The sequence below is a fragment of the Gymnoscopelus microlampas genome (assembly GCF_963454915.1).
Source record: "Gymnoscopelus microlampas genome assembly, chromosome: 19".
Lineage (NCBI taxonomy): Eukaryota > Metazoa > Chordata > Actinopteri > Myctophiformes > Myctophidae > Gymnoscopelus > Gymnoscopelus microlampas.
Window position 1 is genome coordinate 36,079,260 of NC_139956.1, and position 72,089 is coordinate 36,151,348.

The 72,089-nt window shown below is 42.3% G+C and overlaps 2 protein-coding genes across 2 annotated transcripts; both read left to right on the forward strand.

The window, feature by feature from the left end:
* The first annotated feature begins 1,067 nt into the window (after positions 1-1,067).
* On the forward strand, positions 1,068-38,001 carry LOC311034981 (acetylcholinesterase-like). Its single transcript, XM_084043024.1, has 10 exons — positions 1,068-1,101; positions 29,405-29,703; positions 30,092-30,320; positions 33,309-33,441; positions 33,646-33,797; positions 34,464-34,650; positions 35,006-35,316; positions 35,676-35,885; positions 37,044-37,201; positions 37,911-38,001. The coding sequence occupies exons 2-10, from the start codon at positions 29,421-29,423 to the stop codon at positions 37,937-37,939; spliced, it is 1,692 nt and encodes a 563-aa protein (XP_083899150.1). The 5' UTR covers positions 1,068-1,101; positions 29,405-29,420; the 3' UTR covers positions 37,940-38,001.
* Positions 38,002-39,356: 1,355 nt separating this feature from the next.
* LOC311034496 (acetylcholinesterase-like) lies at positions 39,357-59,671 on the forward strand (the record flags this gene model as incomplete). The annotated part of the gene is made up of 11 exons (XM_084042375.1): positions 39,357-39,416; positions 43,203-43,210; positions 48,135-48,469; positions 48,953-49,181; positions 54,889-55,021; positions 55,226-55,377; positions 56,113-56,323; positions 56,671-56,984; positions 57,355-57,564; positions 59,285-59,442; positions 59,591-59,671. The coding sequence occupies 11 exons, from the start codon at positions 39,357-39,359 to the stop codon at positions 59,617-59,619; spliced, it is 1,839 nt and encodes a 612-aa protein (XP_083898501.1). The 3' UTR covers positions 59,620-59,671.
* Positions 59,672-72,089: the final 12,418 nt, after the last annotated feature.

The window sequence follows — 72,089 nt, forward strand, 5'->3', positions numbered from 1 at the left end:
TGAATGAACCAAAAGGAGGCCTGGAAATGCCAGCAAAACGAAATAGAAGGGGGGACCAGGTCACCCCCTATAGGGACGCCGAAGCTGCTCCCCCCTCCATACCTAACAAAATAGCAATACTAAACTAAGAACTAAACGAAAACAGGGAACTGCCGGCCATCTCCAGGCCAAACTAAAGTTAACAAACTAACTTCAAGAAAAGGCTTTGTAGCCAGAACAAAACAAGGGTGTGGGAACTGATGTGTTGCTGTGTCTGCAGAGGGACTGAAGCTGGCTGGCTTTATAGTGCCTTGATTGGGGCGGCAGCAATTACGGTTCAGCTGCAGGTGTGCCAGCCTGAGTGAGAGGAGAGACAGTGGTGTTTAGTGAATGGTTGAGTCAGTGATTGAATGAATGATACAGTACATGTCATGGCCACACGCAACACACCATGAGAGCACTTTCGTTTTCTCGTCAAAATAAAACCACATCACGTGTCAAGTCTCTCATCAAATGCAACTCGAACGCTTCCGCTCTTTTTTCAAAATAAATTTGTTTTAATGTTTACTTTATGCTCTGTTCTATGACGGTGTCGCCAAAAATAGCAGATCTACAAGCTCAGAATGCGTCTCATTGTGAGCTTGTAGATCTTAACAGCTATATTGTAGAAACTAGTGCCATATTGTGTCATCTTGTTCTTATTTTATTAACTGAGTACATTTTTTATTTATTAATGACTTCCACTTGTATTTATTCATTTTGTCCACATGAGGGCAACATAGACCGTTGAATACAAACAGATGAACGGAGTCAGATGTTAAAGTGAACACACTGTTAACATTTATCACTGTGTTAGTTCAATGATTTACATCAATGTTGTGTTTTTACCCCATGATGTTATTTGGTTAGTTAGTTAATTAGTTAGCTACTAACTATTAGTTATTAACTAACTAGCTAACTGACTGACTGACTGACTGACTGACTGACTGACTGACTGACTGACACGCACGCACGCACACAAGCATGGAAGCACACGTGCACAATGTGCTATGAAAGCCGGGCCGGCCCGGCTTTCAGTTGTTCGGCCACTGTTCATATTCCTCACACAACTTGACAGAGAAGGTATGTAAGGGGTAAGTGGGTTTCTTTACTTCCTTAAATATGTTTGTTACAGTAGGCTGATTCAGTGGTGGTAACTAAGTACTGTACATTTATTCAAGTAGGCTTCTGTAGCCTATACTTAAGTACAATTTTGGGGTATATTTTAACTTTACTGGAGTAGGCTATACATTTTCAGTACTTTTACTTCTACTCAACATCTCAGAGTAGTAGGGGGTGCTAAGTGAAAAATCGTTACGCGGCGGATAAAAGCATGAAATTTGATACAGATGTCCCTTGGGTCATCCTAAAACATCCTAGAAGGGGTGCCCAAAAAAATCTTAAACAGGAAGTGAGTTATGGACAAAATCCAAAATGGCCACCTAAACTGTTGACCGTTGACTCAAAAGACACCAAAAGAATCTCCGAAAAGCATAAAATTTGGCACACATGTCCCTTAGGTCATCCTAAGACATCCTAGAAGGGGTGCCCAAAAAAATCTGAAACAGGAAGTGAGTTATTGACGAAATTGAAAATGGCCGCCTAGTGTTGTCGATTGACTCAAAAGACAACTAAAGAATCTCCAAAAAGCATAACATTTGGCATACATGTCCCTTGGGTCATCCTAAGACATCCTAGAAGGGGTGCCCAAAAAAGTCTTCAACAGGAAGTGAGTTATTGACAAAATTGAAAATGGCCGCCTACAGTGTTGGCGATTGGCTCAAAAAGCCTATAGAATCTCCAAAAAGCATACAATTTGGCACATATGTCCCTTGGGTCATCCTAACACATCCTATAAGGGGTGCTCAAAAATGATCTGAAACAGGAAGTGAGTTATTGACTGAATTGAAAATGGCCGTCTACAGTGTGAAAGATGATGCAAGATACCTAAAGAATCTCATAAAAGCATGAAATGTGGTACAAATGTCCCTTGGGTGATCTGAACGCATCCTACAAGGGGTGCCCAAAGAGGTTTTAAACAGGAAGTGACCGCCTAAAGCAGTTGACACAAAAGAAAACATAAAGGGACATCATAAAAGTGTACCATTTGGTACGTACATTGAGTGCTTCTTAATATATCCTAGAAGGGGTTATCTATTTGTTTGTTTGCTTGTTTGTTAAACTTTTTAGGAAGGGACCATGTTGAAGAAATTCTGAATGGCTCTTTAAACAGTTGACCACGGCAGTCTGCATACTATGCAGACTCAATACGACAGGTTATGCAGTGCATAACCTGCCGTATTTTGTAGTCTACCTTCTGTTTTCATTTCAACATCATCTTATTTATTTTACTTTCTGCATTATTTTTTTATTTTAGTCTTTGAATCTTCTTTATTTATCTAACTCTCTACATACTTATTTATTTTACTCTGCATCTTATCTTACTCTGCATATTCTTATTTTACTCTCTGCATCTTATTTATTTTGCACTCTACATCTTCTTGCTGGTTTTACACTCTATCTTATGTATTTTCTTCTTGATCATTACTGTTTAGTAACTACATGTATTCATGTGTGCCATTTTGCAATTACCAGCACATTGGCATAATGCTCTGCAAGGTAACCCAGCATCCCGGCATCTACACTTTCTCGAACAGAAGGGCTCAGCTTTGCAGCCACACTTGAGTTCTCTACAAACTTTGGCAGCCTCTGGCAAGAGTGTCCACAAAGGTGTCCACAAATCAGCGACTTTAATCAATCCATATTTGTCAGGAGATGGTAGAGATTGCATAGCTTTCTGGACCAAATGCCAGATTGGCAAACTGCTCGATTTGAATGTTGTAGCAGTGCAGCCCGTGGGGGAGGAGTGTTTTCCATTGAGAGACTATTAAAACTTTTTTTGGCACCCCTTAAGATGCATTCAGATAACCCAAGGGACATTTGTACCAAATGTCATGCTTTTATGAGATAATTTTTTATGAGTGTCTTTTGCATCATCTGTCAACACTGTACACGGCCATTTTCAATTTAGTCAATAACTCACTTCCTGTTTCAGATCATTTCAGGCACCCCTTCTAGGATGTCTTAGGATGACCCAAGGGACATGTATGCCAAATTGTATGCTTTTATGAGATTCTTTAGTTGTCTGTTGAGTCAATTGACAACACTGTAGGCGGTTATTTTCAATTTTGTCAATAACTCACTTCCTGTTTAAGATTTTTTTGGGCACCCCTTCTGGGATGTCTTGGGATGACCCAAGGGACATGTATGCCAAATTGTATGCTTTTATGAGATTCTTTAGTTGTCTTTTGAGTCAATCGATAACATTGTAGGCGGTCATTTTAAAATTTGTCAATAACTCACTTCCTGTTTAAGATTTTTTTGGGCACCCCTTCTAGGATGTCTTAGGATGACCAAAGGGACATGTGTGCCAAATTGTATGCTTTTATGAGATTATTTAGTTGTCTTTTGAGTCAATCGACAACACTAGGCGGCCATTTTCAATTTCGTCAATAACTCACTTCCTGTTTCAGATTCCTTTGGGCACCCCTTCTAGGATGTCTTAGGATGACCCAAGGGACATAGGTGCCAAATTGTATGCTTTTTGGAGATTATTTTGGTGTCTTTTGAGTCAACGGTCAACAGTTTAGGTGGCCATTTTGAATTTTGTCCATAACTCACTTCCTGTTTAAGATTTTTTTGGGCACCCCTTCTAGGATGTTTTAGGATGACCCAAGGGACATCTGTATCAAATTTCATGCTTTTATCCGCCGCGTAACGATTTGGCCATTTTTCGTGGTTAGCACCCCCTACTAGAGGCAAATATTGTACTTTTTACTCCCACAACAATGCGAAAACATTAGTTACTAATTACCTTGTCGATTTTGATTATTCAATTTTCAATTCAATTCAATTCAATTCAAAGGGCTTTATTGGCATGAGAAAACATACGTTTACATTGCCAAAGCAGAAAGCACAATACAACAATACAGCAATACAATCAAAAGAAAAAATATGTACATTTGAAAGTCAGAATCTTCAATAGATCAATTTCTATGTACCAAGATCACTGGGTGCAGGTCTAGTGCAGGAATATACACAATGATTAGTCTTTAGGGTGCTTGTGTTCCGTTTGATATCCTTCTCCTATCACAGCAACTCACGAATCTTGCTGCTGTGTTTGCACATTGTTGTACTTCGCCCAGCAGATATGGGAGTTTTTTGTCATTGGTCATGTTTTCAAAATCTCCGTGTGTGGTTGTAATCTGTGGGAAGTATGTGTCTCTGATGGCTTGGTACAATGGACAGACGGTTAGGAAGTGTACAGATGTGCCATTTCAAAACTTCAAATGTCCTGCCATCGGCAAGACAGTACATTTTCAGCGGATTCCCAGGGCAATAAGAGGGACAAAGAAGGGCATTTAAAATGCTGAATTATTTTGATGATCACTGCTTTTATGATGCTAATTAATTTGAGCAACTGGTCAAGGACCTCTTCAAATCACCTTTCGCCTCATAATGAGTCTGACACCTTCTTCAACACACATTCTTTTGTTCTCATGTATATGGATGTCTGTTCGAAGGGAAAAACGGGGGTGTGTAGTGACAACTTCTTTTCAGGGGCAAAACAGTGCACTTTTAAGGGCAGAACAGGGAGGAAAACAAGTATGACCAAAGTCATAATAAAGCCGCATGTGGCAGGCTTTTTTGGCCCCAATCTTTTCATAGACCTGATTACTTGTTTTTTGGATTGCTTGTTTCTCTCGCCAAACCTGGCAACATTTAGCGTCGCAAATTAACGCTCTAATGTTTTTTATATAAGTGGTGGCAACATTTTGTGACACCACACGGGTCTTCCCAACAATAGCTAAGATTGAAGTCAGTGTGAACATGGGCAAATAATAACTTAATAGCCAAACTAGGTCTAATGAAGCACGCTAGCATTTAGGCTAACCATCCTGGCTGAAGCTGTCTCCCTTTCTCTCTCTCTCTCAGGTGTGTAACTCCGTGCGTTGCCTTGTTGTGATTTCTGTTCGTCCATGCTGGCCCCTAATATGGTGTGCTTCCGGGTGGTTCAACCTAACTTAACAATGAGGATTGTTCTGATTGGATCCCTTCCCAACTAGTCCCTCAAAAAGAGTAATTCTGATTGGATCTCTTCTCCATTCGTCCGGCCCTAGCATTTTCGTCTCGTCTAATTCGTTGACTAACGTGTCTAAGTGTGATGGACAGCCAGGACAGCCAATGAGACTTAGGTGTCGACACTTTTGACTCAGGTGTCGAGACTTTTCACTCGGGTGTCGGACTAAGACTGGTGCTGTATATAGAGCCGACGCTAGCGCATGCGGCTAAAAATGCATTTTCAGGGCACTTTCAGGGAAAGAACAGTAACGTGTGAAGTTTTGAAGTGGCACATCTGTAGCTCGGTTTCCACTTCATTTTGTGTGCAGTGGGTGCATAGTCTGTGATGGAGCTGTTTTTTCCTTATCACCCACACAAAGTACCAGACATGTTTCATAAAGGCGACAAAGAAAATTCAGACTCGAACACAGGCAGCCATTGGATGTAGTGAAATATCTTGTATTAACAGACAGAGAGACTGGGAAGGTTACAGTATCACAGGCATTGCAAGGCATCATCGGTCGTGTCTCTCTTCAACATAGCATGCCAAAACTGGACTTTTACATGGCCCGTTATCATTTAGGTAACATAAACAATGACATCATAGGATGTGACATAGATGAGTTTCCGGGCGAAGGTGGACTTCTTGGATTGGATGAGAGTGATGATTACGTCGTCGTCAGATGACGATGATGATGGTGCGACAGTTTATCTTTGGACAAACAGCGTCCAGATGTTTCAAACAACACGTTGACCTCGGCTCTGACCAGTCACCAGGGGTGTAGTGGAGGGGGGACGCGGGGGAGCGGCGCTCCCTCACTTCTTTTTTTCTTCTGTTTTAATTTTAATTTTTCTTACATTTTTTAATCATGGGGGGGTGCGCTCCCTCACTTCCAAAATTAGCACTACAACACTGCCAGTCACTGGTCAGTGGTGACTTTGTGACACTGAAAGAAGGGTTATGCATTGGAGAAGAACACCAAGATAGTGTTCTCAAAACATTTCCATATTGACATAACTTGAGGAGCCAACAGATAGCCACAGAAAGTCTGTAGCCAGCTGCTTTAACCTTGAATGAGAGACAGGAGAAATAGGAGGATAGACTAATGTACATGACTGATTTAGGCCAATATGACACATTATATTAAATTAACATTTTAAGCAGGTTTATGACCCTAGACACATTATGATAATTATTATAACGAGATTTAACTCTATCACTAGGTTTTGTAGTTTATCTTTTATTTGTTTTTGCTCTTTGTTCTTCTCGATTGGGCCAAAGAGGCTAGAAGAAATGGTTCACCCATATATCTCCATTTTGGATGGGTAGTTTGTCCTGTTTTAGCTTATTAAGTCTGTTCCAGTTTTCCCAGAAGCTGTTTGTCTGTATGGAATCCTTGATATCTTGCAGTTGGTTTCTAACATGTTGATCTCTTTTTTCTCTTACTGTATTCTTGTATTGTTTCAGTGTTTCCCCATATTGGAGACGTGTGTTGTGGTTGTCTGGGTCTCTTTGTTTTTGGTTTGATAGTTTCCTTAATTTTTTCCTGAGATTATTGCAGTCATTATCGTACCATTTGTCATTCTCAACATTTTTTCTGGCTTTCCTGTTTGACACTTTTAGGTTTGCTAGTGAGGCTGTTAGTTCAAATATATGATTGCGGCACATAGTCGGAGAAAAGGTCTGTCGGATTAACGCATGCCTCCCCTTCTACTGCCCTGTTTACACTTTCACTGTTATCTTCAAAGGTTTTTTATAGGAACTGATCCAGTTGTGATTCGACTTGTTTTTGCCTAATAGCATTTTGGAAAGCTTCTGCGCTATGTTCATTCCATTTGTAACGTTTTCTTTAAAGTATGTAGTTTGTTTGGCGTTTGTTCTTTGTGTCTGTGTGTTGATCTGTTTAGATAGGCTGTGGTTCTGTTGTGGTCTGACAGGGGTGTTTGCGGGCTGACTGTGAAAGCTCTGAGCGATGCCAGGTTTATGTCAGTGATAAAGTAATCTACCGTGTTTCCCAGGGATGAGCTGTATGGGGTGCAGTACGTTAGTCCGACAGCGCATTCCTCCGACAGCGCAGCGCTCCGACGTTTCAATACTAAACCCGAACCAAACCCGCACCCTAACCCTAACCGCACGCGGATGCCACATAGTCGGAGAAAAGGTCTGTCGGATTATCGCATGCCTCCCAGCTGTATGTATATCTACCGAAGGAGTCCCCTCGGAGTCTACCGTTAACGATGTACAGACCTAGTGAGCGACAGAGCTGTAGCAGTTGTGACCCATGTTTGTTTGTTGTTTTGTCGTGATTGTATCTCGGGGGACATGTTGGGGAGCTGATGTTTCCCCCTCCTGGTAAGTGTTTGTTTCCCTGTGTGTTGAGGGTGTCAGACCCTTGTCCTGTTCTGGCATTTAGGTCTCCACAAATTACAATGTGACCGTGTGCCTGGAAACGGCTGATATCCTCTTCTAGTGTGGGGAAAAAGTCCTCTGTAAAGTAAGGGGATTCAATTGGGGGGATGTAGGTGGCACACAGGTAGATATTTTTTTCGGTTGTGGTAAGTTCCTTGTTTATTTCTAGCCAGATGGAAGAAGTTCCAGTTTTGACTAGCTTAATGGCGTGGATTAGTTCTGATTTGTATCATATTAGCATACCTCCAGAGTCCCTTCCCTGGGTGACTCCTGCCAGCTTTGTAGATGGTACCACTAGTTCTCTGTAGCCAATAGGACAGCCAGTGGGGCCGTCCCCTCTGTGCCATGTCTCTTGTAGAACAATGATGTCTATGTTTGCAATCTCTTTGGCAAAGTCTGGGGTTCTGCTCTTGATGCCAAGGGCAGTCGACCTCAAACCTTGTATATTCCAGGATGATATAGTGAGTGATTTGTACTCCATTGTTCACATTGTTGTTACATTCCAGGGGTTCTGCCCTGGGCGCATGCTGTGTAGATTATTACAAAACGTACAGCAACCACTTCAGCCCTATACATTTCGGTCATTTGAAAATATCTACAAGCTCACAATGTGTTGTGGTGCGATGCATTGTGAGCTTGTAGATCAGCTATTTTCAAAAGATTTTTATACATTTTATACTATCAAACAGGCCATTCTGAATAATGAGTACTTTGATACCGCTACTTTTACTCAAGTACATTTTAATTCCGGACTTTTACATGTAACAGAATATTTCTACATTTACCTACTGTAAGTACGAAATGTGAGTACTTTTTCCATCACTGGCTGTATATTAAAGGCTATTACAGTCTAAAGTGCTGAAGAGAAACCTAGCTTTGCTTTGAAATATGCTGTCATTTTAAATGTCTAATCAAATGATATCTAAATGATGTGGAACTAAAACTGTCTGCTGAGTCGATAGAGAGTCACTGAACTTTATCTGACATGTGATTGACCCACAGTGCCTTCTTCCTTTATGTCAACAGAAGGGTCAGCTAGGGGTCAGGGTTCAGCTAAAGGGGGTGGTTGTCATAATGACATGGCAAAAAGCGATGGACTATAGTATTATCGGGCGATCATTTTGCGATTGGCTTTTTTGCCAGCTCTCTTGCATAACCTACTCTTTGCGAAGACCTAACTTGTGTTTTGACTGCAGTAGCTTCTGAACTTAGGTTCTGTCTGTCTGTACCGGTTTGACTCCATCTTTCTTTGAGACTAAAGTCTATCTTTGCTTGTAACCTCATTTCTTAATAAATACTTAATTTTTGTTATAACTTTTGAGCGTCGTCAGCACCTGCAGAGGAGAGGAGAGGAGAGGGAATAGAGGAGAGGAGGGGATGAGAGGAGGGGGCGGAAAGGAGAGGAGAGGAGGGGGCGGAGAGGAGAGGAGAGGAGAGGAGGGGAGGGGAGGGGAGGGGAGAGGAGGGGAGGGGAGGGGAGGGGAGGGGAGGCTAGCAGAGACACCCTGCTGCATGCCACCCTGTTAAATGTTGCTCTCCCTCACACTGCTCAAACAACGTGACAGAGAAGGTAAGGGGTCATCATTGCTGGGTCATTGCTGGGTTTCTTTTCATTGTTGCTTCATAGGCTATTAAGATGATTGGGGACACATTGTAAGCTTGTAGATCGGCTATTTTCAAATGGCCGAAATGTATAGAGCTGAAGTGTTTAATGTGTGTTTTTGTAGCAGCCTATTAGCCGAATCAAAATCTACAAAGTAGCCTAACTATTAACATAGAGGTACAACATTTGCCTCTGAGATGTAGTGGAGTAGAAGTAAAAGTAGCCTACAGAAAATTGGAATAAAGAAATACATCACATGGATGCAACTGGGACGCATCATCAGTGTTGTAGCCTGGGGTCATAGGGTGTTTCGGGTCTCGCAACATACAACATACACCCTCGCCCAGGTGACCCAGCCAGGGTTGATCAAGCCCCGACTTACGTCCCAGTAGCACCCACGGTCAGTCCTATAGGGAAAGACAGGGCCACTCAGTCCGCTTCTCCGGAAGTACTCTGCCGGGACTCGGGGAGGCTCTGGCACGTGGAGGGACTAGGCACTGTGGGTTGTCTCCTGGCCGGGCTCCTCCTTCGTCTCACCAGGTCCAGGACCTGAGCGCTGCGCCAGATCAGATGCACCGCCCCGATCCAAACATTTCCTTCTGGCGTGATGGTTCCTTGGGCCGATACCACTAGATTGGGCCGTCTAATGGTATTAGCTCCGCTTGCGGTACGCTGGAATGGAATGGCCCTCCTAAAGGCCTCACCGCGGGTTTTTTGGGCTTCTTCCTCACGGAAGACACAGCATGGGGCGCTAACCCATACTGCTCCCGGGATGCCGTCTACATTCCGGCTGTCAACAGTCTCTCCTGTGGTCACCAAACTATTCCTGGTTGTCACGTAGTCTATAAATTCCTATGAGCCACTATAAATAGAATAACTAATAAAGAAATACATCACATGGATGCAACTGGGACGCATCATCAGTGTTGTAGCCTGGGGTCATAGGGTGTTTCGGGTCTCGCAACATACAACATACACCCTCGCCCAGGTGACCCAGCCAGGGTTGATCAAGCCCCGACTTACGTCCCAGTAGCACCCACGGTCAGTCCTATAGGGAAAGACAGGGCCACTCAGTCCGCTTCTCCGGAAGTACTCTGCCGGGACTCGGGGAGGCTCTGGCACGTGGAGGGACTAGGCACTGTGGGTTGTCTCCTGGCCGGGCTCCTCCTTCGTCTCACCAGGTCCAGGACCTGAGCGCTGCGCCAGATCAGATGCACCGCCCCGATCCAAACATTTCCTTCTGGCGTGATGGTTCCTTGGGCCGATACCACTAGATTGGGCCGTCTAATGGTATTAGCTCCGCTTGCGGTACGCTGGAATGGAATGGCCCCTCCTTTTACTTACTAGAAATAATCTAGTAAGTAAAAGTACCTCACAATTGTACTTAAGAACAATACTTGAGTAAATGTACTTAGTTACTTTACACTACTGGATGATTGTTAGTTACAGTATGGCTGTATATTCAAGGTTGTTCCATCATGCTTTCGTGCAGCTCTGTGCGCGCCGCGCTCTGCTGCGGCCACAAAACTCTCCAAGTGCGTCTTAATCCTGTAATACAGTGGTTCTCAACCTGGGGGTCGCGACCCCCAGGGGGGTCGCCAAATAATTTGGGGGGGGGTCACCAGTTTTTTTGGTGAATTTAAAAAATAAAAAAAAACTTTTTTTTTTTTTTTTTTTTACAAAATATTTTTTAATGTTATCATTAATTCACGTTTTATCAGTTAATTTACTCAATTTACCCCACTTTTTGCAAAAATGTTTTGATAATAAACAATTATCAAACAACCTATTATAATTAAATAACCTTCGCGCGCGCGAACGGGACCGCGCGCGTGCACGCGGGGGGTCGCGAGAAATAATATCATTATTTTGGGGGTCGCGGCCTGAAAAGGTTGAGAACCCCTGTAGTAACTAGAGTGCATATAAACCATGAAAATGTAAATGCAACGCAAACCATGAGCAGGGCACCACAGGGATTTGAACCCTGTCTTAGTAAAACCAGGAGAACCAGACCAGTGCCTTTTGTTTTGGTTTGTTGCCTCCACCAGGCCGAAGGCATGACGAGAGTATGTTGTACCTCCTCTCTGTCCACCCGTTCGTGTGTCATTTTGTGTATGCAAAACATACTCTCTCTCCATGCCTTTCGCCCTGGCGGACACAATAATTGCATTCATTTGATTTTATTATTATTTTCTTTTGTATTATTATTTATTCATGTAGAATTTATTTTTACTATTTATTGTGTAGCAATCAAAGACAATATGTCTCAAAAACACTGGCTTACAGTTGAATTATTGGCAACAAAATAAATAGGAATTCAAGAAAATAAGCCAAATACTGAATTGGCTTGCAGTTATTGCATATAGCCAAAATGCAATAATAATATTAGGCTTGTCATTGAGGATGGAAACTAAAGTTGTCCTTTTGAGGAGAAGTGGAACTTAGAAGTCAATTCAGTTGGATAGACCATTTGGTATCATTTTACGCTCTCAAGAGTTACAGATCTATAAGGGTCCATTTGGTTACCAACTCTCCATCATTTAGCTGGGGACCACCTGGAACCCCCTCAAGAACCACTGGTGGTCCCCGGACCACTGGTTGAGAACCACTGGCCTACACACATACACACAAGACACAGACAAAACACAAGCGGTTACTGCTGCCATTAATTAGTTGCTGTTGATTGCCTATGCGGTCAAATCAGGGTCAAATGCACAGGCTCAACGAGCCATCGGTAACCTGCTTGTGTTGCATAGCTGCAGTGGTGTAAAGTACATTTACTTAAGTACAATGTTGAGGTATTTTTTACTTGTGGAGTATTTCCAATTTTCAATACTTTTACTTCTACTCCCTACATCTCAGAGGCAAATATTGTACTTTTACTCCACTGCACGCATTTGAAAACTTTAGTTACTTTGTAAATTTGGATTATTATTACAAAACATACATTATCCACTTCAGCCCTATGTACATTTTGGCTATTTGAAAATAGCAGATCTACAAACTCACAACGCGTCGCGATTCGACACATTGTGAGTTTTCTGGTGGTGGAAGGAGGTGGTTTGAATTATATATATAATTCAAACTTTGATATATATATATATAATGTATATAGGGCTGAAGTGGTAGGCTATATAGGGCTGAAGTGGTTAATGTATGTTTCGTAATGCTCAAAATCTACAAAGTAACACGTATCTAAAGTTTTCAAATAATTGCAATGAAGTAGAAATATAATATTTACATTTGAGATGTAGCGGAGTAGAAGTAAAGGTAGCGAAAATTGTGCTCCAGTAAAAAATATCTACATTTTACTTAAGTACAGTACTTGAGTAAAAGTACTTAGTTACCTTACAACTGTGGTTAAATGGCCTGTCTTGGTTTAAAGCCCACTCACCACGACAAGGTGCAGGCCGAGAGTGGGGACACCCCCTCCCCCCCACAAAGGTGGGGGGGAGGGGATCAACAATTTGGACAAGACAACATGAAACATTTATTACAAACAAAAGCAAACAGATATTACATAATTGTACGAGACTTGGGCGTCTTCTTCTTTCGTGTATCATCATCAGATGTCCAGCTCAATGACGTGCAGCAACGCCCTCGTCTCAGGTCCCACATCAAAGAGACCGGCCTCCGATGGTGATCTGTAGAGGACACAGAGAGGTGATTATGTGATCAGCTGTCTGCTCAAGCATACTGTGCTGTCTGCCAGGCCCCACTCTTCATGCATGTTTTGAAGTGTTGAACCCTAGCACGCAGTCGGTTCAGCTAGGTCAATTGCCGGCGTGGCAGATCTTCCTCCTTTGATGCTGTCTCCTGGGTCCCAGATGTAGTGGTGACAACGTGTGGGCCCATGCAGAAGACTCCCCACTCCTGCTTCCAGGATGCCTCCATCCATGCCTTTGAAGACAGGTCCTCAGGGATAGAACTGAGCATCTCTTGTTGAATGGGCGGCGGGACTTGAGTCAGTTTGGAGGCAACGCTGTCATAGAGGTGTCATGCAGGATATGCCAATCATGTTTCTGGGCTTTCCTTAGGGCGAGGATGTGAGGGTAAGCAGCCTCTCGTTGGAGGCCGGTTGAGGCGATTCCTGCTAAGATTGGGAAGTAGAACATTCAGGTGGGATTCAGGCAACCAGTTATGATCGGGGGGGACATTGCTAAATGGCAGCATCAACCTTTTTGGCATGTGGGCTCCTACACCAGGCTGAGGCACAGTGTTTGGCTGCAGCGAAGACCAGGGCTTGCTAGGGGATTCGTAGTACCTTGGAAGAGGAATCTCAGGACGTACCAGCGAGACATCAGATTGGCGAGACCCTTGATGACACTTTGGCCTCTGGGTGTTGCTTAAAAGACAGTGTCCTATCCAGATACCTTGGGGCTTGCTGGAACTCCAGGTGGTTGTCCATGAACACATCCGGTTCCCTTTCTGCTTCGCTGTTGTTGAGGTGATAAGCTGCCAACACCGTCTTGCCAATGCTGAGCTGCAGGCGCCACCTACGAAGGTAGGCTGCTAAGATGTCCATGTGGACATGATGGAGGTCATTGGGGTAGAGTTGGATTTGACAGACCAGGAGTGTTGGTATAGGTAGAGGCATGGCTTTAGAGCTTTGCCCATCACTCACTTCTTGCTGATGCCGAAGTCAAAACACAGTATATACCTTATTGTGATAGCTGTATGTCTGCAGTACACCTGACTGGTGGCAATTGCCTGGTTGTGATGCGTAGATGTGATCAATCAGGGTAAGCTCTTTGGTCGTTGCAGTGGAGATAAGCTAATTTGTTGTTGCATTTTTTTGCGTGGCATTTGACATTTTTGTGGCATTCGACATTTTTTGTGGCATTTGACATTTTTGTGGCATTCATTTGACAGTTTTTGTGTCATTTGACATTTTTTGTGACATGTTTTTAATGTGTGTATTTGTTATTTGGCATTTGTGTGACATTTTGTGTCATATTTGGTATTTGCGATTTTTTGGTGATATTTTTTATTTTAGGTGACTTTTCTTTTGTGGCATTTTGTGGAGGTTTCGTGAATTATTTTGTGGTCATTGTCATGTTTTGGGGGAATTATTTGTGGCTTCTTTGTGTGACTTTTTAATGGCGTTCTTTGAAATGTATTGTGACAGTTGAGTTATTTGTTGCGGCATTTGTGGTCTTTTTAAACAATTTTGAGGCATTTTGTGGTGATTTATTTGTGAACGACCAAAGAGCACACCCTGATTGATCACATCTACGCATCACGACCAGGCTATTGCCACCAGTCAGGTGTACTGCAGACTTATACAGCTATCACAATGAGGTAAATACTGTGTTTTTACTTCGGCATCAGCAAGAAATGAGTGATGGGCAAAGCTCTTCAGCCATGCCTCTACCTATACCAACACTCCTGGTCTGTCAAATCCAACTCAGCCGCTCTACCCCAATGACCTCCATCATGTCCACATGGACATCTTAGCAGCCTACCTTCGTAGGTGGCGCCTGCAGCTCAGCATTGGGAAGACGGTGTTGGCAGCATATCCCCTCAACAACAGCGAAGCAAAACGGGAACTAGACGTGTTCATGGACCACAATCACCTGGAGTTCCAGCAAGCCCCAAGGTCCGTGGATAGGACACGGTCTTCTAAGCAACACCCAGAGGCCAAAGTGTCATCAAGGGTCTCGCCAATCTGATGTCTCGCTGGTACGTCCTAGGATTCCTCTGCCAAAGTACTACGAATCCCCAGGCAAGCCCTGGTCTTCGCTGCAGCCAAACACTGTGCCTCAGCCTGGTGTAGAAGCCCACATGCCAAAAACGTTGATGCTGCCATTAACAATGTTCTCCGGATTATAACTGGTTGCCTGAATCCCAACCCTATGTTCTACTTACCAATCCTAGCAGGAATTGCCTCAACCGGCCTCCAACGAGAGGCTGCTACCCTCGCATCCTGGCCCCAAGGAAAGCCCAGAAACATGATTGGCATATCCTCCATGACAACACTATGACAGCATTGCCTCCAAATTGACTCGAGTCACGCCGCACATTCAACAAGAGATGCTCAGTTCCATCCCTGAGGACCTGCCTACAAAGGCATGGCTGGAGGCATCCTGGAAGCAGGAGTGGGGAGTCTTCTGCATGGGCCCAGACGTTGTCACCGCTACATCTGGGACCCAGGAGACGGCATCAAAGGAGGGAGATCTGCGATGCCGGAAATTGACCTAGCTGAACAGACTGCGTACTGGGGTTAGACACTTCAAAACATACATGAAGAAGTGGGTCCTGCTAGACAGCACAGTATGCTTGAGCAGACTGCTGATCACTTGTATAGCTATTGGATTGTATAGTTACCTTGCGATGATGTAACTCCAAAGGTGGGTGAGAAATCAAAAATACTTGCTCCATTGCTTAGAGATTTATCATTAAAAATGTACATCTTGTTGACTCAGTTCAGGTATGCTGGGACACATCGACATGATGTTCTTGATCTTGATCTTGATCTTGTTCTTCTTCGGGCAAGAAATTAAAATTGAATTAAACTTTTAAATGGAAAAACGCAGATCATCTTCATTAGAATGTAGCAGCTTCATGTGATTCTTGTTCTTCTTTCTTGTTCTTCTTTGGGCAAGAAATTAAACTTTTAAATGAAAAACTTAGATTATGTGAACTACATAGTTCCCCCCACCCCGACTTTACACCCAAAAAAGGTCACCTTTGGGACCTACCAAAAAGTGACCTTTCAAATGACCAGGTCTTTTGGACCTTTTCAAATGACCAGGTAGGGGCCCGGATTTACAGAGGCCTTTATCTAAAAACCTGAAAAAAAAGCAGCAGGTTAGGGTTCGTAATTAGGACCGTCACAATTATAACATAATCGCAAGTATTTGAGATAATCGCAATACTATTTTGGGGATAATAGTTATAATCGTCAAAATAGCCAAACTACACGCTCAAAACGCATCACGACGTGATGCGTTTTGAGCTTGTAGTTCGGCTTTTGTTCACAAATTCAGACAAAAGTTTTATTCAAAATGTTACTACGACGCAATTATTTGAGCGACAATTAATCAAGCATTGAAGTTAAACATCATAATCGTGACAGCCCTAAAGAGGTTCCTACCCTGAGGCGTCTTCAGAGGAAACCCCCGGCGGGCCAAGGTCTTTGTACAAATAATTCCACCAGTGGAGACCACCACTCTGTAGACAGCGGATCTTCGAAAGACTTTGTATTCCTCTTAGAAAGACTTTGTAGACAGCGGATCTTCGAAAGACTTTGTATTCCTCTTAGAAAGACTTTGTAGACAGCGGATCTTCGAAAGACTTTGTAGACAGCGGCTCCTCTTAGAAAGACTTTGTAGACAGCGGATCTTCGAAAGACTTTGTAGACAGCTGCTCCTCTTAGAAAGACTTTGTAGACAGCGGATCTTCAAAAGACTTTGTAGACAGCGGCTCTTCGAAAGACTTTGTAGACAGTGGTTCTTCGAACGACTTTGTAGACAGCGGCTCTTCGAAAGACTTTGTAGACAGCGGCTCTTCGAAAGACTTTGTAGACAGCGGCCCTTCGAAAGACTTTGTAGACAGCGGCCCTTCGAAAGAGCTGCTGTCTACAAAGTCTTTCGAAGAGCCGCTGTCTACAAAGTCAGCGGCTCCTCTTAGAAAGACTTTGTAGACAGCGGATCTTCGAAAGACTTTGTAGACAGCGGCTCCTCTTAGAAAGACTTTGTAGACAGTGGTTCTTCGAAAGACTTTGTAGACAGCGGCTCTTCGAAAGACTTTGTAGACAGCGGATCTTCGAAAGACTTTGTAGACAGCGGCTCCTCTTAGAAAGACTTTGTAGACAGCGGATCTTCAAAAGACTTTGTAGACAGCGGCTCTTCGAAAGACTTTGTAGACAGTGGTTCTTCGAAAGACTTTGTAGACAGCGGCTCTTCGAAAGACTTTGTAGACAGCGGCTCTTCGAAAGACTTTGTAGACAGCGGCCCTTCGAAAGACTTTGTAGACAGCGGCCCTTCGAAAGAGCTGCTGTCTACAAAGTCTTTCGAAGAGCCGCTGTCTACAAAGTCTTTCGAAGAGGAGCCGCTGTCTACAAAACAGCGGCTCCTCTTCGAAAGACTTTGTAGACAGCGGCTCTTCGAAAGACTTTGTAGACAGCAGCTCCTCTTCGAAAGACTTTGTAGACAGCGGCTCTTCGAAAGACTTTGTAGACAGAAACTCCTCTTCGAAAGACTTTGTAGACAGCGGCTCTTCGAAAGACTTGTGTAGACAGTGGCGGAGGCAGGCTTAGACGAGTCACAGGAGGGTGCAGGCTGGGTAGTTTCACAGGAGGGTGAAGAACCTCTGCCAGGATGTATTCTGGAGTATCTGAAAGAAACAAAGAAACAAAGATTTACTCAAGTGACCGAGAGCCACATATAGGATAGCAGTGACAGATAACGGTGACACAGCCCTATAGCCTGCCCTACGCAGCATGCTCAGTGACAATAGCAGGCAGCACATTAATCCATTAAAGGGATAGTTCACCCCAAAAAAATACTTTTTTTCTATCAATTAGTCACCCCATGGAGACTTCAATTCATGGATATCTTTCAGCTTTTGTCTCATTCCTAAGACAATAATTTGATGACCAGCGGACTGGTAGGCAGCGGTTCCGGTAGGAGAAACAAAGGAGACTCTTTGTGTCTCCTACCGGAACCGCTGCCATCAAATTCAGGTCATCAAAGGAGTTATTGTGGGGGTGAACCATTACCCTTTAAGACCGGGAACACATCTGTGTCATTGTAAGATTTATTTGGCTATTCAAAAATAGCAGATATACAAGCGCTATGAGCTTGTAGATCTGCTATTTTTGAAAAATCTTGAAAATGTGTTCAAATCTTTGAATATATACATGTTTTTTAACATCTGTAACTCAAATCTTTGCTTCTGGGGGTGTCTGGAACAAAACATTCTGAGATGGGGGTCCATGGCCAAATACATATCTAAAAATGTTTTCTAAATCCTAACTTTTCCATGTGAAGGACCCCCAAAATGATGATGTATTTTGTAAATTGCACATGACAAATAACCGTAAAGGGATATTTCACTTACAAACTTGTTTGAGTTCATTTTAACGTCCACTCTGCTTTTGTGATTCACCCCAGACACTTTAAATTGCTTGATTCAGTATTTAGATATTTGATGATATACATTGTATCAGACACGCCCCCTTCCTATACAAACCCATCGTTAACTTCAAACTCCATTGTAACCATGTTACATTCATTGAAAACACCCGTCCTTGGTTCTGGTGACTGATGTGAACCTTCTAATGTGTGGGACCGTGTTTTTTCAATTACTTTTTTTATTTATTTACAAAATCTTTTGGAGTAAATGAATAAAACGGTTAAAAAAAAGAAATAAATGAAAAAACTTATTGCAAAAACCCAATCTACTCACACACTAGAAGGTCAATATCAGTCACCAGAACCAAGGACGGGTGTTTCTGATGAATCTAACATGGTTAAAATGGAGTTTGAAGTCACAATGGGTTTGTATAGGAAGGGGGCGTGTCTGATTAAATGAATATCAAATATCTAAATACTGAATCAAGCAACTTAAAAACTGTCTCAGAACCACCGAAGACCCAGGCCATCGGCGCGGAGGAATCCTCCCCATGCAGACAAATCCATGGATAGAGAGAGATTCTCCATCTCTACGGGCATCCTCTGGTTGAGCCTTCCAGCGGCGTCTTGCACGCCGTGCAGGAACCTATTTGACCAGGAACACACACATAGATTTAAAACTACTTTAAATTCACACCTCAACAAAGTTTACAAATTATTTTTCTACTGTACCATTCATCCTAAGATATCATAACATCATAAGAAAACCTTAGTCCAAAATTCTCCTTTAACTCTTTTACCTCCCCGGCACACGTGTAGCCAACCCCCAAATCAGTGACACCTCCCTCAATCAAAGCAACAGGACACACATGTGTAATAGTACCCCAGCGTTACAATAGAAACTTTGGGTTTTATCAACTGTCATTTTCTGATTATTCCTTAAGATTAATTAACATTCTTTGAAAAGTAAAAAAAAAAATCTCATTCCAAGTGGCTATGACTGACTGACTTCCAAAGTTTGTGGGCCCTGGGGTAGACAACCTGGCCTGGCAGAGATTGGCGGAAACCTGTGCTCCTGAGCAGGAGCGTTCTAGTGAAGGCAGTCCATTCATTCTACATGGCTCAGCCCTTTAGTAACTTTTGCCTTGATTTCTCATTCCCGGCTGCACATTTGGTACGCTCTTCTTTCACTCTACACAAATCGATTCGCCAAAAAAAGCTCACTACACGTTGCGTGCATTGTGAGCTTGTAGATCAGCTATTCATGCCAACGTTCCCCCCAGGATGCTGGGGGTTCAAGTGGATTAACTAAAGTGGCATTAAGTCTTAGGCTTCTGATCATCATGGAGAGCTGACAAATATTCAACTTGGCCACTAGGGGGCGTCAACAAAGTACTCAACATTATTTGTATTTTCAATTGCTTCTAAAAGATGATGATATATTGACAAAAAAGAAAATACTTTAGCTTTAATTTAATTATTACAAAACATACATACAACTTCAGCCCTATATACATTTCGGCCATTTGAAAATAGACGATCTACAAGCTCACAATGAGTCGCATCGCTATGCATTGTGAGCTTGTAGATCTTTCAAGAGATTGTTATACATTTGAGAACTTGAAATGGGACATTCTGCACAATGAGTACTTTACTTTTGGTACTTTAAGTACATTTTAATGCCAATACTTTTGTACATTTTTAATTCCGGACTTTTAAAATATTTCTATATTGCAGTATTGATACTTGTACTTAAGTTAAAAAAAATGTAACTCATCATCACTGCCAGCACTGCTGTCTTCCTCACTACCTCTAAACATGACAAACCACAGCACTAACAAAGTAGTTAAAAATACTCATAACATATGGATACTTTTCAATAGACATTTCATCTACTGTTCACTCAACCTCCATCTACAACTAAACAGACACACTCCAACTTCCAGTGATGGAAAAGGTACTTGCATGTTTTAAGCAAAAGTATCAATACCACAATGTAGAAATACAAGTAAAAGCACTGTATTAAAACACACTTGAGTGTACAAAAGTATTGGCATCAAAAATATACTCAAAGTACCAAAGTAAAAGGTACTCATAATGCAGAAATGTCTCTTTTAAAGTTTTCAAATTGTAAACAAATAGAAATAGTGTGAAAATAGCTCAGACCGTGCTCACCTCGTGAGCTTGTAGATCTGCTATTTTTGAAGTTCCTGAAAATTGTCCTCAAGTACAGTACTTGAGTACATGTACTTAGTTACTTTACACCACTGACTAGGCCTACATGGACTGTGTCAGCAGCATCACAACCGTCATGGATTAACATCAACCTGGTGTTTGCACTTTGTCTATTTACAACCCGTACATCTACATAAACGTTCATATTTCTAATATAAAGTGCTGACCTCATGGCCACGGATGTTATAATAATGTACGGGTTTTCAGAAGTACCCGTATCTTCCGTATTGTTCAATACAAAGCATTTCAATCCGATCGGTGGCCATTTTCCTCATATAATTAGTTATAATGTAGCAGACTGCAATACACCTCCCAACCGATAGGGTGGCATAGTTTGAAGCACATGGCAAAAAGACGGAAAAAATGGCCACCGATTGGATTTAAACACTTTTAATTGAACAATACGGAATATACTGTACTTCTTGGGGACCCTGACATAATTATAACATCCATGGCCATGAGATAAGCACGTTATATTTGAAATCTGATCATTTATGTAGATGTATGGACCGTAATAGAGAAAGTGCAAACACCAGGTTGAAGTTCATCCATGACTGGATATGACGGTCATGTTTCAGGGCTAAAACAACCAGCTCATATTCACACAACAATGCTTCATCCTGACCAGTTGCTGCTTTTTACCAAGTCAAATGAAAGTGAAATTACACGCAATGTCATCAAATCCTTAATGCTGGGCAGTTAATTAGCTAAGCTATGTAGCTAACACACAGTAGAGAACTCACCTGTCTGGTCTGGATGGATGGAGATGTTTCCACAGTGTGTTTTACTAGCAGCTTGTTTCACCAGCCAGCTAAAACACTGAGAACTTAACGCCCATGTAGAGTAATGTTACATTATAAGTTGTTTATTTCACTATAAGACTGTTTGTTTTTACACACAAACACACTGTCTGGGCCACAAACATTTGTGTTTGCTGGTAGGGGTGTGAGAGAGGGGGAGGGGCGACAACTAGAGGAGTTAAATAGCCCCACCCCTCCCTGCTTCCTAGGGCAGTGGTTCTCAACCTGTGGGTCGGGACCCCGAGGGGGGTCCCCACATGATTATTTATTTTTTAGGTATTTTTAGTTAATACCAAACAAAGTAAGAAAGAAAATAAAAACACCATTATTACATCAAAAGTAATCAACAAACTATATAAACTAGTCAAACATATTATTGGCCAAATTGTCAAAGAATAAATACAGAGGCAAACTTTTTCGAAAAAGCCGATCTACAAGCTCACAACGCCTCGCTTTGTGCGGTGTTGTGAGCTTGTAGATCTGCTATTTTCACAATATTTATCTGTGGAACCGAGTCAAACTAAATGTAATGCCTCAACTCCTACAATTCCAAGTGCTTGTCAGGGTGGGGGGTCCCCAGTTTAAATATGATTATTGTGGGGGGTCCCCAGTTCAAATATGATTATTGTGGGGGGGGGTCCCCAGTCCAAATATGATTATTTCCAGGGGTCGCGGCCTGAAAAGGTTGAGAACCACTGCTGTAATACACTCCCGGCCAGCACCCAAGCTAGTGAAAATAGCAGATCTACAAGCTCGAGCTATTTTCACTACTTTTAAACATTTGTTTTCTAATTTATGTATTTGATAGGCCTATTTATATGTTTTAATTCATTAAACTATTTTGAAAATAAATCATTGCATTTGTTTTGAATTCATGAAAAAAAAAGAAAAGAAAAAGCTGTTTTGAAATAATAATAATAAAAAACAAAATGTTAAGGGATATTTACTCGTGACCCACAAATTAGTCCCGACCCAGTGTTTGGGAACCAGTGCTGTAACTTTGTGCCAGCGGAGCGTTAAGCTGGAGGCTTGTTGACATGTCTTTTAATTGTTTTAAATAGAGCACTGAAGTCTGAAGTAATTTACCATCCTACCTGGGTCGCAGGTATAAAGTATACATCAATCAATCAATGTAACCAAATGGACTATGCACACCTCAGACTTTATTAAACTTTAACTAAAATAAGCACTTTAATGTGTTGTTAGATGACAATTGTTTATAATATAAGTAGCTCTGGTTAAAGAATGTAATTTAAATTCTTTAAAGTCTGTGCATTAATAATTATTATTATTATTATGAAATAACTGTCCACAGCTGGACAAACTGCAATAATATTATAGCCTAATAATAAAATACCTATACCATATAGAAGAATTGAGACGCAATTTTGAAGAACTTTACTTTACTGGAGTATTTCCAATTTTCAATACTTTTACATCTACTACATATCAGAGACAAATATTATACTTTTACTCCACTACAATTATTTGATAACTTTAGTTACTAGTTACTTTTTAGATTTTGATTATTATTACAAAACCACTTACACAGTATACTTTGACAATTTGAAAATAGCAGATCAAGCTCACATTTGAGCTTCATGTAGATCTGCTATTTTCAAAGGATTTTTATACATTTTACGCATTTGAAAACTTGTGAAATGGGACCTTCTGCATAATGAGTAGCCTACTTTTACTTTTGGTACTTTAAATACATTTTGATTTTGATACTATTACTTTTCTACTTTTACTCAAGTACATTTTGAATAATACCTTACTTTTACTTGTCTATTGACTATTTAATGGACCCGACAAGCATAAAATGCTGTTACTAACACAGTAGGCATGATTATGCATGCACTTCGTGGTATCAAAACACCTCCAAGGCCTTAAAAACAAGGCTCCAAACATCCCAAAACAAACTTGTAATGCTACTTCTTGGCCTCAATTACAAAACCCATCTAACCCCTGCTCATTTTGCTAGGATTGGATGGCTTAGGGTTGAGGACAGAGTACAGCAACTTGCTATGGGTCTGGTCTTCAAGATACACCACAACATTGGGATCCCCCTGTATTTTGGAAGTATTTTGACAAATGTTGTCAAAATACTTCCAAAATGTTAATGATGTCCATGATCACAACACCAGAGGCAGCTCCACAAACCTTGTCCAACCCTTTTTTGGCTCAACAAAGGGAAGTAACTCGTTCTCATGCTATTCATCAAAAATGTGGAATGCCCTACCAAAAGGAGTAAAGGAGTGTAAAACCCTACTCTCTTTCAAAACTGCCCTAAAGATACACCTTCAGGAGGCTGCAATTGAAAAATGCCCCCTGTCCAAGTCCTAACCTACCCCATGTCCTAACCTAACCTACCCCCTACCCCCCCTCTCTTTCTTCTTTTGTACATATTTTTCACTCTTCATACCAGTAACCTGTAAACTGATTGTATGACATTCTATAGTAGTGTGTATATCTGTCTGTCTCTTATATGTCATCATGATTTGTGTGCGTGGGGAACTCATTTGAAACAAGCCCAGTGCTTTAATGAGTCTTCCAGTTTAGTAGACCTTGTATTGCAAATTTGTTCTTCCATGTACTGTTGTTCTCATGTCTTACTAAATAAAGTACATCAATCAATCAATGTCAGCTATATCATATGAAATCTAGCCTAACTGTAGCAGCCTACAATAAGAGACAATGACATTAAATTCCATGTTTTCACCTCGATTAATAAGGAATCCATGATCACATGATGCTACGGTGCACTTTGATTTCATGTTTGTGCGTGCGCTCTCACTTAACTGATGGGGGAACAACTTTGTTGAGTTCCCACATATATTGTTGCAGTAATCTGATCCCTGGTCTGTTCTATAACAGCACTTGATTCTAGCAGCCCGAGCCCCCATTATTTCACACCTACAGCCAGTTTACAAAGAACAACAATGTGTTGTGTTATTTGTGTATTAGCTTGTCTGGCACCTAGTTGGTCGAGTTGAGAGAGCAATTGCATGTAGCCAGTAACATAATGGTCATTGCGGTGAGAGGCAAGCATGCAGCCAAAGACGACGATAACGCAACACAATAGGAACGGTGAGGTGCTAGATCGGCGCCGGTCGGGAAAAAAGTGGTGAAAAAAGTATTTATATATGTCTTTACTTAAGTAAAAGTATCAATACTGCGATGTAGAAATACTCAGCTGTTACAAGAAAAGGTCCGGAATTCAAAATTGATTTACTAAACGTAGGCTGCAAAAGTATTGGTATCAAAATGTACTTACAGTACCAAAAGTAGAAAGTACTCATTATGCAGAATGTCCCATTTCACAATTTTTCAAATGTATATATACTAGAAGTTCGGGCCGCTTCGCGGCCCGAACGTCTAGCGTGACGCGTCGTTCACTTTGCAGTGCCACCTTACAGGCACCTCACAGTGTGAGAGAGAGTTTTGTGCTCTCCTAAAATCTCCAGGCTTTGAAAGTACCCACTTCAGAAAGAGGTGACGTGCATCACCTCTCCAATGACCAAAACCCACTTTGTGATTACTCAGACCTGGTATGGCAGACCTTGGAAATGTATAGAAATGACACATGGAAGAATGCAACAGTTGTACCTCAATGTGGAAGTAGCACTTTTTTGAAAACCACATTTGCAGTGTGGTCTGTCTGGTGTGGTATGGCAAACGTGAGGGCTGCTGGGTCACCCGTCCTTGAACTGGCAACATAAAGCTGTCCGTGGCTGAAGACAGGGGACTGTAGCCAGACTCCCACTCTTCTGAGGGTCTGCCCTTGGGACTTGTTGATGGTGGTGGCAAAAGCAGTGCGGACCGGAAACTGTCGTCTAGCCCAGTCAAAAGGGAACTGTCCAGCTTCAGGAAGGAACTTGATGCGAGGGATCAAGACCTCCTTTTGTGTGGCTGCTATTGTGCACAGCAGGAGCTTGTTGTTGAGGGCCCTCTGGAAGTAGAGTTTGGTCCCATTGCACAGTCCGTCTTTGGGGCTGATGTTGCGGAGTAGCATCAAGGGCATCCCAGGCTTGAGGGTGATGATGTGGCGGGGAAATCCAGTGGGGCAGAGGGTGTTCAGATATTCGATGGTGAAGCGCATTACATCTTGGTAGTCCACCAGGGTGTCTGCACTGGTCAGCTTGGTAGCCATACCTGGCACCCAGGTCTCCATGATGTCATTGATGGTGTCCACCTCTTTGTTGGTAGGGGCAAGCAGTGATCTGCCTGCCATCCAGCCAGTGTTTGTGTAGTTGGTGGGCAAGTCTGGAAACACTGTGTTGCAGAAGTCTTTCATGGAGGTTGCCTCTGCGATGTTGTCCAGGTCAGTGTTGGGTTGAATGTGGAAACGCATGCTCTCTGGGATGGACACCAAGTTGTTGTCATCATTGGCTGTGCCATCGCCAAGGCTGAGGGTCCATGTGTCAAAGTCCTCCAGACGTGAGTCTCCACTGGCCTTGACGCGCATGTTGTCTGTGAGGTTGAAAACGGTGAATTTGTCCCACAGTTTGGAGTTGTTGAGGCAGCTCTTTATAATCTGGGCCTCATTAGCCCTTTGAACCACTGGGAGACACTGACGGAAGTCACCGGCCAAGATAAGAATTTTTCCACCAAATGGAGTGTTTGGCTTGGTCATGAGGTCTTTGAGTGTGCGGTCAAGTGCCTCTAGCAGGTAGCGGTGCATCATGGTGGCTTCATCAATCAGCAGGAGGCGTGAGCGGCGCAGTAGTTTGGCCAGGCTGCTCTGTGCTGTGATGTTCAAGGTTGTGTCCTTTGTTGGGTGGAGAGGAGCTTTGAGGCGCGAATGGAGTGTTCTGCCCAGGTGGAAGGAGTTGGGCTGCAATGCCAGTGGTTGCCATGGCAAGGGCAATACAGCCACCTGGTTCCAGACTGCGCACTGCGTCCAGGAGGGCATTGAGCAGGAAGGTCTTACCGCATCCTCCACGTGCTGATATGAACAGTTGTAGGCTCCGCTGTTGTCGGACTGCTGCCATGACTGTGTCATAAATCTGCTGTTGTGCTGGAGTGAACTTTGGAATGGTTGCCTCCACATTGGCTGCCAGCTCGTGAACATCATAGTTCATTTCCTCACGGATGAGGGGCTCTTCCATGTTGACCAGGCCATGGACAGTGGCCTTTTCTGCATCAGTCATTGGATCCAGGAAAACGTTGTGGAGGTCCTGGTGATGGGACTGGAGTGAGGCTTGCAGATCCAGTCGCACCATGGTTTTCAGCTGGTCCTCAGTGAAGGTGAGATTCCTACGCTGTGCTGTGCGCTTGAAGTCATCGGTCCACTGGGACCAGTGGTCTGTAAACAGTGTTTTGGGGTCAGCCGGTTGGCAGAAGAGGAGGATGATGACGAATAAGAGACGAATCTGGGGGCAGAGCTGTGTGAGACCAGCCTCAGTGAGGACTGTGGACCACTCGTTGTCATCATCCAATAGGCCAAGCTCCCTGCACACGTTTTGGTAGGTTTCGAGGGTCGTGCCATTGATGGAGTAGAGGTCGTCAAAACTTGTCTTCCCTCTGCAGTGGTCATGGTGGAGTAGCAGTCTCAGGTAGAAGACGTCTCCAGCCACGGGGTTGAGTGTGTGGACACGACCAATGGTGCGTGTCTTGTTGGTGCGGAGCTCCCAGGTTTTTTTTTTTTTTTGGTAGGTGTATTGTGAAGGCATGTCAACATAGCGCGGCATGGTTGTAGGGTTGAAATCTGGACCTGTGCTGGCTTTCTCATTGTTGTGGAAGAAAGCAGTCAACTCTGTTTTCCTACCCTGCTGCACCACAGTCTCCTCAGTACCCTGGGCAAAATAAACTTCCTGCTGGTCTTTCAGATGCAAGCGGAGGGCTTGAACAGGAGGGTAGTTCTTCGATATGGGGAAGGAAAACAGTTTCCAGCAGGCCTCACTCGATCCAACAGAACGCATGTCCTCATAGTCTCGAATCTCATCACGGGGTGGTTGGACGCCATCAACTTCAGCAGATACCATTGCACGGTCTGGCCCTTTGGTGACATATTTGTAGAGATATTTGGCAGCAGTGGGGGAGGTGCATACTTCTACGTTGATATGGCAATTGTATCGGAGGCTGAGGTAGGGGTTGTAGGGAACTACCCAGCTGTTGTCAATGGGTTTTCCCCCCTTCACCTTGTTCTGGAGAGCGACGGCGGTAGAATGGATGGCTTGTCTTGCCATCGACTATTGTTGTGGCCTGGAATGGTTTTGGGAAGTTCTTGGTGCAGCTCTTCTTCTCCATGCAGGGAGAGGTGGGATCCAGTACTCCACAGGGGCCGTGGATCATATTAGAGAGTACAATATTCCACAGTGGCTGGCGACAGGCTTTTTCTTGGGCTGAGATTCCCATTTGGTTTGGATCAGGGGGGAGTTCTGCAGAGAGAATGTTGTCCACTTGGTCTGATGTGTTGGGGCTGTCCTTAGCTGCCAGGATGATGAGTAAGTGACAGTGTGGCAAACCGCGTTTCTGGAACTCTGTCACCCAGAGGAAGGCAATGGTTTTGCCAAAGATGCAGCCCTCGGTGATGTCATGCATGAGCTGATCTTTTTTTAGTTTGAATACCCGGGCCACCAGGTCAGGTCGGTCTTGGGTTGTCTGGCCAGGGGTGAGGGCAGCAGCAATCTCTGACCACTGAGGATTGCAGGTCATGGTGATGAAGAGGTCAGGCTTTCGCATGTGCCGGACTATGGCCATAGCGTCCTGGTACTTGTTGTGGTACCAGCGTGGACTGGCCTGGAAAGAGCTAGGCAGGATAATTCTACCTACAGCATTTTCCTGCTCATTGTAGTACAGAGAATCCGGTTCCTGTCTCCGCTCAGCCACAGCCTGTTGGACGTTCTTGTAGGTGTATAGGGCTGAAGTGGTTAATGTATGTTTTGTAATAATAATCAAGTAACTAGTAACTAAAGTTTTCAAATAATTGTAATGGAGTATACAATATTTGCCTCTGAGTGAGATGTTGTGGAGTAGAAATAAAAGTGGTGACAACTGGAAAAAGTAAAAGTAAATCAAAATTGTACTTAAGTAGGCTACAGTACTTGAGTAAATGTACTTAGTTTACACCACTGCAAGTAGGCCAGGCCTCCTGTCAGGTGCATAGAATAAACATTATGTCTGGGAAATTATTAATTTGAGTTATTTTCACTAAACACTAAATTAGACACAAAGTTAAAGTTGAATGTGTTTTGTATTGTTCAGTACACCTGCAGTGTTGTTCTACTGTGTGTGTGTGTGTGTGTGTGTGTGTGTGTGTGTGTGTGTGTGTGTGTGTGTGTGTGTGTGTGTGTGTGTGTGTGTGTGTGTGTGTGTGCGCGCGCGTGTGCGTACGTGCGCGCGTGCGTGTGTGTGTGGCAGCGGTGGCCTAGTGGTTAGAGGGGCGGCCTTGATACCGGAAGGTCCCTAGTTCGATTCCCCAATTCATCACATCAATCATGAATCACCGCTGAATAGCCCTTGAGCAAGGCTTCCATGCAGGGTCCGGCTGGAAACAAGCTTCGTGCTTAGTCCGACACCCTGGGTAAACAACAAACTTTGCTTTTTTGTGTGTGTGTGTGTGTGTGTGTGTGTGTGTGTGTGTGTGTGGACAGAGAGAGATAGAGAAAGAGACATATATAGACAACGTCATGATGCAATTGTTCCTTTTGTACTGCAGTGGGTTGCTTCACTGTGTACACTATAATGTTACACAATGTTTACCCACTATGCAACTGTTCTCTAAATATATCCAAACCTCCTAGCCATCCACGTCTGCTTTTTTCAATCTGTGTGTCAGTCTTATTTATTTTATTGTGATATGGATCCCCCTTGTGTCTGAATAAAGATTGAATTGAATTGAATTACGCTTAACCACATACTTAACAGACCTCAATTGCACTGTACTTGGTGCGTTCTTTTTCAATATACACCAAATCTTGTCCCCAAAAACAGAATGGGGCTGCTGGGGTTCATGTGATTCATGTGGTTAATTTGTACACCGCTGCATGACGGCGAAAATAACCAATCTACAAGCTCTCAACATGTCACATCACGACGTGCTGTGCGTTTGTAGATCGGCTACTTTTGGTGATCGACACCGTCGTACGACGCGGTATAAACCAGACTTTCGTCTGCGTGTGCTTCCTCCCAGCAGGCTCCAATCATCCCACATGGCCATTTTAGTACACATCCAGTTGCTCCTCTTCCTCGGCTCTTTGGTAGCTGCTCAGGACGACCTCGTGGTTAACACGCCTAACGGAGGGATCAGAGGTAAACTGGTCGCCCAGCAGGACGAGCCGGCCGTCAGGGCGTTCCTGGGGATTCCCTATGGAAAAGCCCCGGTGGGTGAACTGAGATTCCGCGCTCCTGAACCAGCTGGAGGGTGGGAGGGGGTCAAAGATGCCACGGAGTTCCCAAATTCCTGTTACCAGCTTCCGGATACGCACTTTCCAGGTACAAGAAAAGAAACACACATTCATGGCTATACTTGTGAACATAAACACTGTTTTTCTGTATGTGTCCCTACTGAAATGAAGGATAACGTGTTGCATACATACACACATGCAAGCACACACACACGCACGCACGCACGCACGCACGCACGCACGCACGCACGCACGCACGCACGCACACACACACACACACACACACACACACACACACGCACAGGTCTGCAAGCCCGTCAGCCCTGACGCCAACAGTTGATTGTCAGTCAGTCAGTCAGCCAGTCAGTCAGTCAGTTAGTCTTTCAGTCAGCCAGTCCGTCCGTCAGGCCGTCAGTCAGTCAATCAATTAGCTCAACTGCCTTATTCCATCTTGTTGATTTGTTTATTCTTCCCAGGGTTCCGTGGGGCAGAGATGTGGAACCCCAACACCCCCCTGAGTGAGGACTGTCTCTACCTCAATGTCTGGTCAACACGAGTCAACCCCACCATGGCCTCCCCACCGGCTCCTGTACTGGTCTGGATCCATGGAGGCATGTTCAGCACAGGAACTGCCTCTCTGGATATATATGACGGTCGCTACCTGAGCCAGTCAGAAGGTGTGATTGTGGTGTCGATGAATTACAGGTAAGACGTTGTGTAAAGCAATTGAGTACTATATAACTCTGATATATTATTATTATTATTATTACAAACTAGAAAAAGTGCTTCTCGGAGCACAGGTCTCCGCCAGGTCAGGTAGGTTATTGTGGATCAGCAATGTTCGGACTTCGCCAATCAGGATGGAATATGAAAAATCAGATGAAACCACCTTGATCACTTGACTATAGAAATAATGTGTACCGATTTGCATGATGTTTGGACACAATTTGTTGGAGTAATATAAAAAAGAAAATTGTTGCAAAAAATCGGCCTCCTCGTGGCGCTATAATAGGGATATGTTAAAAGGGTGGCATTTGTTCCTCAACGTAGTGCGAATCTGCATGCAAAGTTTCAGCGCAATCGGACGCTGCGTTCATGGTTTGCGTCACTTTGTTGAAAACGGGCCACTCCGTATTTGTTGTTTTATGTTTGGGGGGGACCGCATGTTGTCTTTTGGTTTGTCTCGTGTTGTGTAAAAGAAAAAAAATGGGGGTGACAAAAGTCATTTGCAATGACTTTTGACATATGCTACTGGAATTATCCCCAAAAAAAAAGTATAAAAATATAGCTGCAAGCAGCGATAATACAGGGCCAGAGAGAGAGAGAGAGAGAGAGAGAGAGAGAGAGAGAGAGAGAGAGAGAGAGAGAGAGAGATGGATACTGGAGAGAGAGAGAGAGAGACATGGAAACTGGAGAGAGAGAGAGAGAGAGAGAGAGAGAGAGAGAGAGAGAGAGAGAGAGAGAGAACGGAATAGATTGGAGAGAAAGAGAGGGAGAGAGAGAGACATGGAAACGGAATAGATTGGAGAGAGAGAGAGAGAGAGAGAGTCATTGGAAACGGAATAAATTGAAGAGAGACATGGAAACGGAATAGATTGATGAGAGAGAGAGAGATGGAAACAGAATGGATTGATTGGACATCTCAACCTATTGCCATTAACAGGAATCGAACTCTCAACTTTCGGACTAATAGGCTGCAACACTAGCTATAGTGCTATAGCTTTGTCCAGGCTGATGTTGTCTGTTGAAGATCATAAACTCTTTCATTCTGTCATGAGCCAACACTAAGACCACTCGTTCACAAACCATTTACCAATAGAGAAATTGTATGTCTCCTCGCAACCGAAAACAGTGAAAGCAGCCGATTTACAAGCTCAGAAACACGTTGCTATCTGAAAAGTTTTGAGATTGTAGATCGGCTATTTTCAGAATGAAGTATGTCATACATTGAAAAAACGTACTCTCAAATGAGCATTTCAGGTTATCTTTACCATTTGCACATGTATTCATTGATACAGTCATGTTGTTTGCAATTCAACTTAAATGAAGTCTGCATCAAGTGAGGCTTGCACTGGCGACCTTGAGATTGTGAGGCACTTATTTAAGGGAGACGCCATTGGACCAACATACAGGGAACTGTGAAAAAGGAGATCACACAGATGATACAGTTTCACGCAAATAGCTGAAAAATCCTGGGTTTAAGTGTTTTTCAAACTGTTCAAAATTGCGGACAATCTAAGGGCGGAGCTTACTGGTCAAAGCGATAGATGTGTTCCTCATGAGTTCAGCTATGGCCGCCCCTCAGAGAGAGAGAGAGAGAGAGAGAGAGAGAGAGAGAGAGAGAGAGAGAGAGAGAGAGAGAGAGAGAGATGGAAACGGAATAGATTGAAGATAGAAACGGAATAGATTGAAGAGACAGAGAGAGAGACATGGAAACGGAATAGATTGAAGAGAAAGACATGGAAACGGAATAGATTGAAGAGAGAGAGAGAGAGAGAGCCATGGAGACGGAATAGATTGAGTCATGTTTTTTGCAATTCAACTTAAATGAGTCTGCATCAAGTGAGGCTTCAACCGGCAACCTTGCGGTCGTGAGGCACTCTTAGGTAGCTGCAACACTACCTATAGTGCTATAGCTTTGTCCAGGCTGATATTTTCTGTTGAGGAACACAAACTCTTGCCTTCTGTCATGACCCAAGCCCCTGTTTCACTAACACTAAGATCACTCGTTCACAAACCATTTACCAATGAAGAAATTGTACATCTCCTCAGAACCAGGTACAGAGCTGAGAGCTCTGTACCTGTAAAAAAGAAAAGAAAACGGACCTCTCCTGCAAACTTTAGATGTCAATCAGGATGGAATATAAAAAATCAAACAGATCCGTCTTGTTCACATGACAGATCATGTCTACCGATTTGCGTGAAATTTGGATACAATCTGAAGGCTTAATATTAAAAAAAAAAGTTTTACATAAGTCGGCCTCCTTGTGGCGCTATAAAAGGCAAATGTGAAAAATGCAGGGCAAAGGTTTTTCCTTGGCGTCTAGAGATAATGCATACAAAGTTGTACACAAATTGGTGCAGTTTTAGGTACAAAAAATATTCCTGTTATAACGCCGCCATGAGGCTGATTTGAAAAAAATCTAGGGGCATTTCTTCCTCAGCCTAGTGGGAATGTGTGTGTGAAATTTCACGGAAATTGCATGTTGTGTTCATGATTTGAGGCACTTTGTTCAAAACGGAGTAGTCCTGCAAACTTTGGGAGCCAATTTTAGCCAATCAGGATGGAATATGAAAAATCTGAACAACAGATACTGTGTACTGATTTGCGGGATTTTTGGACAAAATCTGTAGGAGTACTGTCAAAAAATGTGTTTCGCACAAATCGGCCTCCTGGTGGTGCTATAAAATGCCCATGTGAAAAATTTGGGGCAGAGGTTCTGCTCTGGCATCCAGGGAGTGTGTGTGTGCACAGTTTGGCTGCGATCATGCCAACGGTGGCAGAGATCAGCTGTCCGCAGACGGAGGGGGTGACAGACATACACACGGACGGACGGACAGGGGGCAAAACATACTCTCGCCAGGCCGAAACAATGAAAGAAAAAACATTCAATGAATAGTTGTGTCCAAACTGACTGACTGGTATACTGTATTATGCACACACTGTAACCACTGTTTTTTTATCTGTGACAGAGTCGGAGCACTGGGTTTCCTGTCCCTTCCTGAGAGCAAGTCTATTCGTGGAAATGCAGGTCTACTAGACCAGCAACTGGCTCTCCGCTGGGTAAAGGACAATATTGCTGCTTTTGGAGGGGACCCCTCTAAGGTACCGCTTTTTATTCATTATTTATTTCAATCCTTGTCCATAGTGTAATTTATTAATGCAGATTTAATATATTTTAATTTACCATAAATACAATTAACTATTTTAACACCATGCATCAGCAATATAAGACTTTTCATGAGGGAAATCATTTGGGAGAAACAAAAGTATAAGGTAAAGAAAGCCTTGCTGTTACTGTGTGTCCAGGTGACCTTGTTTGGGCAGGGTGCTGGGGCAGCGTCTGTTGGCTACCACCTTCTTTCCCCGGGCAGCCATGGACTCTTCCAGAGAGCAGTGATGCAAGGTGGTTCCCCTACTGCACCCTGGGCCTTTCTCAGTCAGACCAAGGCCTGGGAGAGGTAACAGTAGTCTACATTATGCTGTGTGCCGGTTCGTCAGTTGAATCAGCGGTGAACTCATTCATTCAGCCAGTCATTCCTGCATTGTCTGTCTGTCTGTCTGTCTGTCTGTCTGTCTCTCACTCACTCACTCACTCACTCACACCACATCATAATTATGTCTCCTAATTCATTGAAGTATATGACCGACACGAATACACTCACAATTAGAATTAGTGATTCATACATAGAGTGTACTGGGTAGCAAACAAAGGCGAAGAAAACATCCATGCTCATTAAGAGAAGGGCACTCAGACAGAAGAAATATCAACCCTCTCTTCTGCTCTTCAACTGTGTTGAAGAGAGGAAGACAGTTCATCATTATTATTCAGAAGTAGTGACACACACGTCTCAAACACTGTTCTCAGATGCATGCAAACTCAATTATGGCTCATACCATGGCTCATACTGCTCTCATTCATCTTCCGCCCTCTCAATGTTTCCACCTCCCTTTCTTCATTTACATCCCTTCCTCTTTTCTCTCTTCTCTCTCTCGCTTCCTTACCTTTCATCTGTCTCTCACCCTTCCACATTCCCTCTCTCTCAATTTCCCCAATATCATCATCTTTCCTTCCTCCTTCCCTCCCTCTCTCCTCCGCACTCTCACTCCTCTCTGTCGTTTCTCAGGTCTGTGAGTCTTGGACGGCTGCTAGGCTGCCCGCTCTCCCCTGCAGCTGATCTGGAGGCGTGTCTGCAGAAGGCAGACCCGGAGGTCATCGTAAACCAGCAATATGGCGTTTCTCGTGAAATAGAGCTCCTAGGCCGGCCCTTCGTGCCAACTGTAGATAACAACTTCCTACCAGCTGAACCAGAAGTAGGTGTGAGGGTGCAGTTCCTGCAAGGGTGATATTGCAATGTGTGGGTGTGCAAATACTGTACGTGGGTGGGCCATGCAACAGTGCTTCACAGTAAAGGTGTGTTGAAGCATTAGGAAGATGATGTTGGTGTTTCCGCATGTTGAAATGTAGTGGATGTTGTGTACTTTCAAATGTGCATGTTTTGAATGGGAATCTGAAGCATGTTATAGCAAGCACACATTTAGGTTGAGCTTGAAACAAACTTCTATAGCTGGATCAAAAAGAATCAATACTACATTGGTAGGTCCCCCTAAAAACTGACACATTTAAAATTTGTAAAAGCAAACTCTTATTTTGTTATCACTCATAAAGGTGCTTCTTCGCACTGGCAACTTCCTGAAGACAGATCTAGTGATTGGCGTCAACTGGGATGAAGCACCCTACTTCCTAATGTATGGAGCACCAGGATATGACATCACCAGTGAGAGTCTGATCAGTAGGAGGGACTTCCTGGACGGGGTTGCCCTTGCAATGCCCGGAGCCAGTAATGTCACAGTGGAGACAGCTGCTTTCCTCTACACAGATTGGGCAGATGAGAATAATGGCACCACACTTCGAGACCATTTGGGTCACCTGGTTGGAGACCAGTACTTCGCTTGTCCTGTCTTAGACTTCAGTATCAGGTAACTGATCCAGGCTACTCTGTTGATTTTAGGAAGCCTTGAAGTTAGGGAGGGCCATCACAAAGTCATCATTTTGAATCCCAGTTCAATTTCTTAGGATTTGATAGCACTTGCTGTGGGTACCTTGGACAGCTTCATGGAGTATAGGGAGACATGTGGAATTCCACTGTAATATCAATTCTATTTAATTTCTAGTGCTAAATGACACTGATAGGGGAAACCAAAGATACACGGGCATTGTGTGTCCCTCTGCATTCCTAAAACAAAAAGAAAAACAGTGTGCATGCTGTGCAGTTGTCTTCTTTAAACTCCCCAAGTCTAGAGTCAAAGTAATACAATATGGTCACCTCCTCTCCCAGGTATGCAGAACATGGAGGGAAACCCCGCCTCTACCTGTTTGACCACCACGCCTCCACCAACCCCTGGCCAAAGTGGATGGGTATTATGGGTGGCTATGAGATCGAGTTTGTCTTCGGAATGCCAATGAACCCAACCCTGGGACACACACAGGAGGAAGTGACCATGAGCAAGAAGTTAATGAAACAATGGGCCAACTTCGCCCGAACAGGGTAAAAATCCACCCACCCATCCATCCATCCATCCATCCATCCATCCAATATCATATTTTTATTAATGTAATACTTTTTATCATGTTTTGTGCATAATGGAGATAAATACGTAACCTCTGTTTTAGTATAAAATAAATGCCTTGGTCAATGCACTGTGGATATATCGATACTTTGATGGTTTGTCTACTAAAATCCCACAGTGGGGAGACTTTTATATTGGCTCCCACTATACAGTATTCAAACAGTGTACATTCAAGGTGGGATGACATTGATTGGTGTTGTACGTGTATAGCATTGCCTGTCAAAGTGGGGTCCAGGGATCACCATGGTTCCTTGAGGGGGTTTCAGGGGGAAAATGAGGAAGAGTTGATACACTTATTTATTGTATTTTACTTTAAAGCACTTCAAAAAATTAAATAAATGAAAAAGGTTATTGGAAAAAATACAGCCTTACACATTAGGACAATATCAGTCACTAGAATCAGAGACTTTTGTTTACAATGAGTCTAACATGGTTCAAGGCGTGTCTGATGAAATGAATACCAAATAAATATTGAATCGAGCAACTGAAGAACTGTCTGGGGTGCACACAAAAGCTAGAGTAGACGTTGTCCTCAGAAGGGTTTAAAGTGAAATATGTACGGTCAGTATCATGTCAGTATTATGGTCAGTATCATGTCAGTATCATGGTCAGTATCATGTCAGTATCATGTCAGTATCGTGGTCAGTATCGTGGTCAGTATCGTGGTCAGTATCATGTCAGTATCATGTCAGTATCGTGGTCAGTATCATGGTCAGTATCATGGTCACTATTATGTCAGTATCATGGTCAGTATTGTGGTCAGTATTGTGGTCAGTATCATGTCAGTATTATGTCAGCATCATGTCAGTATCATGTCAGTATCGTGGTCAGTATCATGTCAGTATCATGACAGTATCGTGGTCAGTATCTTGGTCAGTATCATGGTCAGTATCATGTCAGTATCATGGTCAGTATCATGTCAGTATCATGTCAGTATCAAAAGCTCACAATGCATCACATCATATTTTCAAGCAGGCATTTCAATTAGGTTAGGGGGTCCTTGACATGAAAATGTAGGAGAACCACTGATCTAAATGACTCATGGTTACCATTGTTTCTCTGCTGTTGCCTGTCAGGAACCCATCCATCGGAGGTAGTGATTGGCCCATTTCAACTCCCGAGAAGCAAGAGTATGTTACTCTGAACTCCAGGCCTCCAGAGACAAAGACGAGAATGGAACCTAAATGGTGTCAGTTCTGGAACAACTTGATGCCTAAAATACAGCAAGTTTCTGGTTAGAGCACACGTGCACGCGCACACACACACACACACACACACACACACACACACACACACACACACACACACACACACATACACACACACACACACCTCTGCATTTGATTCACACGCAGAACCCTTCGCACCACCAGTTTGAAGATATGTCATGATGAACATTTCGACTACTCATTACATCTCCCTATTTTAGCTTTCCGTGTACGTACAGTATGACACACACTATGTGGGGGCAGTCAAGCCCAAATCGTTCTTATTATACTATTGAGTCAGCAGTATCCCACTCAAATGCAAGTGAAAGTCAGTTAAAGTGCACTCGATGATCCTTTGTCCTCTCTGGAAAGATAATTTTACAGTATGTGATCATGTTGAATTTGTCAGTATTAGCCCACTGTGTTGGAGGCCAAAGGTTAGCGGTCATGTTTGTGTGTGTGTGTGTGTGTGTGTGTGTGTGTGTGTGTGTGTGTGTGTGTGTGTGTGTGTGTGCACACGTTTGTAAGAGAAAGAGACAGTTGGAGGGCAGTGTGTGCATCTGTAATTGTGCACGCTACATGTCCACGCTCATGTTCATAATATGTTTTCCTTGAAAATTTAAGTCATTAATTATTGTTTTCCTGTTATGAATATTAAAAAGTGCCTTTGTCTGTCATTGTCTGTCTGTCTGTCTGTCTGTCTGTCTGTCTATCTATCTGTCTCCCTGTCTCTAGATGAACTACGGAACTGCACTGCGAAGTAGCCAGGGGTGAAAGTGGGCAGGAACGGTCCGGAACGGCGTTCCGGTAAAAGATTCGGTTCCGGTATATTAAATAACCTGCCACAGACCCAAGGCCATGTTCAAGAAGAAAACATAATCTACTAACGTCAGATTAACATACACGAGTGTTATTAGTTAAGTTTTCTAATAAAGTGCTTTTGAATTGTTCCACTGTGTGTTTGTGTCAGCTTAATCGTGCTATTTTTACAGTGTTTATTTATTCCATGGAGGCGAGAAGCGTCTCGTCTTCTCCAGTGAGTCGCGCCAATTTGCACGTGTGTGCGCAACGAACCTGGAACTGGGATCAATTTACTTTGCAGGTTGGAGATCCGGTATAGAACGGACACGGAAGCTGCCTTTGTCCGTGCCTATGTATTCTCGCGTAGCCAGACAACTATTCCACAATCTCTGAATGCTATATAGAGTCTGGAACTATACCTCCTGAAATCCGAGAGAGGAAACTGGCACTTCCGTTCACAAAAATATATTTAAACCTCAAATCATCTAAGTATATTTAGCTTGCTGCTTAGCAGAAATGGAAATAAAATAATAGAATGTAAAGATATTTTAAAATATATTTTCGTGAACGGAAGTGCCAGCTGAGCTCTCTCGGATTTCGAGAGTTGTAGTTCCAGACTCTATATAGCATTCAGAGATTGTGGAATAGTTGTCTGGCTACGCAAGACTACTGTCACCCCGTCGTAGAACAGAGCAGCCTGAATGTCAACATCCTAACTGGCTGCGTCAAAGTGGCACGTTAGTAACCTTGTAGGCTTTTCCGTTTTCTCTTCAAAGTAAAACCGGATTTAGTGTCATGCTTGACATCGAAAACCACGTGAGCACTTCCATTTTTTCTTCAAAATAAAACCGGATGTGGCCACCATAGATATATCCACCTGTTTCCTAGGCTTTTCACTGTGTTCCACTTCCTGTCTTTTGATCCAATGAAATCCAATGAAACCGGTCAGATGACTAATGATATCCAATGAAATCCGACAGGAAGTGGAAAACACACAGCCAAGAAACAGGTGGATAAAGGCTAGATGGCTCAAGGGGGCGTCGCAAGCGTAGCTCAACCGCGGCCATCTTGCAACAGTCATTCATAACATTATGTCTATGGCCATGTATTATTGAAATAACCATAGCGTGCTCAATTTTCATCCGATTTTCAAACGGTTTGGTTTGTTGTAAACACCAAATATGTAGTTATGATACTGCATGCTTATAATTATAATCATGGATTTTATATGAAAATAACATTAAGTATGCAGTATCATAACTACGTCTTTGGTGTTTGCAACAAACCAAACCGTTTGAAAATCGGATGAAAATTGAGCACGCTATGGTTATTTCAATATTATATGGCCATAGACATAATGTTATGAATGACTGTTGCAAGATGGCCGCCATGTGGCTAAGTCGTTCTCCAGCAGCGCTCCGTTCTTGGCCAGCAGCGCAGGTGAGTCATCTAGCCTTTATATATATCTATTGTGGCCACAAGGACTACACTTAAGAACTACATGTTCCATACACCATGGGTCACTAGAAGAACTACATTCTAAGAACTACTGTACATGATCCATGCACCATGGGTCGCTAGAAGAACCACATTCTAAGAATTACATGTTCCATACACCATGTGTCGCTAGAAGGACTACATTCTAACAGTAGGTTTTAACAGCGGGCGACTCTCCCGACGATCGCCGGACGAAATCGTCCAAAAGATAAATAAAATCCATCTTTTCAGATCAACATCGTCCCTCCGCCCAATTCGCCTCTTCGCGCAGCTATCGCCAGTAGTTGCCGGCTCTCATAGACATAGGCTATAATGCACTTCCGGAGAATACTCTCCTGAATCGCCCACTGTTAAAACGCACCGTCAGGACTGCATTTCCCTTACACCATGGATCAAGCTTCACATCATACGCCACGAGAGCACTTTCGTTTTCTCGTCAAAATAAAACCACGTCACGTGTGAAGTCTCTCATCAAATGCAACTCGAACGCTTCCGCTCTTTTTTCAAAATAAATTTGTTTTAATGTTTACTTTATGCTCTGTTCTATGACGGTGTCGCCGAAAATAGCAGATCTACAAGCTCAGAATGCGTCTCATTGTGAGCTCGTAGATCTTAACAGCTATATGGTAGAAACTAGTGCCATATTGCGTCATCTTGTTCTTATTTTATTAACTGAGTAAAATGTTGATCTATTAATGACTTCCACTTGTATTTATTCATTTTGTCCACATGAGGGCGACATAAACCGTTGAATACAAACGGATGAACGGAGTCAGATGTTAAAGTGAACACACTGTTAACATTTATCATTGTATTAGTTCAATGATTTACATCAATGTTGTGTTTTTACCCCATGATGTTATTTAGTTAGTTAGTTAATTAGTTAGCAACTATTAGTTATTTACTAACTAGCTAAGTGACTGACTGACTGACTGACTGACTGACTGACTGCTGACTGTGAGGCTCAATTCATAAAGGTCTCACAGGTAATTTTATTACTTGTGTAGGTCCTATAAAGAGAAGAATGCATTCGCCATCTGTTTTGGATAAGGGGTGTCATGTTTTGCAATTAATTAAGCTTATCTAGACTATTTCTGTTATTAAGGTTATGTGATTTCTCTCAGACTGTGCAGGGCAGAGGCGTCTAATCTCTGAGTTAAGGTAACCGCATACCCTCGGATTAAAACTATTTCTTAATTCCATTTAAAGATGTGTTTACACTATAATTTAAAATTATAAAGCCGATAAAGTATAGTTTTGGACCATGACGGAGGCGTGCCGACTCAGCAGACCCTAACCCTAACCCTAACCCTTGAGGCTGAGGAGTCGCGCCCGAGCGCCTCCAGCCGCGAGTGCCCGCGACGACCAGCCGATGGTCTGCTAGACGAATCAGCGCCGTCCGAGTTATGTACAGATAGGGACAGAATCGTAAATATTTTTGGTGCGGACTGCGTTTGTCCCACTGACTGCGTTTGTCCCAACTGTCACTCAAAGTGACTATTGGCCAACTGCCTGGATGAGGCAGACTATTTCTGTTATTAAGGCTTTGTGCTTTCTATTAGACTGTGTAGGGCAGAGGCGTCTATTTTCTGAGTTAGGGTAGTCGCATACCCTCGGATTAGAATTATTTCTTAATTCCATTTAAAGATGTGTTTACACTATATTTTATGACCCAGGGATAGATGCTAGAAAGATACAGTCTTTGAACCCAGTTAGCCTATCCACAGTTCTGGTGTTCACACCTCCAATTTGGAAGACAATTAGCTCCCTGCTGATGGTCCAATTGTTGATGGCTCTTGGTATCAATGTGTCCCCATTAATATTCTCATTAACTCAACAATGAGATCTCCCACTCAACTCTGTGGTTGATGTAGGTGATCCACTCCATTGTTTAGGTTAGTAAGAATATGTGGATAGTTTCAGTTCAGTTGCAGTTTAGAAGTTTAGACCCCCTGGATATTTTGTGCTAAGTCTTGTAATCCATTCTTTTTCATGGAATCTTCTCTGCCCAATTGTCCAGCGGTCATTGTATTCCAGGCCGCATACTTTTATGGCATCAATCCCATGTGTCATAAAGTGTTGAACAATTAATAAATGGGTATCTTTTTCATTATTAATGGTGTACCTGTGTTGGCTTATTCTAATTGCTATGGAGTTGCTTGTCTCTCCTACATACTGTAATCCACACACTTGGCAAGTAATCAGATAAACACAATTTCTGGTGTTGTATGTGATGTTCTGTTTTAGGCTAATAATGTTTTTGTTTGTCCTGTTTATAACCGTTTGTTTCGGGCTAAAGTAGTTAGGCCTTGCCCGTGCTACTTGGTTCCATGGCTTCAATTTGCTGTGGATCAAGTAGTCTTTCAGATTTTTGTTTTTCCTATAGGCCGAAATGATCTTAAAGTTCTGTAGGAGGTTTCCTCCCCTGTTTTCAAAATGTCTTTTGATGGCTCTGTTTGCCAATAAACTTTGGCTAGAAAATGTGGTTACTAAGGCTAGTGTGGGTTTCTCATTCCTTACTTTCACTTCCGTTTCCTTAATGCTGTGAATAGAGTTTTGCAGGCATTTTCAAAATCTGCTTTTTGTGTGCAGATTCTCTTGAAACGTAGGAGTTGTGACTTGACTATTCCTGCGAAACAATGGGTTGGATGGAAGGATGTCTTGTGGAGCAGTGCATGTGTATCAGTCTCCTTAAAAAACACCTTTGAATCCAGTTTGCCGGTGGTGTTAAAATCTTTCCCTTTGAAGACTGTAACATCCAAAAAATCAATGTGTTCTTTGTTTGTGACATATTTCACTGTTATTGAGGCATGAATGTGTGTTTAAGACTTGTATGAACTGCTCAAATTCCTCTGTGGAGTGCTCAAATACTCCAAAAATATCATCTAGAAACCTAAAATAATGTGTGGGTTTGAATCTGCATTTTTGAAGGGCTGTTTCTTCCCATAAAGCCAAATATATATTTGCGTAGGATGGCGCAAATTTCTTTCCCATGGCTGTTCCACTGATCTGAAGGAAGGTTTTCCCATCAAATGAGAAGTCGTTTTTGGTCAAATTTAATTCTAGTAGTTCCAATAATTCTGCGTCTGGTCTTTGACTGTCAGGATACTTTTTAAAGATATCTCTGATTGCTTTCATTCCCGCTAATGTATTTATATTGGTATACAGGCTATCAACATCTATTGAGAACAGGAAGGCACCCTGAGGAACCGTGATGTTTTTTATTTTGTCAATAAAGTCATATGTATCCTTAATATAGCTTGGGTGTTTTACAGATAGTGGGTTTAAGTAGAACTCAATATATTCTGCTGTGGCATATGTTTCTGAGTTACAATCCGAGACAATTGGGCGTGCAGGTGGAATTTCATAAGGAATAGTCCAGCTGTTTGGGTCCTTGTGGATTTTGGGTAGAAGATAAAGGACTCTAGCCCTAGGGGAATTTTCGCCCCGTAGGTATTTTTCTTGTTTATGGTCTATAAACTTTTTCTCCCTTAACTTTGTAATGATTCCTCTCACTTCTATTGCTGTTTGTTCAAAAATGGGTGCTTCCAATTCCACATAGTGATTTGAGTTATTCAACTGTCTTAAACCCTCAAAAACATATTGTTGTCTGTCCAGAATGACTATACGACTCCCTTTGTCCGCAGGCTTAATCACAATGTCCTGGTTGTTAGCTAATGATCTTAGAGCTCTCACCTGATCTGTTGTGATGTTATTCTTTTCTTTCAGGTGTCCTGGTACATTTTGTACTGTGGCTCTGTCCATCTGGATCAATTGCTTTAGGCTGTCCGGTAGTTTGTCATTGTCTGGTTCCCAGTAGGATGGAAGATGGAAGCGTGGAATTTCCGTGTCGTTTCCAGCTCCAAAATGTGTGGCTAATTTGAGTCTGCGATGGTATTTCGACACATCTGTTCTCAAGTTTTGTGATTGTTGCCTGTAGAGGTCCAAGGTGTGGCAGAACAACAAGTCCAGAGTCGCTTACAATAAGCGGACATGGCAACACTGTTTCTGAGTTGCATTGCTCACTTTTAAGCTGGTTGACGTTTGTTTCATTGAGAGAGAGATAAAGACATACAGAGAAATAGAGAATTATACCTATTATTTCAAATACGTATTTCAAATACATGTAGGTCTATTTCAAATACTGCTCAACTCTGGCTATGGACCACAGCTAACAGCAGCCTGTGTCCTGTTGACCACATGCACCTGTCATTAGGCCTGAAACAATTATTAAATAATCATCTAATCGCAATTATTTGAGATAATCACAATTATTTTTGCATAATCATTATAATCGTTTCGATGTTGAAAATGTTCACACATTTTGAAATATTAAAAAACGTAGAAATAGCAGATCTACAAGTCACTTAGTGACGCGTTGTAAGCTTGTAGATCATCTATTTCTGCTATGTTTACATGTAAATTATTAAATGTGTAAATAATTTCTTTGTAGGCTATATCCAAGTTATTTGTCATATCTGCCCTGTGCAATTTGTGATTGTGAAGGTTAAAAACCAAACAGAAATAGAAATTGTATTCATTATGTTTCTATGTCCAATGCCAAAAACACAATTAAATCGTTAATAACATCTGTGTCACTTTTGACTCTATACTCCGTCATGCACGGTGTCGCTCCTCGCCGGAAATAGACGATCTATCAGTGAATTTGGATCAGAGGGTGGCACTGTCACACCGTCACTTATTGTCCACATACCACCCCAGTGGCGGAGCGTCCGTGTAGGCCTACGGGCCCGGGACTTCGGGGGCCCGGGCCGTCAGATCACATGGACCTTAATCTGAGTTCCCAGAAGTTCTCGCCAGCTCTCGCATACAAACGGGAGAGGCGAGGAACTTCTGCGCCAGAGCCCTGGTATTTGTGGTCGGGATGTAACTTACGCTCAGAATCAGAGCGGACACGCCTCTTACCGGTCTGAGAGCTGTGCAACTCGTCTAAACAGTCCGACGAGAGGCAAACAGCAGTACACAACAATGGCGGCCGCAATTTCTAAAGGGGAAATTGCTTCCCGTCGCTCCTATTTACATGCAACACCCACTGCATGTGGATCCCGCCCCCTTTTCTTCATTGGCTGTTGATTTGAATCAGAACGCAGTGGCCGCGCGCCCCTGCTGTCCAAGCTCCGAGGCGATGCCTCCCAGACTACATGGACCTTTATTTTATTAGAATTAGACGTACTTATTAATACATATTCCTCACACAACTTGACAGAGAAGATATGTAAGGGTTCAGTGGGGTTCTTTCCTTCCTTAAATATGTTTGTTGTAGGCTGATTCAGTGGTGGTAACTAAGTACATTTATTCAAGTATACATTTCCAGTACTTTTACTTCTACTCCACTAAACATCTCAGAGGCAAATATTGTACTTTTTACTCCCACTACAATTATGCGAAAACATTATAATTAATTATTTTGTTATTATAATTAATTACTAATTACTTTGTCGATTTTGATTATTACAAAACGTACAGCAACCACTTCAGCCCTATACATTTATAGCAGATCTACAAGCTCACAATACGTTGTGGTGCGATGCATTGTGAGCTTGTAGATCAGCTATTTTCAAAAGATTTGTATTCCGCTACTTTTACTCAAGTACATTTTAATTCCGGACTTACATGTAACAGAATATTTCTGCATTTACCTACAGTAAGTACGAAATGTGAGTACTTTTTCCATCACTGGCTATATATTAAAGGCTGTTCCAGTCTAAAGTGCTGAAGAGAAACTAGAGGTTAGTAACCCCAGTTTCTTTACCTTCTTCGTAATATACTTAATTATGGGTAAGTATATTACGAAGAAGGGACAAGATAACCTAGCTTTGCTTTGAAATATGCTGTCATTTTAAATGTCTAATCAAATGATGTTTAATCAAATGATGTCTAAATGATGTGGAACTAAAACTGTCTACTGAGTCGATAGAGAGTCACTGAACTTTATCTGACATGTGATTGACCCACAGTGCCTTCTTCCTTTATGTTAACAGAAGCGTCAGCTAGGGGTCAGGGTTCAGCTAAAGGGGGGGTGGTTGTCATAATGACATGGCAAAAAGCGATAGACTATAGCATAAATGAGGCTATGGGCATAGACATATAAGCATAGACACCTCCTTTGGCTCTGAAGCGTGTGAATGGCGGACGCGCTTCCGCTTCTGGGGGGCAGCTGGAAATTTACGTGTGCGTCACAGAAGGGGGCGTTCAGTAGGCCAATCAGAGGCAGGTGGGGGCGGGACAACTAGATTCTGACAAGTCCTGGAAAAGACGCGCTGTGGTTGGCCAGTAGTCAACACGCTGTGATTGGCCAGTGCCCATTCCCCCCGGAAATATGGTGGCCACCATACCCAGCATGTCGCTCCAATGAACTGCAGAGGCCAATGAGGTATCTAGGTTTCTGTGGCTATGGGTGTCATTGGTCATCGGACCAGTTTCATTGGATTTCATTGCATCAAATCGACAGGAAGTGGAAAACACACAGCCTACTGTAGGAAACAGGTAAATAGCCATACCTAACCCCATGCCAAAAATCAAAAGCTGCATGCCACCCTGTTAGATGTTGCTCTCCCTAACACTGCTCAAACAACGTGACAGAGAAGGTATGGGGTCATCATTGCTGGGTCATTGCTGGGTTTCTAGGCTATTAAGATGATTGGGGACGCATTGTAAGCTTGTAGATCGGCTATTTTCAAATGGCCGAAATGTATAGAGCTGAAGTGTTTAATGTGTGTTTTTGTAATATTAGCCGAATCAAAATCTACAAAGTAACTATTAACTCATAGGTACAACATTTGCCTCTGAGATGTAGTGGAGTAGAAGTAAAAGTAGCCTACTACAGAAATTTGGAAATACTCTAGTAAGTAAAAGTACCTCACAATTGTACTTAAGAACAATACTTGAGTAAATGTATCCTACTTAGTTACTTTACACTACTGGATGAATGTTACAGTATGGCTGTATATTCAAAGTTGTTCCATCATGCTTTCGTGCAGCTGTGTGCGCACTGCGCTCTGCTGCGGTCACAACACTCTCCAAGTGCGTCTTAATCCTGTAACACACTCCCAGCACCCAAGCTAGTGAAAATAGCAGATCTACAAGCTCGAGCTATTTTCACTACTTTTAAACATTTGTTTTGTAATTTATGTCTTTGATAGGCCTATTTATGTTCATTTAAAACAATCATTGAATTTGTTTTGAATTCATGGGGGGAAAAAAGCTGTTATAATAATAATAATAATAATTATATGTAAATAATAATAATAATAATAATAATAATAATAATAATAATAATAATAATAATAAGGGTAAGTGTAATAATAATAATAATAATAAAAAAACAAAATGTTAAGGGATATTTACTCGTGACCCAAATTGGTCCCGACCCAGTGTTTGGGAACCAGTGCTGTAACTTTGTGCCAGCGGAGCGTTAAGCTGGAGGCGTGTTGACATGTCTATTAATTGTTATAAATAGAGCACTGAAGTCTGAAGTAATTTACCCATCCTACCTGGGTCATACGTTGCATTGCAACGCATTGTGAGCTTGTAGATCTGCTATTTTCAAATGGCCGAAATAAGGGCTGAAGTGGTTAATGTATGTTTTGTAATAATAATCAAGTAACTAGTAACTACAGTTTTCAAATAATTGTAATGGAGGAAAAGTACAATATTTGCCTCTGAGTGAGATACAGTATTGTGGAGTAGAAGTAAAAGTGGTGACAACTGGAAAAAGTAAAAGTAAATGAAAATTGTACTTAGTTACTTTACACCACTGCAAGTAGTCCATTCCTGTAAACAAGGATGTTGAACTTTGATGGTGTGTCTGTGTGTGTGTGTGTGTGTGTGTGTGTGTGTGTGTGTGTGTGTGTGTGTGTGTGTGTGTGTGTGTGTGTGTGTGTGTGTGTGTGTGTGTGTGTGGGGACAGAGAGAGATATAGATAAAGATATATATATATACTGTATATATATATATATATATATATATATATATAGTGCAGTATAATACAGTAACATCAGTGCAATGCCTGTTTATGTTTTGAGTCAAAAGCTTTGAGTCTTTGTAAACCACAATTCACACTTACTGTAGGTTCTAGTGCGTCACATGTAACTTCAAGTAGGAACGTAAGTGAGAGAGGAATGATAAAACTTCATGATGCAACTGTTCCTTTTGTACTGCAGTGGGTTGCTTCAGCTGTGTACAGTATAATGTTACACCATGTTTACGACAATGCAACTGTTCTCTAAATATATCCGGAAAGCTCCTAGCCATCCACGTCTGCTTTTTTAAATCTCTGTGTCAGTCTTATTTATTTTATTGTGATATGGATCCCCCTTGGGTCTGAAATAAAGATTGAATTGAATTGAATTACGCTTAACCACTTGGTAAAACAGACCTCAATTGCACTGTACTTGGTGCGTTCTTTTTCAATATACACCAAATCTTGTCCCCAAAAACAGAATGGGGATGCTGGGGTTCATGTGATTCATGTGGTTAATTTGTACACCGCTGCATGACGGCGAAAATAACCGATCTACAAGCTCTCAACATGTCACATCCTGACGTGCTGTGCGTTTGTAGTTCGGCTACTTTTGGTGATTGACACTGTTGTACGACGCGGTATAAACCAGACTTTCGTCTGTGTGTGCTTCCTCCCAGCAGGCTCCAATCATCCCACATGGCCATTTTAGTACACATCCAGTTGCTCCTCTTCCTCGGCTCTTTGGTAGCTGCTCAGGACGACCTTGTGGTCAACACGCCTAACGGAAGGATCAGAGGTAAACTAGTCTCCACGCAGCACAAGGCCGAGGTCGAGGTCGAGGACGAGGCCGAGGACGAGGCCGTCAGGGCGTTCCTGGGGATTCCCTATGGAAAAGCCCCGGTGGGTGAACTGAGATTCCGCGCTCCTGAACCAGCAGGAGGGTGGAAGGGGGTCAAAGATGCCATGTGGTTCCCAGATTCCTGTTACCAGCTTGCTGATGTGAAGTTTCCAGGTACAAGACAAGAAACACACATTCATGGCTATATATATGTACATGTGTAACATAAACACTGTTTTGCTGTATGTGTCCCTACTGAAATGAAGGATAACGTGTTGCATACGTACACGCATGCAAGCACAAACGCACACACACGCACACACACACGCATGCACACACGCACGCACGCGCACACACGTGCACGCACGCACGCGCACACACGTGCACGCACGCACGTACGCATGCACGCACGCGCGCGCGCGCGCACACACACACACACACACACACACACACACACACACACACACACACACACACACACACACACACACACACACACACACACACACACACACAGGTCTGCAAGCCTGTCAGCCCTGACGCCAACAGTTGATTGTCAGTCAGTCAGTCAGTCAGCCAGTCCGTCAGGCCGTCAGTCAGTCAATCAATTAGCTCAACTGCCTTATTCCATCTTGTTGATTTGTTTATTCTTCCCAGGGTTCCGTGGGACAGAGATGTGGAACCACAACACCTACCTGAGTGAGGACTGTCTCTACCTCAATGTCTGGTCACCACGAGTCAACCACACCATGGCCTCCCCACTGGCTCCTGTACTGGTCTGGATCCATGGAGGCGGGTTCAGCACAGGAACTTCCTCTCTGGATATATATGACGGTCGCTTCCTGAGCCAGTCAGAAGGTGTGATTGTGGTGTCGATGAATTACAGGTAAGGCATTGTGTAAAGCAATTGAGTACTATATAACTCTGATATATTATTATTATTATTATTACATTAATAGAAAAAGTGCTTCTCGGAGCACAGGTCTCCGCCAGGTCAGGTAGGTTAATGTGGATCAGCAATGTTCGGAATTCGCCAATCAGGATGGAATAGGAAAAATCAGATGAAACCATCTTGATCACTTGACTACAGAAATAATGTGTACCGATTTGCATGATGTTTGGAGACAATTTGTAGGAGTAATATAAAAAAGAAAATTGTTGCAAAAATCAGCCTCCTGGTGGCGCTATAATAGGGATATGTTAAAAGGGTGGCATTTGTTCCTCAACGTAGTGCGAATCTGCATGCAAAGTTTCAGCGCAATCGGACGCTTTGCGTCACTTTGTTGAAAACGGGCCACTCCGTATTTGTTGTTTTCTGTTTGGGGGGGACCGCATGTTGTCTTTTGGTTTTTCTCGTGTTGTGTAAAAGAAAAAAAATGGGGGTGACTTCATATGTAATGACTTTTGACATATGCTAAATGTATAAAAAAAAAAAAAAAACGGGACACTACTGCAAACTTTAGATGTTAATCTTAGCCAATCAGGATGGAATATGAAAAATCAAACAGATCCGTCTTGTTCACATGACAGATCATGTCTGCCGATTTGTGTGAAATTTGGATACAATCTGAAGGCTTAATATCAAAAAAATGTTTTACATAAGTCGGCCTCCTTGTGGCGCTATAAAAGGCAAATGTGAAAAATGCAGGGCAAAGGTTTTTCCTTGGCCTCTGGAGATAGTGCATACAAAGTTGTACACAGATTGGTGCAGTTTTAGGTAAAAGCAATATTCCTGTTATAGCGCCGCCATGAGGCTGATTTGAAAAAAATCTAGTGGCATTTCTTCCTCGGCCTAGTGGGAATGTGTGTGTGAAATTTCATGGAAATTGCATGCTGTGTTCATGATTTGAGGCACTTTGTTCAAAACGGAGTAGTCCTGCAAACTTTGGAAGCCAATCTTAGCCAATCAGGATGGAATATGAAAAATATGAAAAACAGATACTGTGTACTGATTTGCGAGATTTTTGGACAAAATCTGTAGGAGTACTATCAAAAAATGTGCTTCGCACAAATCGGCCTCCTGGTGGTGGAGGCCCATGTGAAACATGTGGGGCAGAGGTTCTGCTCTGGAATCCAGGGAGTGTGTGTGTGCACAGTTTGGCCGCGATCATGCCAACGGTGGCGGAGATCAGCTGTCCGCAGACGGAGGGGGCGACAGACACACACACGGACGGACGGACAGACAGGGGGTAAAACATACTCTCACCAGGCCGAAATAATGAAAGAAAAAACATTCAACGGTTGTGTTAGGGGACAGCTAACACAACCGTTTCAAGATGGCGGCCGGGAGGTTTTTCGGCTGAGTGCGGCTTTAATTCTTTTAGTTTAAAAGTGAAATAAGTGTAGTTGAATAACTAAGCACTTCACTAGATCTGAAGGAGAAATATGGGCGATAAAAACAAAGTAAAAGGAAGCGCAAGTGGTAATCACATTGGAACGAGATCAAGTAATACGGAGAATGGCGTGGGGGAGAAGTCACTGGTCGGCTTTGGAGCACAGGTGGACAACTTTGCCAAACCCCCACAGGTGGTCAGGACAAAAAGTCACTGATCTGTAAACGATGTAAGAAAAACTACTGCATAACGTGCTTAAAGAAGGATGACATGGAGTATGCGATCCTGCAGAAACAAGACACAGGCATAATGTGGTTTTGTCTACATTGTGAAGAAAGCGTGGAAAAGAGCATTGCGGTGGAACAAATGATGGAAGAGAAATGCCAACTAAGTACTCAACAACTTGAGCGGCTGCGTGAGTTGGAGTCGAAGTTGGAGAAGAGAGTCTTCTTGATATCATTCAGGAGCGACTGAAATTGAGAAAAATGCCGACCCAAAGGAAAAATCACTGGCCTTTAACAGTGTCCTGACGGAGATAGACGAGTGCAAATCAAGGGAAAGAAATATTGTGGTGTTTGGTATAAAGGAGCAAAGCCTGGAGGACAGCGGAGAAGAGCGCCAACAAAAAGATATGGAAGTTGTAAGGGACGTATTCAAAACTGACAGAGTCATTTGCGAGAGTGACACAGATTGGAAAACATAACAGCGGAGGCACGGAGGACCCAGAAAGATCCGGCAGACCCGTTCTGGTCACGCTGCAGAGCATGGAACTAAAGACCAACTTGTTCAGGAAGATCTCCGCGTTACATCAAACGGAGAAGTATCAAAACATAAGAATTGCAAATGACCTTACAAGGACTGAGAGAGAGAGAGAAAGAGAAGGAGCTGTATGAAGAGGCGAAGGAAAAGACGCGAAAATCATCTGGGGAATCCACCTACAAAGTCCGGGGCCCTCCCTGGGCTAGGAGAGTGGTGAGAATCCCCAAGACGGATTGACTTGATCATGAACATGAACTTGCACCCCAGACACAGCAGGACGGTAAATTTCCCCCCTTAGAAAGTATCTTGGGTTTATATACAAATGCGGACCAACTCCATAACAAAATGCATGAATTTACTGCTCGTTTGAAAGTGCTCCCACTTATTCATATTATTGGTATTACCGAAGTTAAACCAAAAAAAATCGAAGCACAGAATGCATCCAGTGGATTTTAATTTGGATGACGTAGAAGGTTATAATATTTTTTCCAAGAATATTGACAATGACGTAGGTAGAGGACTGCTGCTTTATATTCATAGGTCATTAGACGTCAAGGAAGTTACATTAGTGACAGAGTTCTAAGAGAATATTTTTGTGGAGATAAAATGTAACAACAAAGAGTCTATGCTTGTGGGTTTAATCTATAGGTCACCTTCTGACAGTGGTACAGAGACTATAACGAAAATCTTCTGGTTTTAATGGAGGAAGTGTCATCTAGGAAGCATTTACATGAATTATTTATGGGAGATTTTAATTTGCCAAATATAGATTGGAATTTGCTTGATGCAAAGGGAGATGGAGCTACATTAGACAATAAGTTTTTGGACTGTGTTCAGAATCCATTGTTGTTTCAACATGTTCTGGAACCAACAAGGTGGAGAGGGTGTGACACACCACATGTGTTGGATCTTATATTCACAAATGAGGAAAATATGGTTGAGGATGTTCAATATCTAAGCCCATTAGGTAAAAGCGATCACTGTGTTTTGCTGTTTAAGGTCATATGTTGTACAAAAATTAAGAAAAACGAAAAAATAAGAAAAAATTACAATAAGGGGAATTTTGAGGCAGCAATTAGAGAATTGGAAATATTTGATTGGAAAAATTATTTCTCTGACTATGATGTAGACAATAAATGGAGATTATTAAAGTTGAAGTTGAAAGAAACAGAGGATAAATATGTGCCAAATATCAAGAGCATGCCATTGAATAGGAAGCACAACTTTCCCTTAGACAGTATTACAAAAACAAAAATTAAGGAAAAAAACTCTCTTGCAAGAAAGGCTATAAAAAGTAAAGACCCAGAGGTACAAAAAGAATATCGGAGAGTTAGAAATTGTGTGAGATCGAGAACCCGGAATTTAAGAAATCTATATGAAGAAGACTTAGCAAGACAATCTAAACACAAACCAAAAGTTATTTGGGACTACATTAACAAAAGGACAAAAATTAAAACAGCAGTAGGAGATCTACATGTTAACCAGGAAAACAAGAACTCCCCAAAAACAGAGAAGGACTCTCAAAAAGATGAAATACTCTCAGATTATTTTAGCAGTGTATTTGTGATTGAACCTGAAGGGCATGTGATACCTGAACTGCCAAGAGTGGAAGTTCAGCACACAGAACGTCTTATAATAACCACTGAGGACACCAAAAAACTGCTACAGAGCATGAACATTTACAAATCTCCAGGGCCTGATGCAATACATCCTAGGATTGTAAAGGAACTAGCTAGTGTGATTGCTGAACCAGTAACAATGCTATTTAATAACACTTTGGAGGAAGCAACTGTACCTTGTGGTTGGAAAGAGGCACAGATCAGTGCAATTTTCAAGAAAGGAAGTAGGGCAATAGCAGGGAATTACAGACCTGTTAGTCTGACATCTGTGTTATGTAAAACAATGGAAAAATTAATTAGGGCATACATTGTAGATCATATGAAGTCCAATAAGCTCTTAAGTAACAAATAGTATGGTTTTATATCTGGAAGATCGACCACACTCCAACTTCTCACGGTTCTTGATAAATGGTCAGCAGCTTTAGATACAGGAGAGTCAGTTGATTGCATATATATGGACTTCCAAAAAGCTTTTGATAAAGTTCCCCATAAGAGATTAATATCAAAATTAAGGTCCTACTGCATAGATGACAGAGTTATCAGTTGGATACAAGATTTTCTTAGTAACAGGAAACAGCAGGTGGTGGTTAATGGAGCCACTTCAGATTGGAAGGCAGTGACCTCTGGAGTCCCACAGGGATCCGTATTAGGCCCTGTGCTTTTTGTTATTTACATAAATGATTTACCAAGTGTGATACAATCTGATGCCTACCTTTTTGCGGATGACACGAAAATATTTAGAATTATTACCAAGGACACTGACATAGCTCAACTTCAAGCAGATCTCCAGAGTACTAGCAATTGGTGGGACAGGTGGCTATTGAAATTAAATCCAGACAAATGTAAACAATTACACATTGGGAAAACAAGTGCCAACTTGGCCAACAATACAGTTGGAGATTTGGTGATTCATCAAATAGAGGAAGAAAAGGACATAGGAGCTGTCGTTGACAATTCATTAGAATTTCAAACACACAAATCTGAAAAAGTGAAAAAAAGCAAATTCCATGTTGGCGATAATCAGAAGAACTTTTTTAAATTTACGCAAATAACTATTTATACCACTATACAAATCCTTGGTGAGGTCTCATCTTGAACTTGCAAGCTCAGTCTGGTGTCCTTATAAAATCAAATATATAGAGAAAATTTAGAAGGTTCAGAGAAGGGCTACTAAATTAATTCCAGGCCTGAAAGAAATGTCATATGAAGGAAGGCTAAGACATTTACAGTTACCAACGTTAGTATATAGGAGACACAGAGGAGATATGATTGAGGTCTATAAACTTGTTCACCAGATATATGACTTCACAGCCTAGCATATTGTCCACTTCTGGGACAATAGGTACGAGTTGAGAGCGAATTCCCTAAAATTGCTACAACTAAACTGTAACTCTGAAAAGAGAAAGAATTTCTTTACAATTCGAGCTGTAAGAACATGGAACAAACTTCCAGAGGAAGTGGTCCAGGCTCCTTCAGTCAATACCTTCAAGAATAGACTTGACAAATTCTGGCCATCAAAAGACTTTCTGTACAATTATAGGACTGGCTTGTAACTTCATAGACTGGTTAACCAACAGATTTTTTTTTTTTTGATGTGAAAATGAAATTATGTGTGTACCTATGTATAGTGGGGGATTGTATGTGGGGGGTGGGGTGGGTGGGTTGAAGGGTAGTACATTGTTAATTGTGAATGTCGCAATTTGAAAAGAAATATTTATATTGTGTTGAGTCTGGCGTAGAGGATTGCATCCTGTGCCAGAAAATGTTCAATAAATTTCAATAAATACATTTCAATAAATTTCAATGAATAGTTGTGTCCAAACTGACTGACTGGTATACTGTATTTGCACATACTGTAACCACTGTTTTTGATCTGTGACAGAGTCGGAGCACTGGGTTTCCTGTCACTTCCTGAGAGCAAGTCTATTCGTGGAAATGCAGGTCTACTAGACCAGAAACTGGCTCTCCGCTGGGTAACGGACAATATTGCTGCTTTTGGAGGGGACCCCTCTAAGGTACCGCTTTTTATTCATTGTTTATTTCAATCCTTGTCCATAATGTAATTTATTAATGCAGATTTAATATATTTTAATTTACCATAAATATAATTAACTATTTTAACACCATGCATCAGCAATATAAGACTTTTCACGGGGGAAATCATTTGGGGGAAACAAAAGTATAAGGTAAAGAAAGCCTTGCTGTTACTGTATGTCCAGGTGACCTTGTTTGGGCAGGGCGCTGGGGCAGCATCTGTTGGCTACCACCTTCTTTCCCCGGGCAGCCATGGACTCTTTCAGAGAGCAGTGATGCAAAGTGGTGCCCCTACTGCACCCTGGGCCTTTCTCAGTCAGATCAAGGCCTGGGAGAGGTAACAGTAGTCTACATTATGTTGTGTGCTGGTTCGTCAGTTGAATCAGCTGTGAACTCATTCATTCAGCCAGTCTGTACTGTCTGTCTGTCTGTCTGTCTGTCTGTCTGTCTGTCTGTCTGTCTGTCTGTCTGTCTGTCTGTCTGTCTGTCTGTCTGTCTGTCTGTCTGTCTGTCTGTCACTCACTCACTCACTCACACCACATCATAATTCTGTCTCCTAATTCATTGAAGTATATGACCGATACGAATACACTCACAATTAGAATTAATGATTCATAGATAGAGTGTACCGGGTAGCAAACAAAGGTGAAAAAAACATCCATGCTCATTAAGAGAAGGACACTCAGTCAGAAGAAATGTAAACCCTCTCTTCAGCTATTCAACCGTGTTGAAGAGAGGAAGACAGTTCATTATTATTCAGAAGTAGTGACACACACGTCTCAAACACTGTTCTCAGATGCATGCAAACACAATTATGGCTCATACCATGGCTCATACTGCTCTCATTCATCTTCCGCCCTCTCCCTGTTTCCACCCCCCTTTCTTCATTTACATCCCTTCCTCTTTTCTCTCTTCTCTCTCGTTTCCTTACCTTTCATCTGTCTCTCACCCTTCCACGTTCCCTCTCTCTCAATTTCCCCAATGTCGTCATCTTTCCTTCCTCCTTCCCTCCCTCTCTCCTCCGCACTCTCACTCCTCTCTGTCATTTCCTCTCTTTCATCTCTTTTCTCAGGTCTGTGAGTCTTGGACGGCTGCTAGGCTGCCCGCTCTCCCCTGCAGCTGATCTGGAGGCGTGTCTGCAGAAGGCAGACCCGGAGGTCATCATAAACCAGCAATATGAAGTTTCTCTATCAGAGTTCCTAGGCCTGCCCTACGGGCCAACTGTCCTAGGCCTGCCCTTCGGGCCAACTGTAGATAACAACTTCCTACCAGCTGAACCAGAAGTAGGTGCAGTTTCTGCAAGGGTGATATTGCAATGTGTGGGCGTACAAATACTGTACGTGGGTGGGCCATGCAACAGTGCTTCACAGTAAAGGTGTGTTGAAGCATTAGGAAGATGATGTTGGTGTTTCCGCATGTTGAAATGTAGTGGATGTTGTGTACTTTCAAATGTGCATGTTTTGAATGGGAATCTGAAGCATGTTATAGCAAGCACACATTTAGGTTGAGCTTGAAACAAACTTCTATAGCTGGATCCAAAATAATCAATACTACATTGATAGGTCCCCCTAAAAACTGACACATTTAAAATTTGTAAAAGCAAACTCTTATTTTGTTATCACTCATAAAGGTGCTTCTTCGCACTGGCAACTTCCTGAAGACAGATTTACTGATTGGCGTCGCCCTAGATGAAGCAACCTACTTCCTAATGTATGGAATGCCAGGATTTGATGACGTCCAAGGTGAGAGTCTGATCAGTAGGAGGGACTTCCTGGATGGGGTTGCCCTTGCAATGCCCGGAGCCAGTAATGTCACAGTGGAGACAGCTGCTTTCCTCTACACAGATTGGGCAGATGAGAATAATGGCACCACACTTCGAGACCATTTGGGTCACCTGGTTGGAGACCAGTACTTCGCTTGTCCTGTCTTAGACTTCAGTCTCAGGTAACTGATCCAGCCTACTCTGTTGATTTTAGGAAGCCTTGAAGTTAGGGAGAGCCATCACAAAGTCATCATTTTGAATCCCAGTTCAATTTCTTAGGATTTGATAGCACTTGCTGTGGGTACCTTGGACAGCTTTATGGAGTATAGGGAGACATGTGGAATTCCACTAGGGTGTACAATGGTGGCCAATCACGGTGCAGGGTTAGGGGGGTACAATGGTGGCCAATCAGAGTGCAGCGAATGTCGATGTCCAAACCTCACATATAGGGGCGGTTACACCGCCCAAAAGTGTGCATGCTGTGCAGTTGTCTTCTTTAAACTCCCCAAGTCTAGAGTCAAAGTAATACAATATGGTCACCTCCTCTCCCAGGTATGCAGAACATGGAGGGAAACCCCGCCTCTACCAGTTTAACCACTATGCCTCCACCAGCCCCTGGCCAAAGTGGATGGGTGCTATGCATGGCTCTGAGATCGAGTTTGTCTTCGGAATGCCATTGAAGGGAACCCTGGGACACACACAGGAGGAAGTGACCATGAGCAAGAAGTTAATGAAACAATGGGCCAACTTCGCCCGAACAGGGTAAACATTCACCCACCCATCCATCCATCCATCCATCCAATATCATATTTGTATTAATGTAATAATTCTTATCATATTTTGTGCATAATGGAGATTCATACGTAACAATACCTCTGTTTTAGTATAACATAAATGCCTTGGTCAATGCACTGTGGATATATTGATACTTTGATGGTTTGTCTACTAAAATCCCACAGTGGGGAGACTTTTATATTGCTCCCACTATACAGTATTCAAACAGTATACATTCAAGGTGGGATGACATTGATTGGTGTTGTACGTGTATAGCATTGCCTCTCAAAGTGGGGTCCAGGGATCACCATGGTTCCTTGAGTGGGTTTCAGGGGGAAAATGAGGAAGAGTTGATACACTTATTTATTGTATTTTACTTTAAAGCGCTTCAAAAAATTAAATAAAGGAAAAGGGTTATTGAAAAAACACAGCCTTACACATTAGGACAATATCAGTCACTAGAACCAGGGACTTTTGTTTACAATGAGTCTAACATGGTTCAAGGCGTGTCTGATGAAATGAATACCAAATAAATATTGAATCGAGCAACTCAAGAACTGTCTGGGGTGCACACAAAAGCCAGAGTAGACGTTGTCCTCAGAAGGGTTTAAAGTGAAATATGTACGGTCAGTATCATGTCAGTATTATGGTCAGTATCATGTCAGTATCATGGTCAGTATCATGGTCACTTGTCAGTATCATGGTCAGTATCATGGTCAGTATCGTGGTCAGTATCATGTCAGTATCGTGGTCAGTATCATGGTCAGTATCATGGTCAGTATCATGTCAGTATCATGGTCAGTATCATGGTCAGTATCATGTCAGTATCATGTCAGTATCTTGGTCAGTATCTTGGTCAGTATCATGTCAGTATCATGGTCAGTATCATGTCAGTATCGTGGTCAGTATCTTGGTCAGTATCATGGTCAATATCATGTCAGTATCATGTCAGTATCATGTCAGTATCATGTCAGTATCAAAAGCTCACAATGCATCACAAAATATTTTCAAGCAGGTGTCCGGGGCCAAATCAAGGGGCAAGGCTTGGATATTTACGATGAGGCCAACACGGAAGCTTATGAATGGCCAGAGTGGCGCTGTTTTACCCTGCGCCGACCTGAAGTGTCAGAAAGAATTTATTTTAGCGCAAGTGAATGGGTTTTTGACAAACTTTAGACTCGATTTTCTTACCGTAATAAAAATTGTCATAAATTCTATATGCTTCCAGTCGCTAGTTTAAAGTCTCCTTTCAATCATCATGATATGCGTTTTGCTAAATTATGGTCCCATTTATTCTAAAATTGACGATAAAGTAGGCTATGCTCCAGGAGGGGCGGGATGATTTGATTGACAACCTACACAACCAATAGCATTCATTCCCCGCCCCTGCTCTTGATTGACAAGCTACCCAACCAATAGCATTTTTGGGGGTGTTTTCCGGTTCGCTGGTCACGTGTCTGGTCTTAACCAATAGCGTTTGAGTTCCGGCGTGGCCAACTGTATATATTAACGATGGAGGAATGCATGTTCCTGAACTATCGGCTTCATTTTCGTTCTGTAGAAAGCAGGGGAGTGGCTTTGTCCATTCTTTTTTACAGTCTATGGGCCAAATACATATCAATTAGGGGGTCCTTGACATGAAAATGTAGGAGAACCACTGATCTAAATGACTCATGGTTACCATTGTTTCTCTGCTGTTGCCTGTCAGGAACCCATCCATCGGAGGTAGTGATTGGCCCATTTCCACTCCGGAGAAGCAAGAGTATGTTACTCTGAACTACAGGCCTCTAGAGACAGGGAGGAGAATGGAAGCTAAATGGTGTCAGTTCTGGGACAACTTGATACCTAAAATACAACAAGTTTCTGGTTAGAGCACACGCACACACACGCACGCACGCACGCACGCACGTGCACACACACACTATTTATTGTTTTCCTGTTATGAATATTAAAAGTGCCTTTCATTGTCTGTCTGTCTGTCTGTCTGTCTATCTATCTGTCTCCCTGTCTCTAGATGAACTACGGAACTGCACTGCGAAGTAGCCAGGGGTAAAAGTGGGCAGGAACGGTCCTGAACGGCGTTCCGGTAAAAGATTCGGTAGGCTACTGTCGAGAGCAGCTGTCAAAATCCCATATTAAATAACCTGCCATAGACCCATGGCCATGTTCAAGAAGAAAACATAAACTACTAAGGTCAGATTAACATACACAAGTGTTATTAGTTAAGTTTTCTAATAAAGTGCTTTTGAATTGTTCCACTGTGTGTTTGTGTCAGCTTAATCCGTGCTATTTTTACGGTGTATATTTATGGAGCCGAAAAGCGTCTCGTCTTCTCCAGCAAGTCACGTCAATTTGCGCATGCGTGTGCAACGAACCTGGGACTGGGATCAATTCACTTTGCAGGTTGGAGATCTGGTATAGAACGGACACGGAAACGGCCTCTGTCCGTGCCAATGTAGTCTCGCGTAGCCAGACAACTATTCCACAATCTCTGAATGCTAGAGTCTGGAACTACAGTGTACCTCCCGAAATCTGAGAGAACTGGCACTTCCGTTCACGAAAATATATTTAAAAATATCTTAACATTTTATTTTTTAATTTCAATTTCTGCATTGCATCGAGCTAAATATACTTAGATGATTTCTATTAGGATAAATTAGCACGACTGTAAAGACGAAGCGGAAGTGGGGAGGAGGCTTCACATCCGGTTCATATTCTAATCATGATCAGAGCTTTTTTTAATAATATTTTTGCTTGTTTTAGGAATATTACGGCCATTTCCGGGTTCCGTGGCCCAATTATTAGTTACTGTAATGTTTGGGCTGTGATGCTTTTCAGTAAAAGTGGTGGTATTAAGGACGTGCGTTTGTATGTGCCTCGACGGAGTGGGACGGTAGAGTATCTGCTATCTGCGTCCCAGTCTGGCCCTGGTAAAAGTACAATATTTGCCTCTGAGATGTAGTGGAAGTAAAAGTGTAGACAATTGGAAATACTCCAGTAAAGTAAAAAATACCTCAAATTGTACTAATTTGGTTTAAATAAACTATTTTCTATGCGTGACATCATGTGCTTGTCATTTCTACACCATACCAGGCATTAAGAAATTGATCTTCGGGGATGCATGAATGAGGAAAAAAGATATGAGGAGATGGAGGTTGGGGTACAAGCCTATAGTTATATCTATAACTTATAGGTAACTGTGCCAGAATCAAAATGCAGTTTTCTATGCATTTTAGGGGTTTTGGGGTTTGACCCCCTCAAAAAAATTAGGTAATTTCACCCCTGGCTGCATGAAGCTTATTTAAAAGAACAGACAGGGATTTAACATGGTTCTTCTGGTAAATATACTGTATTATATTAGCTCATTGAAATAAACTCATCAAAGGCACCGTTTTCTTCTTGATGTTTCCCATTTATCTTATCTCCCTAATGTAAAGGAATTTTAACTGCATGTGTTGTATAATGTGCAATACAAATAAGGTTTATTATTATTATTATCATTATTATTATTACGTTTATAATAATATTATAAGCATATTCATGAAGATATACTGCAATTACTTTATAAGGCCTCATAAAACTATTACATGTATATTATTATGCATGACAACGTATAACATTTTTTTCATAATGTCTTGTAAGTGGTGGACACAAAGTGGATTATACATAAATGCTATCACACTTTTTTTTACATTTTCTTTTTATTCTGGAAACGTAATTATTGTAAACACTATCATCCAATCATTGTATACTGAGCATTAATTTAACAATATGGAAATTATAGAAGCTTCATGTTATTGTCTGACAATACACATGAACATAAATCCAACAACTTATTAGCAAATAAAATGTATAAACAAACAAACAAACAAAAAAACATTTACTGATGACAGTGCCATCAAACAAATCTATGACAAGATTTTTCATTAATAGCAGATGTACACGCTTGCAGTGTGGCACAATGTGACAAGCTGTGAGCGTGTATTATCTGCTATTTTTGAATAGTTAACGTATACAATATGGATGAAGTGGTTAAAATGATGCGGACCCCACTTTTGAGAGCCATTGACTTGAAGGACCATTTGATTCTTCATATAATTGGTCTTCACTAACGCACATTATAAGATGGCACCATTTTTTTCTATTCACTCTGTGTCTCACAGAAGGGCTGTGGACAGTTCAGGAACCCACCTACCAGTGACATCATCGGTAGTTAGGTTTGGTCATTTTAAACAAGATTTCAAATTGTATATATATACTGTATATTTTTGTATTAATGTGAGAACAATTGAGAAAGCCTGCCGTTTCTATAAGCTTGGATTCCCCATTGATGATGTCACTGGTAGGCAGGTTTCTGAACTGTCCACAACCCTCCTCTTACACACAGACTGAATAGGAAAATAATGGTACCATAATATTATCATGAGCCATAGAACCAATAGGCTCTATGCACAGCCGCCATGTTGGACAGAAATTGGGCCCCTTCCTTGCTTCCTTCACAGGTGTTACCAATGACACTAATGAAGGCTCTGTTCCATTTGGTGTAGCACAGTGGTTCACAAACTTTTTAATTTCAAGGACCCCCATAACTCTGAGAGTGTACACATGGAACCAAATGGACCCGGGAGGGTCCATTTTGTTCCATTTGTACACTCTCAGAGTTACACCCTCTCAAGGAACCATGAGGGTCCCTGGACCGCACTTTGAGACCGAATAGTATTTCTAGAGAGCCAACATGCACAATATCAGCACCCTGGCTCTGTTTGACCAGAATGGAACAGAGCCTTCATTAGTATCATTGGTAACACCTGTGAAGGAAGTAAGAAGAGGCCCAATTGTTCTCCAAAATGGCTGATGTGCATAGAGCCTATTATTATTAAGATAGGTCCTTTAAAATAAAAACCAGTGGAATACTTCAACATACATACCTTCATGAGTCAACCAGCTATGTATGGTGACTGTGAGCTAATACTTTGAAAGACTCTTACAACAATTTTATGCAACATAGTGGGTATCCCTGCTTCAAATGAATATAAACACAGTAACAAGGTATCCATCCATCCATCCATCTATCCATCTTCATCCACTTATCCACTCAGATCACATGGTGAACAGTTCCAGTTCAAGTCCCATGCAGGCTTTCCTTTCCCAGGCCACATTAGCTACTTCATGCTGGGGGACCAGTGTTGATTTTGACAGCAAACTTTTATAGTCTTTTGAATCAAATTCCATTTAGTTTTAGTCATATTTTAGTCATCTGAAATGTTTTAGTTTTTGTCTAGTTTTAGTCGACTAAATAGCATAAGATTATAGTCGACTAAATCTACAGTTGATTTAGTCGACTAAAACGTCAACGTAAAAAGTCGATGTATTTTGTCAGTGCCTTGATGGCGTTGCAATGCCTGATTTTACACCCGGTTGCATGCTGAAAATAGCCGATCTACAAGCTCACAGCGCGTCGCAGCGCAACGCGTTGTGAGCTTGTAGATCGGCTATTTTCAGAGCGCAACACTCGAGCGCAACCAAACATAAAATGACTTTTAGTTCTCTTCTCCACTAGTCCCACCCTAACATTTTAGTCTAGTTTTTATTTTGTTGACAAAATTGTAGTATATAGTATATATAGTCTTAGTTTTTGTCATCGTAGCTTAGTTTTGATTTAGTTTGTATTTAGTTTTCATCAGTGAAAAAAGGTAGTCGACGAAAAATGTTCGTCATAGTTTTAGTCGACGAAATCAACACTGCCCGAGACATTGCAAGGCCAGTGTGGAGATCATGGCCCAATTCCAATGTCCGCCCTGAGCCCTCAAGCCCTGCACCCTGACGGTGCGTTTTAACAGCGGGCGATACTGGGCGACATCGTCCAAAAAGATAAAGAAAATCCATCTTTCATCGCCCCCCCCCCGGCCACTTCGCCCGATCGCCGGCTCTCATAGACTTTCTTTATCTTTTGGGCGATGTTGCCCGGCATCGCCCGAGAGTTGCCCGCTGTTAAAACGCACCGTGAGGGTGAGAGGCTGCAAGGGCTTCAAATTAAATAAAATGAATGGGACAGTCCTTCATTCTTTATGATTCTTTACATAACTTGTAAAACTCTTCCTGTCCTTATTTACAGTCAGTGCTAATGACTATGATTGTTGTTTATTAAAAAGCCAAAAAAAGAAGATAATGGATTGTAATATTATTCATTTAAAAAAAAATCTACCAAATTCTGTATATATGTACTGCAAATGTCTTATCTTATGTCCCTTATTTTTTTGTAAATATATCTCCTCCCTTCCCTCTCCCTTTGAGAAGGGTGAGAAATCGCTGCTGTTTGATGACAAAAATGCATGACTACATTTGCATACATAAATGACTGACGTATGGAGGATAGGCTCTATGCACAGCAGCCATATTGGACAGAAATTGGGTGCCCCTTCCTTGCTTCCTCACTGCTTTAACACCTTGCTTCACAGGTGTTACCAATGACACTAATGAAGCCTCTGTTCCATTTAGTGTAGCACAGTGGTTCTCAAACTTTTTAATTTCAAGGACCCCTAACTCTCAGAGTTACACCCTCTCAAGGAACCATGAGGGTCCCTGGACCACACTTTGAGACCCACTAGTGTTTCTAGTGAGCCAACATGCACAATATCAGCACCCTGACTCTGTTTGACCAGAATGGAACAGAGCCTTAATTAGTATCATTAGTAACACCTGTGAAGGAAGTCAGAAGAGGCCAAATTTCTCTCCAAAATGGCTGCTGTGCATAGAGCCAATTCCCCTCATTTCCCCTCATGCCCCTGGTAATGCTATGAACTGTGGGTAATTCCCTTAGCCAAAGTTTGCATCGATGCTGACTTACGGAAAGGGTGCATATGGGCTCTGCCGGAGCCCTCATGTGAACACGCACAGTCTGTAAGGGAGGAAATTGCAATTGGGAACCCCTTGTGGTCCTTAGTTTGCCCCATGTGGCCTCCTCCCAGTGGGACGTGACCAGTGGTGTAACTAAGTACTCAAGTACTGCACTTAAGAACAATTTTGAGGCATTATTACTTTACTGGAGTATTTCCAATTTTCAGTACTTTTACTTCAACTCCACTACATCTCAGAGGCAAATACTATACGTTTACTCGACAACAATTATTTGAAAACATTAGTTACTAGTTAATTTTTTGATTATTATCACAAAACATACATTAACCACTTCAGCCCTATATACATTTTGACCATTTGAAAATAGCGATGCGACACATTGTGAGCTTGTAGATCGGCTATTTTCCAAAGATTTTTATAGGCCTACATTAGAAAACGTTTGAAATAGGGCATTCTGCATAATGAGTACTTACTTTTGGTACTTTAAGTACATTTTGATACCAATACTTTTGCACTTTTACTCAAGTACATTTTGAATTCCGGGCATATTTCTACATTGCAGTATTGATACTTTTACGTAAAACAAATGTGAGTACTTTTCCCACCATCACTGGCCAAACCCCACCTGCTCTGCCTGCGTGTCTGCCAGCCTGCTTGTGACCTTACCAGCCTGCTTGGATGTCCTCTCCAACCAACACCACATTATCCTCATTTCCCTCCCTTGTGTAAATACAAACCCTTGGACTTTGTTTTTGTGGTTTGTTTTCATTGGTGCACAGAGTGTGATCTGTCATAATGTGATATAAATGTAACAGCGCTGTGTCTATATACGTGTTGGGCTGTGAAGATACAATGTGTTCAGTGTGTTGTTGTGAAGAGGTGGTCCATATCAAATATCTGCAAGAAGAATTCAAGTCACAGAGTTAGAAAATGGCTGTAGATGGATATTATGACTACCTTGAACTCCAGGATAAAGACAATCTAATCTGTGATGATACTGAGACCACGACAGCAGCTCGGGAGAAAGGTCTACAGAAGTTACTGCAGTCTGGTAAGAGATGTTACTAAAACTAAATAAAATAGGTTTTAAACAAGAGGATCAAAGATGTTAATTGATCTCACTCTGAGTTCCTCATTGCTTGCTTCACTGAAACACTGTCGCACATCTTGAATGGCTGCTAAGCATACAAAGGGATGTGCATAGCACGCCATGATAGAATAGTGGAACTCATAGCAAAGGGCAAATCAAAATGTCATGCATGCACAGTGAGAATGTACAAACATTCCCATGTCATTTCATCCATGTTCCATCTCAGTGATAACCCAGACATCTTTGACAGCTAATACACCAGATGTTGTTGTGGTTGATGAAGAGTCTAGAGAAGTGTCTTTATTAGAGATACAGTAGCATGCACCTTTGACCCTAGCCTAGAGGATGCCTTTATGACCAAGGTCATTAAATACCAACCACTTCTACATACCATTTCAGAGCTGTGCTAATAGGTGCAGACTATTTGTTTTTATATTTGGCAGCCTAGGACATTATACCCACAGACTGGTAGTTAGAGGGTTTCAACAACTTGGGATGCCCAAAAAGGAGGCAAAAAGGCTGCCAAAGTACTGTGCTGTCTCTGCTATAATTGGCAGCCGCCGCGGAGACGCTGTTACTTATACCCATAGAGTACTGAGTGATATACTGTTACTTATACCCATAGTACTGAGTGATATACTGTTACATATACCCATAGTACTGAGTGATATACTGTTACTTATACCCATAGTACTGAGTGATATACTGTTACTTATACCCATAGTACTGAGTGATATGCCTATTGTATATTATCCCACATATGCCATGGTTTTGTGAATGTAACCTTACGGCACCTACAGTATAATATTTGTGTCCCCGTATGTATTCTCCTTTATGTGGACATAATGGTTAAACTGTGTGTGTGTGTGTGTGTGTGTGTGTGTGTGTGTGTGTGTGTGTGTGTGTGTGTGTGTGTGTGTGTGTGTGCGTGTGCGTGTGTGTGTGTGTGTGTGTTAGTTCCAGACATAAGACGGTACAAGCGGGTTGGAGTCGGTGTTGGATTGCTTTGTGCTGTTCTAGCTCTCCTCATCATTGCTGTCCCACTCTACCTCTGTAAGTCAAGTTTCGTGACTGTATTTTGATACAGTCACAAAGTCCCAGATTCGAGCTCCGGCAATGTGTCGAAGTGTCCCTGAGCTCAAGTGAAGCTGGGTGAAGCTGAAATTTGAATTTCCTGTGTGAAAATTATGATTTATTATTATTATTATTATTATTATTATTATCTCACCACTCAAACAGAGAGCGTCTCCTTCCCAAACCCCAATGGTTCTATTCAGCCCCCCGCCCACAGGAGTGGCCCAATTCACTCACAACTTGCTACAAAAATCGCTCATGAAAAACTATATAACCTCCTACATTCCATTTTCCACCTTCACATCTGTCTCCTTCTCTAATAATCATAAAGTGCTATATATTTCATCTCGCACTTCACTTCCGGATGGTTCGTTTTGCACCTTCTTTGCCACATCCGTCACGGGACAGAAACAAGCCCTGCCGTGCTCTATGGAAAACAGCCCAAAAGCGCGCCCAAATGAGCCCAAAATCGCTTACACACAAAGCAGACCTGGCACCCCATTTCAACGTCACAGCAACATGCAGCCAATCAGCGTCGACGGCAACGCAGCCTACGCCAATCATGTGTGAGAGATCTACAAGCTATGGGGCAGAGACGCCGTGTGCCATGCACCGTATCTTAGCAACAACGAACGCGCTCACTCTCATTGGTCGTGTCACGCTAAGAGCAGTTCCCAGACAATGGCATCTCAGACAGCTTGCTGTAGTGTTTATATATCTATGGCTGGAGCCATCAGAGTCAGTCGCAGCGACGACGGACAGGGCGCTGTGATAGTTGGCATGTAGCTAACGCTAACGTGGTTGTCATGCCTGCAGCGGCTGTGCAATCACTTTGTCAACAATGCACGTTCGTGCGGTAACTGTTATTATTGCTGCTCCGTTAGTCCATTGTAGATGGTGTATGTTGTGTGTGTCTTCTGGTGTAGCTCCACAGAACGTAATGGCAGGACCGCCCCGTGCAACGCACGTTTAGGCTGCATTATGGTCATGTCGTAATTTCACATCATTTCGCTCCGATTAGGGCAGTGGCTACCCCCCCCCCCCCCAAATAATCATATTTGAACTGGGGACCCCCCCAATTTTGTTTGCCTCCGTTCCACAAGTCAATATTGTGCAAATAGCAGATCTACAAGCTCACAACGCCTCACGTTGAGAGGCGTTGTAAGCTTGTAGATCGGCTATTTTCAACATGTTTGCCTCTTTCTTAAATTATTTGACAATGTGGCCAATGTTTTATAGTATAGTTTGTTGACTACTTTTGTTGCAGTAATGGTCTTTTCCTTTACTTTAGCTTTTTTATTGTCTCCGCCAGGCCGAAAGGGATGGCGCGAGAGTATGTTTTACCCCCTGTCCGTCCCACGGTCTGTGGATAGCTAATCTCCCGCATCGTTGGCTTGATCACAGCGCAACTGCGCACACACACTCCCTGGATGCCAATTCAGAACCTCTGCCCCATTTCTTTCACATGGCCCTGTTATAGTGCCACCAGGAGGCCGCTTTTTGCAAAACTCATTTTCTCACAGTACTGCTACATATTTTGTCCTAACATCACGCAAATCGATACACCGTATCTCTATAGTCATAAAAAAAAACACGGTCTTTCAGATTTTTCATTTTCCATCCTGATTGACTAAAAATGGCTTCCAAAGTTTCCAGGACTGCTCCGTTTTGACCAAAACGCCTCAAATTATGAACACAGCATGCACTTTCCGTGCAACTTTGCACCCACATTCCCACTATGCCGAGCAAGAAATTCCACTTGAGATTTTTCTAATCAGCCTCATGGTGGCGCTATAACAGTCCGATTTGTGTTTTCACCTATACCTGCACCAATCTGTGTAAAACTTTGTATGTGCACTCTCTAGAGGTCAAGGAAAAACCTTTCCCCTGCATTTCTCACATCTACCTTTTATAGCTCCACCAGGAGGCCGCCTTATGTACAACATATTTCTTTACATTACTCCTTCCGATTTTATCTACATTTCACGCAAATCGGTACACATGATCTCTACAGTCATGTGATCAAGACGGATCTGTTTAATCTTTCATATTCCATCCCGATTGGCTAAGATTCACATCTAAAGTTTGCACAAAATGCCGCAAATCATCAATGCAGCGTCCGATTGTGGTCAACTTTGCACGCACATTCACACTATGTTGAGGAACAAGTGCTACCATTTTAACATTGGCCTGTGGGGGGTCCCCACCGACTCTACCTGGCCCTTAGGTGGGCCCCACCTAGGCAATTCTATGTGGGGCCGAGGTGGGTCTTAACTGCGATGCCCATGCGGGCTATAAGTCGCTTCTACCTGGCCCTTAGGTGGGCCCCAACTAGCCACGTTTATGTGGGACCAAGGCGGGTCCTAACTGGGTTTGCCCATGCAGGCTTTAACTGGGTTCTACCTGGGCCCTAGCTGTACCCTAACCAACCAGAGTGCAGTGCCCATCGCTCCAAATGTTGTGACGTCAGGGCTCTCAATACTGCACATTGGTGGAGGAGGAGGGCCCGCAGGGCGCCCGCACACATCGCTGAACCAATGGTAGCCCACGGATGTTTCCTCTGGAGATTTAAAATCTGCCCCTCTATGCCACATATCATCCGCACTACAGGGTCTTCACTGACCGAGCCACGGCCCCACTGGCCCTCATGACGCTACGCCACTTATATGCGCTGCCAAGTGGCCGCGGGTGCTACGTGGGCGTGGCGGCGGGCTAGACGCGAGGCCCTGCGTAGCAGGGCCGAGCTTCTAGTTATTACAATTATTAGTTATGAGCGACTTGCAAAACTTTTTTTTTTTAAATTGAACCCCAAAAAGTTCAAAACGTTTTAACTTTATGCAAATGAGCGGCAACTAGATTTGAGCGACGCCGAGCAATGGCCAATCAGGTGGCAGTTGTGTTTGTAAAGTGTATCACATTTATTCATATAGTGTAATATAATGTAGGTGAACCGCATCAAAACTTAGATGCATCCAACTAAAATAATGGATTCCGACTGCTCCCAAATTGTTTACAAAAATGATGAATCTCTCAAGAGCATCACTGCATTAAACATGTAAATGTTGTTGTTAGTAGGAATAAACACAGACGCACCAAGGAGGAAGTGGACTAAGAAAGGGGAGGAGCCAAACTGAGTGGGGGAGGGGGGGGGGGGTCTTTCCTTTGTTACCAAATGGTTTCCCAGATTGCTAAATGCTAAACTATAGGAATCATCATTTAGCAAATGCATGTTTCACTGAAAATGTTACAATGTGTCAAATGTTTTCAGACAAATATGTTAGTGTGCTGTTTAAGTTTAAAACGATAATGAATCTTGAATTAGAGTTAGAACAGAGTAGCAGCCCTATACTGTCTCCATAATGCGAATCAGCTGCGTGGGTGTAAACAGTGGTGGAAGAAGTACTCACATTTTTTTACTTGAGCAAAAGTATCAATACCACCATGTATAAACACTCTGTTATTGAGTAAAAGTACAAAAGTATCGGCATAAAAATATACTTAAAGTACCAAAAGTAAAAGAACTCATTCAGCAGAATGTCCCATTTCAAGCATTCAAAATGTATACCAATCATTTGAAAATAGCCGATCTACAAGCTCACAATGTGTCGCATCGAGACTCATTGTGAGCTTGTAGACCTGCTATTTTCAAATGGCTGAAATATACATACGGCTGAAGTGGTTAGTGTGAATTGTTATAATAATCAAAATCTACAAAGTATTAGTAACTAAAATGTTCATACAATTGTAGTGGAGTAAAAGTACAATATTTTCCTCTGAGGTGTAGTGGAGTAGAAGTAAAAGTACTGAACATTGTAAATACTGAAGAAAGTGAAGTAATACATCAACATTTCTGAGTACATGTACTTAGTTACTTTACACCACTGATGATTAGGCTATTCATAGGGGCTAACTGATGTAATCACACATTATTTTTTGTTTGACAGGTAGTGATTGGGATTTGACTTTTGGGCACTTTTGATGTAAAATAAACAAACATGTATGTTTCAATCTTTTTGTAATCCATTGTTAAAGGTAGGGGTAAGTGATATGTTTTGGTTAAAACAAAAAGGTTTTTGAAAAATGTTTAAAGCACTATTGTGATAGATAGTAATTGCTATAGAGTGTTTGTTCAGTAACAGGAGTCTCCCTGTCTCTCCAGCTCTTTAATAAACAGATAATACATTTTCAGGTAGGTGAAACATTTTCAGCCAATCAGGAGAGAGTACCCATTTATCAGCTTCAATTTTAATGGTGTTCCAGTTCCAATTATGTCTGCTCATTTCTTTGTGTCATCTCTTCCAATTTCACTAGTTTAATCTGTATCCTGTGTTCTATCCTGATTGGATACATTTGGTATCCTGACCTGAAAATGCATTTTCTGTTTAATAAAGAGCTGGATAGACATGGAGACTGGACAAACACTAATAGCTACGAGTACTATCAGAATATACTGTAAAGCTATTTGACACTTATTTCAACCAAAGAAAATCACTTACCCTACCTTTAATTATATCTCCTTTGTGTCCACGTGCACCGACCACACTGACCACCTTACTCATTTTGTAAATATTGTTTTCATGCAGATCAGTCCAACATGGTGGAGAGAGAACAACTAGTGACCAGTTACAACCAATTGCAAGCCAGAACCAACAACCTGACTGAAGAGAGAGACCAAATACAGACCGGTTTTAACCAGTTACAGAACAGCAAGAACTTGACTGAACAGAACAACCAGTTACAGACCAGCTTTGATCAGATGCAGACCAGTTTTGACCAGTTACAGACAAGACATAACCAAATGATTGCACAGAAAGACCAGTTACAGGCCAATTTTAACCAGTTACAGACCAGTTTTGATAAGTTGCAGACCGGTTTAGACCCATTACAGACCAGTTTTGACCAGTTACATACCAGACATAACCAACTGAGTGAACAGAAGGACCAGTTACAGACCAGTTTTGACCAGTTACAGACCAGACATAACCAACTGACTGAACAGAACCATCAGTTACAGACCAGTTTTGACATGTTACAGACCAGTTCTGAAAAGTTACAGACCGGTTCTGAAGGGTTACAGACCCGTTTTGACGATTTACAGGCCAGTTTTGTCCAGTTACAGGCCAAACATAACAACCTGACTGAACAAGACCAGTTACGGACCAGTTTTGATCAGTTACAGAGCAGTTCTGACCAGTTACAGACCAGTTTTGACCAGTTACAGTCCATATCATCTTCAGTCAGGTTGTTAGATCTGAAGAGGAGACTCTGTGGTCAGTGAGACATCACTGTTTTTCTTCATATCATGCTGTTCATCATTTTGAGCAAATTAAAGGCATTGTAGGAAACATTAAGCCTAAATTTAAAAAATATTTATATATATATTTTTTGCATTTTTTCCCCTCTATCAGCCACTATATAATGATGCTGGGGTGTTTTCCTGCATTGAAACAGTACTCTTTCTGAAAACCCTATTTTCCCTGCATTGTTATTG

What these genes read in the sequence shown, in the direction of transcription:
- LOC311034981 (XM_084043024.1), top strand. Translation starts at nt 29,421, where the DNA reads ATGGCCATTTTAGTACACATCCAGTTGCTCCTCTTCCTCGGCTCTTTG. An exon ending in TTGGAGGGGACCCCTCTAAG is followed by an intron (nt 33,442 to 33,645) that starts GTACCGCTTTTT and finishes CTGTGTGTCCAG; the next exon opens with GTGACCTTGTTTGGGCAGGG. An exon ending in CAGACCAAGGCCTGGGAGAG is followed by an intron (nt 33,798 to 34,463) that starts GTAACAGTAGTC and finishes GTCGTTTCTCAG; the next exon opens with GTCTGTGAGTCTTGGACGGC.